The 72,089-nt window shown below is 32.2% G+C and overlaps 4 protein-coding genes across 5 annotated transcripts in view; 2 read left to right on the top strand and 2 right to left on the bottom strand.

Moving 5' to 3' along the window:
- The first annotated feature begins 8,818 nt into the window (after positions 1-8,818).
- On the top strand, positions 8,819-15,683 carry LOC139898898 (embryogenesis-associated protein EMB8-like). The gene is made up of 14 exons (XM_071881695.1): positions 8,819-9,145; positions 9,249-9,338; positions 10,713-10,774; positions 10,919-11,001; positions 12,244-12,333; positions 12,983-13,105; positions 13,378-13,455; positions 13,658-13,743; positions 13,857-13,905; positions 14,012-14,068; positions 14,139-14,269; positions 14,649-14,732; positions 14,978-15,047; positions 15,148-15,683. Exons 1-14 carry the CDS (start codon positions 8,898-8,900, stop codon positions 15,514-15,516), a joined length of 1,620 nt encoding a protein of 539 aa, XP_071737796.1. The 5' UTR covers positions 8,819-8,897; the 3' UTR covers positions 15,517-15,683.
- Positions 15,684-16,733: 1,050 nt separating this feature from the next.
- Positions 16,734-20,814, bottom strand: LOC139902949 (uncharacterized). Its single transcript, XM_071885670.1, has 9 exons — positions 20,673-20,814; positions 19,809-19,914; positions 19,359-19,642; positions 19,023-19,128; positions 18,651-18,932; positions 18,463-18,546; positions 18,223-18,299; positions 18,004-18,128; positions 16,734-17,480 (listed from the first exon to the last, which is right to left on the bottom strand). Exons 1-9 carry the CDS (start codon positions 20,753-20,755, stop codon positions 17,020-17,022), a joined length of 1,608 nt encoding a protein of 535 aa, XP_071741771.1. The 5' UTR covers positions 20,756-20,814; the 3' UTR covers positions 16,734-17,019.
- Positions 20,815-23,986: 3,172 nt separating this feature from the next.
- Positions 23,987-27,591, top strand: LOC139902951 (mini-chromosome maintenance complex-binding protein-like). Its single transcript, XM_071885673.1, has 5 exons — positions 23,987-24,536; positions 24,650-25,382; positions 25,595-25,708; positions 26,023-26,130; positions 27,401-27,591. The coding sequence occupies exons 2-5, from the start codon at positions 25,236-25,238 to the stop codon at positions 27,431-27,433; spliced, it is 402 nt and encodes a 133-aa protein (XP_071741774.1). The 5' UTR covers positions 23,987-24,536; positions 24,650-25,235; the 3' UTR covers positions 27,434-27,591.
- Positions 27,592-65,863: 38,272 nt separating this feature from the next.
- LOC139902950 (uncharacterized) overlaps positions 65,864-72,089 on the bottom strand; it is an 8,192-nt gene continuing 1,966 nt past the window's right edge. Inside the window, exons 3-6 of one of the 2 annotated variants that reach the window (XM_071885672.1) lie at positions 71,930-72,089; positions 71,616-71,721; positions 71,256-71,525; positions 65,864-65,899 (exon numbers count right to left, since the gene is read on the bottom strand). The exon at positions 71,930-72,089 is cut by the window's right edge and continues 124 nt beyond it. In XM_071885672.1, coding sequence (XP_071741773.1) covers positions 65,879-65,899; positions 71,256-71,525; positions 71,616-71,721; positions 71,930-72,089 — 557 coding nt within the window. In that variant the 3' untranslated portion in view covers positions 65,864-65,878. Of the gene's footprint in view, positions 65,900-70,889; positions 71,526-71,615; positions 71,722-71,929 lie in introns of those variants that run through there. The other variant, XM_071885671.1, reaches the window with a different exon arrangement.

Here is a 72,089-nt window from a genome sequence, read left to right on the forward strand (position 1 = left end):
AATTACTTTACAATTGAAAACTGAATCAAACCTATTCTGTTTTATTCAATAATAAAGGTATCCAATGCTAAAAATAAACTGTACTACTACAGCTCTATTCTTCTTGGATCGATTTCTATTCGGTCACTACTCTTGGGCCTGTTTCAGCCTCTTTATTTTTTTTCCTGTTGGGCCAAGTTGCTGTCGTTGGTTGGACTACGATCCAACTTATATTGGGCCGAGACATAGTTTATGCTTCTATTGCAGCCAGTTAAGTGCAACAAAACCAAACACCTCCCACCACAATTGATTTATGTTCTTTGCAATCTTCAAGATCATCACTTGAACCACCGTTCATCACCTCATCACCAACATTTAAAACCATCTGTTACACCTCCAACTAAACTGCTACAGCTGCTGTACGTTATTTTTCCTATTTATGTGGATAAATATCGATGATGAATGATGACCGAGAAAGATTGATAATGTTGGAACAGTGTCGATCGTAACAATGAATATTGATGATGACTGCTCACCATATTCGAAACCCAAAACCAACTAAAAATAGTCGAATGACCTACTGCTATTCGTTTATGCTATTCGTTTCTGTTATAATGAAGATGAACTGAAGTATTATTGGCTGCTGCTATCGATATTATTATTTTTTACCCGTGAACCAAACCATTCCTTTTTATTAAAGGATACAATTTGGTTAATTAAACTAATTATGAATCAGGCTAAGTATTGGGCCAATTGTGTTGAGGGTGGACTTGACACTTGGGCTTATTAAATGGTAGTGGACTTTCAATATAATTAAGGTGTAATAATAATCGATGATAAACGATTTCTAGCATGTTAAAATAAATAAAGTTCGAGTTATTACAACAATGTAATGTGTGGTTCACTGGTTTGGAAGGAAACTGTTTGAAAGAAAGGTCTTGGGTTCGAGACCCGGCCGTGAGCAATTTTTTTGGAACTTTTCTTTATAAGGTAGTTTACTCTCATTTATTATTATTATTATTATTATTATTATTATTATTACTATTACTATTACTATTACTATTACTATTATTATTATTATTATTATTATTATTATTATTATTATTATTATTATTATTATTATTATTATTATTATTAACATTATTACTATAACAAGTAAACATATTTTTTATGAATATATATATTATAGATAATAATATAATTATGTATGAAACCATTAATTCTAAAACATTATAGTATATAATCATATATATAAACTTTGATACATTATATATATTTTAATTAAAACACTTTAATATACATTTAATATATAAATATTAAGTATTTATGTAAAATATATAATTGGATGTAATTAAGCTATTTATTAATAAATATTAATATATAAACTTGTTAATTGTTATTATGTGTGTTAATATAAATACTTGATATAGGTTCGTGAATCCGAGGCCAACCCTGCATTGTTCAATGTCGTCATATGTATTTTTTACTACAAAATAAAGTATTGTGAGTTCATTTGATTCCCTTTTACTCTTTACATTTTTGGGACTGAGAATACATGCGCTACTTTTACAACTTCTTTATTAAATGCTTTTGAAATACATTTTGAACTATGAATACATGAAATGCTTTTATAAATGTTTGACGAGATAGACACAAGCAAAACATTCCTCGAATGAATTATGTGGACGTGATAATTGCCACCATTGAATTATGTGGACGTGATAATTGCCACAATTGATATGAATATTTTCCCCTGATTATTATTGTTTGGTAACCTAAGAATTAGGGAACATCACTAATTTTGAGAATTAGTGCACGCCTAATTGACGCGAATCCTAAAGGTAGCTACCGGGTTTAACACCCCCACCCAGAATGTTCACTAGACGGAAGAGCTAGTGGGCGTGGTGTTTAGTACTTCGAAGTTTATATATTATACAGACGAGATGTTCTGTTTTGGGGATATTATTGATGCGCATTATATGTTAAGGTCGGTTACCAAGCCAAGTTATGAAAGCAATGAAAAGTGAATGTTATGTATCAAGAGAATGATTTTATACACAGATTATGTGTATGTTATTTTTTTGTACACAGGATATGTGTACGGTTACTATGATTTATGAAAAATGGATTTCGTACACGAGAAATGTGTACTGTATTTAAAAGATATCGCATGTACAATACAGGTGGGTATAGGATTCGGGCTCATTTGTACCATGCAGTATTTAAATCTTGTGGTCTATCAAAATGATAAATTTTATTGTTTTATGATAAACCTATGAACTCACCAACCTTTTGGTTGACACTTGAAAGCATGTTTATTCTCAGGTATGAAAGAAATCTTCCGCTGTGCATTTGCTCATTTTAAAGACATTATTTGGAGTCGATCATCGCAATGGGACCAGATGTTGGTGACTTCGTCCAGATGGATTAGGACAGGGCATGACACATATCGCATGTTTTTTCAGATGCATGTCATCACTTTGTTGTCGTCACTTCCTCATGAACCTCAAGAGCAAATCACAAAGGGTTAAACATTATAAATGACACTACTGGATGATCTGCAGAGCTTATAGGAAATTTGATTTCATTAACCACTAGAATTTTATCTAGACATCTTTCAGATTCGGCACATTGCTCAGCGAATTGGGGTTTAATAAATGGTCAATGCATCATGCTACTCATGTTCGTTATGCTTAGTTAACAACTAATTGTGCACAGTCTGTGAACGCACTCTCAATTCATGCGAGAAAACTTCCAATTACAATGCTACTTGAGTTTCGTAGAACATCAGTTCAATAATGGTTTTGAGAAGATCAAATTTACATTGTACAAGAAAAATGTCAGTTATGTATCTATCAAAATTTTTGAGGATCACTACTATCAAAACAATGATAATAACTTCGCCATAAAATTTAATAAATCAAGTCATTTACTTAAAGTTATTTTTTTTTTTTTTGATGAAAAACATATTATTATAAATAAATAAAAAAGAGATCTGATAATCTAGGGCGTTACATGAAGTGATACAAATACAGATGTCACATCTGTTTGAAAGTAAATCAAATGTTCAACATGAACTTAAGTGAAATAACCCTATTACATTGACGGAACAACAACCACACTCAGGGAAAAGTACCCCGATACCATCAACCTACCAATAACAAGAAGCTACTGCTTCCGTGAGGTGTAACCGCCACTTAGACCACCGAATCCTAAAAAAGGTCCTCACCTGAACCGAAGTTTGCAACTGCGAACCTCAATCCACAAGCCCCACACCCAACCGCAGCATCACCAAACCCGTACATCTGTAACCAAACCATATGTCGGGCAACCCAAGAACACCCGCCTCGAGACCACAACCAGAAAATCAGAACAGAACTCGTTGGCCAGCAAATCCAAGAAAATCCCAAAACGTGAGCTACTCAGAACCTTAACCTGTCAAAACCTTACCTAACGGAAGGTAGGGAAACAACCGAGATACCACTCTAGATCTCCAATTTTTTGGCGCTTAACAACACTAAAGTCACTAAGGTGGCAACAACACCGGACCGTATCAGAACCGATACCGGCGACGAGGAAGATGGAACGAGTGATAAAGGGATAAACAAACATTGTTGTAGATATCACGAACCTAGAGTACGCTATCCAACAAACCCCACACAAGCCGACAAAACACCACCACCAACAGCTCAACCGGACTTTTTCCGGCCAAGCTGCCAGAATACCGGCCTGACCACCCAAAAGACAGCATACCCTAAGGAGGCTACGGGGACGATGAAGTAAAAATCGCCATTTTTGAGAAATAAATATATTAAACAAAAAAGAACACCGCGAGTAAAAGGCAAAGGTCGGAGAAAACTTACCAAAAAACCAACTAACCACACGGTAGAGCCACAGAACACATCAGTGTTCGTCGCCTGTGGTCCACCGCCGACTCGCCGGAAAAGCACTCCGGTAACATGAAGAACACACTCATAGATAAAGCACCAACCCGCCTAGAATCATCCAAAATCAACCACCACACCATAGAATGCAAAGCATTCGTCGCCTATGAAGATGGAGGAGGAGGGAAGACAACCGCCAAGGAGGAAGAAACCAACAAGAGTGCTACCCAACTCGCGGATCGAGTAGATCAAGAAGAGATAAGCAGGAAAAGCAAGAAAAAAGGGGCACGCCGGACCTCCGGCGAGATGCCGGAGGCCACAGCGGCAGCGGCGACGACTTTAAATTAGGGTTAAGATCAGAGGATTTTGAATACTAATTTTACGGGAGGGAGGTTGAAGAAGTATAGCAAGCAAGGTGAAGTAACAAACCAGGAGGAATGATGATCGGAGGAAAAAAAGAAACAAAACGAGATCTGAAAGTTGGGTTGTTTTCACAACTTTCAAGAGAGAGAGAAAATTTACTGGTTTTTTTGAATTTTTTTTTTAAAGTAATAACATGCGGAGTACAATACACATTAATGACGCACATTAAAACTAAAATTATCAAAATAAATTGTGATATTACTTCATACTAGTAAATATTGAGTTAACACTTTTATATAGGCTGGCAACTCTATAAGTAAAAACATCTTATATTACTATTTATGTTATAGGGAGTATTTTATTATGGGGAGTGATATGTACACAACCACTTTTTACACATACACGACCAAACATGTTTTACAGAGTTGTACAGTACACCACTGTAAAGCACTCCGTACAACACTGTAAAACATGTTTGATCGTGTATGTGTAAAAAGTAGTTGTGTACATATCATCACCCTTTTATTATTATAGGACTTATATAATCATAGTCCCAAGGATTATAATTAAGAAATTAAATTAAGCTTGAATAATGGTACATTAAATTAGTAAGTTGATTATTTGAAGTGGTTATTAAGACAGTACAAGTGGAATTGGGGTAAACCTCTTTTCCTCCGAGCTTTTAGGGCGATATACGGCTATTCAATTGCGACTTCATCATCGTAAGGTTTTTCGTCCATTCTTCCTGTTTTTCATTGTAGTTTTCAACGCTCTACTTTATCACCTGGTTTGAGATCGTTGATAAGTAGATATGGGGAAGAGCTCGACCGGAAAAAAAAAAAAAAAAAAAAAGAAGAAACCCAACCTCGTCGTAGAACCTAAGGTGCTGCGTAGTCGTACTATTGGGGGGGTCGATCCGATGACGGAATCCTCTGATAGTGATGAATCGATTTCTAAGCCTGAAACCGATGAAGATCTTCAGCGAATCAATACGAAGGCTGATGTCGATGGCACTTTTGGTTTGAATGGGTTGCCTGTTATATCGAATGATGAGAGTCTTAGGCTGGATCATGATAGATTTTTACAGCTAAGGATTCGGTAGAGGAAGAAGGAAAGACAATTCTCAAAGAGAATGATTTCCCAATTTTTGAAGGTGTTCCTGTTAATAAGGGAGTGGTTGTGGAAGATGTGCAAGGTGGTAACACATCTAATCTTTCAAAGACTGCAAGTGTTGATAAAGTGGATCAAGGCTTGAATAATTCTTCTATGGAGGATAAGGATCAGCTGAACTCCACGAATGATGATGTCTCGGATCCACTTAGTAGGAAGGATCAACAAAGTGATGGTAGGGTTAATTTCGGGATTAATAAACAATCAGATACTACAAATTCCCAAAATCCTCGCCAGCAAGCCTCTTATTTAAATGCAACAACTGGTATTGTTAAGGCTAGTAAGGTCAATTTTCGATTAATGCAAAGCACGAACAATCTGGATGAAGGAATTGATGTGGAGCTACCAGTTTCATCATCTGTAATGGAGGCGGTAGATCGATATAGCAACACGCTATATGGGTATTTTATGGGAAACCGAGTTGCGTATCCCGTTGTTAAGAACTATGTTATGAATGCGTGGGGAAAATTTGGAATTGAGAAGACTATGATGAATTCTAAAGGTTTTTTCTTCTTCAAATTTGCTACGTTGAAAGGGATGCATGATGTTATTGAGAATGGCCCATGGATGATTATAACGGTTCCGATTATTCTTAAGAAATGGTCGGCAAATGTATCCTTAACCAAAGAAGATCTAACGAAGGTCCCTGTTTGGGTTAAAATTCATGATGTACCTTTAACAGGATACACGGCCGATGGGTTATGTTGGATTCTTATACTAGTACCACGTGTGTTGAGGCTTGGGGTCGGCCAAACTATGCACGTGCTATGATCGAAGTAATGGCAGAGCATGAGTTGATTTCGAAGCTAAATGTAGCAATCCCTGGAATAGATGGTGAAAAAAGCACAGTGGATACAGTTTCGATAGAGTATGAGTGGAGTCCTCCACGCTGTTCAGGATGCAAAGTTTTTGGTCATCAAGATGTGCAATGTCCAAAGAGTAGCACTGAGAATACTACTCCTCCAGTGGCCATGAAAATTGTAGATAGTGATGGTTTTCAAACAGTTCAAATAAAAGGAAAAAAAAAAATAGGACAGGATCACTCAAGAAGGCAGACAGATGGATTTAATGTGGGAAAACCAAAGCAAAAAGTGGTATATCGACCCAAGAAGAATGTGTCCCAAAGTGAACATAATATTGTCATGACGAAGGTAGCTCGGGTGGATAAAAGAAGGGCAGAAGGTGGGACGAGTAAAGGCTCGCAAGTGAAGATTCAAAATTCATTCGATACTCTAAATAATGATTTATATACTTTAGTGGATGAGCCGAGTGATGTTGAATCTGACAAAGATGAGAAGTCTCGGTTTATGGCGGGGGAAAATGTGTCTAAGGCGTCGACTCCGTTTGAAATGAAGTCGGGTTGGTTGTAGCATGTGTCTTTGTTTAGATGGATCAGTAGGTTGCTTGGTTTTGCTTATCCTAGCTTTGTGTGTAGGATTTAGCTTGGTCTTTAGTTGTCTGTGAGGTTTCAAGGCGTGCTTGTGGTCGTTTGTTTTCCTTTGTACTTTTATTATTATTTTTAATAATATTTACCGGGTAAAACCCTTTATCCAAAAAAAGACAGTACAAGTAAATAAAGTATGTCTTAATTTCTTAAATATAGTACTTAAGACTATGATAAGAAAACTTCTTTTAGAACCTGTTTACTTTCTACTTAATGATACTTTTTATGTATAGCTCTTAATTAAGTAAGTAAAATTGTTGTTTCTTTGTCACTTAATATGTCACGTAATCTAAAAATTTATCTGTTTTTAGGAGATATAGAATTAGACACTCATTCCTAAACACATATAAATGAAAACATGCCTTAATACATAAAAAAAAAAAAAAAAAAAAAAAGTAAACAGCTCCTTAGAGCACAGGGTGTTTGTCGTCAGTTTTGCCGTCGTCCACCACCGACGCCGGCGTCGATCAACATCGCTGCAGCGTCGACTTCGACGTCGGCCACCCAAGGGGCGGAGCCAGGATTTAACAATAGGGGAGGCTTACTCGGAAATTTAAAGACGCAAACCTAATAATACTAAAAGAGGTCAACTTCTTATGTATAATCCATTTATATGTTTAATCCGTGGGTTGATAACTACTTTACGGAACTTTAGTAACTATTAAACAAATAAAAAAATGTTACTATAAAATTTGCATTTTGAAAATTGATATGACTCATGTAAATAATTGATAAGTAAACTTGTACGATATGTTTCAGTTAATAATAATCTGTATTCAGGTTTGAAAGATTGGCAACCACAAACAACTAGGTTAGATGAATAATTAACGGAGGCTTAGTTAAAATAATTAAGTATGTAATATTAATATTTCATTGGAATTGAGTCTATTGGGGGAGGGCTGAGCACCCCTTTGTCCCCTCTCTGTCTCCGCTACTGCGGCCACTCAAGGTTGTGACCCCGACGCTGAAAACAAATCCTTTTTTGCTTTTCTTTTTCCTTTTCATTTTTCCTTCCTTTTTTGCTGTTTTGTTATTTTGAGGGTTTTCTTTGTGGTTCTTTGAAGGAAGATGAAAAAGAAGGAAGACGAAATGTAAAAGTTAGAGGCGCGGATGTTTTTGAGGGTTTATTATTTTCGAGTATTTTATGTTTGTTTCTTATTTAATTTAAATTTAATGTTGTTATATATATATATATATATATATATATATATATATATATATATATATATATAATAATAATAAAAAAGGTAATAAAGAAAAAAAAAGACACTGAAATGGACGGTGTGAACACATCCACCAATGTCACTGTTAGTCAATTTCGACTTTTATTTTCGACACTGAAAATGAACACCGAAATAGACTACGAACACCATGTGTTCTTAATGTGTTTTTATCATACAAGCTTCTGGAACTTATAGGACCTCTAAATCTTAGGGTGGTGATTCGTACACCACTAATTTTTAGTCATACAACACCAAACATGCTTTACAGTGTTGTACAGTACAACACTATAATACATGTTTAGTGATGTATGGCTAAAAACTGGTGGTGTACGAATCACTCCCCTAAATTCTAACTTGAAAAATATGAGCTCAAACTTCTAGTTTGAAAAATAAGCTTGAGTTTCAGCTTCGATTTTCAGGCCCAACTAGTTCAAAACATATCTTTATTATACTCCGTATATTTTATTAGAGGAGATGATATTCACAGATGGATTTTTGATCCATACACATTTTTTACCATAAAATTTAAAATTATATCTTTAAATTTATCCAGGAAGTTGAACCACTATTATTATATGGACATATTAATAATTAGATGTGTATGTATCAAAAAAACAGGTGTATTAGTATCAAATCTCATTATATTTTTATTTATAATTATAATTATAATTATAATTAATAGAAAATTAAGAAAAGACAAAAAAATAACTCAGGTCCACCATTCGAGTGGCTTCTCCAATTTCTATCTTCCACCTCGTTCATCACATCTAACCGCCTACTCCCGACGACTATTTCTTAGCTTTCTTCGCCTGATCGCAATCGATCTGGTTGAATATGGACTATCAATCTTCATCATCATCTTTGAGTCTGATCTTCGAGGGATTGAGATTGATACCAATTATTCACTATCAAATAGGGTTTATCTGTTTTCTCATCATTTTCATTTACAACTTTTTAGAGTTTCATTTCATTCACGACCTTTTCTTCACTTTCTTCCGAGGCTCTCCTATTTCTCTAACTTACAATCCTTCCTCTCACGTTTACCATGGCGTTGCTTCTAAATGTCGCCTTCTTCATGCCAGGCACGTGCACCTCTTCCCTTGTTTTACTTTTTATTTCTAATTTCTAATTTTCTTCAGTAAATTTAAATTTTATTTATTATTATTTTTTTTAATAATAATTAAGGTACATGGCTACACCCTGGCTCTCAAGTCCTCATGTTCAAACTACTTTTCTGAATTTTCATGGGAGACCTCCACCTGTTGATTATACAAGGTATGTATATGTATGTCTCACATTTGATAATAATTAACCTTTTTATCCAAAATTTGATTATTAAATTATCAATTATCAATTATTATCCAATCCTAGGCATAATGGTTGCATAAACACTCCATATAATCAATAAAACTGAATGGCATACATATGTTATAAATGGAATGCGAAGCTGTTAATTTAATTTTGTTGTTTATCTGGTTGAATTTGTATGGTTATCAGTTATAACTACAGTAAGTATTGTATTTGTAATTCAACAAAGTAAAGTAAACAATTTGAATATATAACCAGGGGCGGACCTATATGGTTCCGACCGGTAGCACGTGCTACCAGTCAAATACGCGATGTAGTGGAGAAATTTTGGGGGTTTTAACTAGTGACACCAGTGAAAAATGTAAATTTTCTGAGTGACACCATAGAAATTATAGGGATTATGATAGTCAATCAGTGTATGCGTTTGTTTTCCTAATAATTGTTTTACAACTTTGTATAAATATATGTCGAGCAAAATAAAGATGGAAAGAAGCAGGTAGGTGAGTTTAGGGAGACTTGTTGGGGAAGATGACTTTGGGAGAGGGTAAATATTTGTCTTTTTGTATAAATATATGTCGAGCAAAATAAAGATGGAAAGAAGCAGGTATGTGAGTTTAGGGAGACTTGTTGGGGAAGATGACTTTGGGAGAGGGTAAATATGTCTTTGAAGATTATGTAAAATATTTAAATATGTAAATAAATGTATAGACTTATAATGTTAATATATCATCGTGTTTAATGAATTTTGCATTGACCTAAGTATATACGGAGTAACCGTCTAAAACGATGCATGTTAAAATGTTTCATAAAATCAATGGAAATGATAAATAGGAATTTAAAATTTGAATATGTGTGTATTTTTTTACCCTTCGCTACCCTTCCCTCAATTACTCATTTACTTGAGACAATGAATAATTCATCTTAATTACGTTGTATGCTAGCTTACCCTTTACATTGTATTTTTTTTACCTTTCGTCTCAATTACATTGTATGCCAATTTAGTCTTTACATTTTACCTACTTTTATCAATGACATACAAAGTTAACTATTAATTTGAGACAATCCGAAAATATATTGCTTATTAAACTGGCTCAAAAATTAAATGTTAGCCTATTAATATGTTTCAATATATACGTTTTCGTTTTAATAAACTAAGTTCCCCTCAACTGTAATTACTAGCTCCGCCTCTAGAAAATGAGTCATTTGGTAGAAAAAATTTTAAATTTTAACTAGTGACACCAGTGACTATAATTCTTAGATCCGGCACTGTATATAACACTAGTGATATGTTTGGTATTACTTATTTCTTACTGTATTATGTATTTATATTTGTACTCCCAGAGAAATATTTCACGCTTCTGATGGCGGAACGTTTGCTCTGGATTGGCTGAAGAGTTCTGATGGTATTGTGTTTATTACTTCAATTTATGTTTTCATTAGTCTTGATTTAGATAACATATTTCATGATCGAGAGCTTGTAGAAATTTACCTAAGGTTGTAGGTTTGAGTTTTTCTATGTTGCGTTTGAATTTTGTTTAACAATGCAGTTTTGGGAGATTTAACATATGAAGATGATAGAGCCCCCATCGTAATTGTAATACCTGGATTGACTAGTGATTCCTCTTCAGCTGTAAGTTTTGCCACTTAATTTTATGTATGAATGCTTATTAAGAATGTTTTTTATATTCTTATAGTCAAGGTTTAAAAAAAAAGGGAAACGCGCCTTGAGGCGTTTTCCCTTTGTGAGGCGAGGCGTATGCCTCGAGGCGAACCGAGGCGAACGTTCGAGGCGGAGTTAAAAAAAATACATAGAAAATTATAAGTTCATTACAAGTTTCAACCGTTTCAAAATATAAGTTCATTACATCAACAAATACTCATAAAAAACACAAAATCATATCAGATAATTATTAATTAACATCAAGTGATACATCATTATTAACAAAATCACAATTAACAAAATCAGATACATTATTAACAAAATCACAATTAACAAAATCAGATACATTATTAACATCAGAACAGGTACATTACAAAACAAATTAGAAACAGATGTGCAATTAACATAACAGGGGTTTAGAAACAGAGATATTAGATATTAGAAAAGTGATAGAGAAACAGAAGAAATTATGAAATTAAAATTATCTGGAGAAATTGTTGCTGTTGATTGAGTCGCATAAATTGAAAAGCATAAATTGAGTGCATAAATTGAGTTCTGGAGTTGAAAAGCCCTTTTATAAAAACATAAATTATCCGCCCTAGTTTTAGCGGCCCAATTTTTGCCTCCAGACCCCTTTCCTGCTGTTTTTTTGCTAAACTCAATGAGGCGCACGCCTCTCAATTGAACCGCCTCAGAAGCAAATCGAACCGCCTCGGCCCAATGAGGCGTACGTTTTATAATCACCATTGAGGCGTACGTATTGAAACGGAAGTTTGGAAAAACGTACTGAGGCGCGCCTCGAGGCGTACGCCTCAACCGTTTTTTAAAACCATGCTTATAGTTATAGTTATTTAAATTTACTTTTGGTTAGTCACATTGTTGTGCTGAAACCAAACTTTTATGATATATTGTACTATCAAACCCTACTAGAATTTAAGACAGTTAAAGAATATCTATTATTCTAATATATGATACATCAAATATATTATCTTTAACATGCATACTACATGTTCGTTATTTGTGATGTATCATTTGACGATCTACCAATATCTTGCTCTACACTCGGCACCATATATTTCATGATATATCATCAGGGAATGAATAATTTGAGGACGTACGATTATTAAAGAAATTCAAAATGTAGTTACATATTATGTGGTCCTTTTTCTTGTATTGACAAAATGTTCATAATTGTTTAAAAAAAAAATTCAGTATATCAAGCATCTTGCCTACTCTACCGCCAAACGAGGATGGAACGTTGTTGTTTGCAATCACAGAGGGCTCGGAGGAGTTTCTGTTACGGTGAGCACTTTATAACATATGATGCATGTTTTTGGTAGCATTAAATGAAAGTGTAATATAAGTTATAATGGGTCTATACTTGTTTATGTTTCGGCACTCTCTTTACCCCAATGTAAGACAGTTGTTTATCAAATTTTCATTACTTCATTTTCACATTTTAAACCTATTGTTCCACTACCGTTGTTGGTATAATTATACGATTGCACACAACACAGACACATGGTCTACGGTTCTGACCCATTGTTTGGAGTCCTCAGATGATTCCAACCTTGTCACATGTATGTTTTTGATCTTATTATGTTGGAACTTAAAATGAAATGAATATATAAGTAAGCCACTCTAATTTGAACAATAATAATATATAATAAGGTAAAGGTAACAACCGGTTACCTTTTTCCACATCGTGAACCTTTCTATAAACAAATCTACAAGATTGTACATTCTACTTTTGACCTGTTACTTTTAAGATTGATTTCCGAGTGACTGGGTACTACATAACATAAGGTACACTGACCTGTTTATATATAAAAGAATATTTAATGAGTCGAGTTGATTATTTTAATGAGTACAATGATCATGGATTGTATTTATTCTTTTTCTTCAAGTCACTCAAGTTAGACTTGATTGTGTAATGCTTTTGTATATACAGTCAGATTGCTTTTATAATGCTGGGTGGACAAAAGACACTCGGGATGTCATTAACCGTCTTCATCATGACTATCCGGATGCACCTCTTTTTGCTGTCGGTACTAGCATTGGTGCCAACATTCTGGTACATTTACTTCATACTTTTATTTCTTTTGTTATTGCTAATTGTTATTATCAAATGAGAATCATTTACATTATCAGTCATGCTTTTTCTTGCATGTTTGGAGTGCTGCTTTAAAGAGCATTTTATAATTATACTTAAATACATAGATGTTAAACTTGATGATGCACAAGTCGGTTGAAATAACACCTAAAACAAGTTGACTCGGTACTTGGCTCAAATTTGACCTGACTTGACAAGTTGACTCAAACGTTTTGTGTATAATGAATTTTCAGGTGAAGTATCTTGGAGAAGATGGGGAAGATCTTCCTATTGCTGGAGCAGTTGCTATCTGTTCTCCTTGGGACCTTTTGGTTAGTGCTCTACTTACCCAAATTGACACATAGAATCTTTCACCTTTGTAATTGGGTCGTCCCTGGAAAAGTTAACGGTATTGTTGCGGCAATAAATAATTTGGACTAGATGTTTATTTGTGTGAATGTGATACTTTCTATTCCATCTCTCACATTTAGACATTATGTATTCATTTTATAAAATAAAAAAATGTTTTGGCAGATTGGCTCTAGGTTCATATGTCGAAGGACTGTACAAAAATTCTATGATAAGGCTCTTACTGTTGGTCTTCAAGAGTATGCACAACTGTATGTGGTCACTATCTTTGTTTCAATCTTTTTTTTATCAAATTAAATATAAAATGTAGTCGTTAATGGATAGGTCACGCTATTTTATGCTAAGTTTAGTTTTTTTATTGCAGGCATCAAACTTTATATTCTCGGCTTGCAGATTGGGATGGTATTGTAAAGGTACATAGGCTTAATAAAGTAAAAAGTTGTTGGGTTTATTTATCTATTTTGGTTAGGTAACATTCTCAGAGCGTATAATGTTTAGTTATTTTTATCCTTTTGCTAGTCACGTACTATACGGGATTTTGACAATTATGCGACTCGTCTAGTTGGCAAATTCGAGGTAACCCTCTTTAAACTTATTACAAATGTTCTTACATAGCTTTTTTTTAATTATATATTTGTTGTTGAAGACAGTAGATGCATACTATAGGCATTGTAGCAGTGCTCAGTACGTGACGAAAGTTTCGATTCCGTTATTGTGTATAAGTGCTTTAGATGATCCCGTTTGTACTTGGGAGGCAATTCCATGGGACGAGTGCAGGTATACTCTTGCATAGTTGTCAATTTTGTCTCTTTTGGTAAAAAAAAGTCGGGTCAAAGTCGGTCAAAAGTCGACCTTTTGTCTTGGTGGGTCAAATTGTTAAATTAAAAGACAATGGGTTAAAAAGAACTAAGCTAAACGGGTCAAAAGTCGCCAAAATGGTAAATTTTTAGAACATAAGCGAAACGTCCTGAATTATATAATTGAAACTTTTGGGTTATTGTTGAAAGAAAATATATTCATTGTAATCATGGTTGTCGTGCTAATATACGGACATTACATATATTGATATGTGATGAAATTTTAAATGACCAATCCATTTTGCGATTTCTACTTATACATGTTTACCTCTATTTTTCATTTATGTTGTTCATGCTAGGGCCAATAAAAATATCGTGCTGGCTGTAACGCGAAATGGAGGACATCTTGCTTTCTTCGAGGGTCTTACTGGATCTAGTTTATGGTATAATAATCTTTATTTACTTTTCATGTGTATTAATTGCAAAAGTTATAATACCATCTCATGTGTATTAGTTGCAAGCAAATACTGTAGTAAGAACATTTTATGCAAATAATTTCCACGGATGATATTTGTGAGTTTTGAGCAAATTGCAGGGACTATTTTGTAATTCACTTCAAAATGTATAATAGCTACATATTGATTAGACCTAAGCTTGTTACCTAAGTGTATTTGCTGTCAACTTTCAGGTGGGTGAGAGCGACGAATGAATTTCTTGGTGTTCTGCACAATAGCCCCTTCATGCATTCACAACATAAGGTGAAAAATCATTTTTCATAAGGCTTTAACATAAACCTTATTAATGCATATTGCTACATCAGAATGTAACTTGTGATGTTGTTAACAATATATATGTCAGAATCCTCAACATACTGGACCTGAATCTACTGTTGATCAAGGACCATATGTTAATGTTTCAAATGGAATGGTTGCTGCCATCAGCAACAATAATACATTATCACGTGATGATGTCGTAGAAGATCCATATGAAAAACTTAATGATGAAAGTGGTGAAACGAATACCGAAGAACGTGTTTTAGCGAATCGTAGTGGTCAAATTTCCAAGCCAGTTGATCTGACCGGGATAATAAAATGGTTGGATGAGTTGCTTGTACAAAATAGAAGATCAACATGGATGCTTTCTTATATTGCCGTCATGTCAACGTTGCCGTTGTTGGGTATAGCCTTCTACTTCATTACGAGGAAGAAGAAATTTAAGAAGATTTAAGTACCAAAATCACTCAAGTGATCGATATATGTTGGCACACCTTTCCCATTGTTAAAATTTGGTTTTTTTTTTTTTTTTTTTTTTAAATCTATTTAATATGCTATTATAGAAAATAACGATTATTTGATGAAAGGAACTTTTCGCCATAAAATGTATATTCTATATCTTTTCCACATAATTCATCTGTTGGTGTTGCAAAAAAATTATAAAGTTAAATAATGTGTTAATTGTATGTATTATGCATAAAAATATTGTTACTCAGAAGGGTTGATTTTTGCAAAAGATTGCTAGATCTACATTTTCGGACTTGAAAAGAGACTGCTGCACATGGGTAGAAATTTTAACTCACTTAGGTGGTAAGATGGGCGTGTTGGGTCATTGGACTGATATGGGGTTTGACTTTTGAGCAACACAAATTTCTTAAACTGGTCAAACCAGGTGGGTATTGGCCTGTCAAACATTTGATTTTTATTTTCTTAGAGAATTACTTATCTAGTATGATTTGTTTAAAAAAAAAAACACTATCAAATATGATTAACAAAACAGTAAGTTTTAGGGAGGTGATACTCACACACTCATTATTGATCTATACACACCTAAATTACTAGTATACCTTTATTTACAATAATGGAAGTTCAACTCTTTATACAAACTTAGGGATATAATTGTAAGTTTCATGGTAAAAAGTGTGTATGGATCAAAACTGGGTGTGTGAGTACCATATGAGAAACTAGTAATGCAGTTTTAGTGGCCCTTTTCCTTTTTATATGTTGCCTTCAGTTTTATTTGTTTTACACTACTCCCTTCGTCATAATTTATTGTTTAAATTAATTGTTAACTTTAATAAATTAGATAGTAATAAGGTAAAGTTCTACGTTCATAATTTATTGTTTAAATTAATTTTTAACTTCCATAATCCATCCATAAATAGATAGTAATAAGAAGGTAAAGTTCTATTTCATTAATGTATGCATGTAAAACAAAAAAGTAGTTAAAAGTCAGGTGTAAAGTTGTGAAGTTAATAAAACGTACATTTTTTATGATTTGCAAAATAATATATTGAAATTCCAAACATTAGTTGCATCATTGATTCATTGTTGACTGTTGAGTATCACTTGACAATTCACATGGTTAAACAAGGTCATTCTTGTCACCAACTCAACAAGTGGGTACAACAATTCCATCACATGATGTTAATGTATGATTGCAAGTTTACTAAACCAATCAAGATATTCAACATAAAACCAGACAATACTTTCTGAACATGATTTGTTTTCCAAGGATTCTTCTAAAATGTGAATGACAAAACAGTTGCAACTCACAATAGTAACTCATAATAGTTGCAACTCTTTTTATAGTACGTACATCAACAACGGTTTTATCTCCTAAACTTTATATAAATTATGGAGTACATAACATAATGGATGGATCGAGATTCTAATGTGCAGAAGACAATTAATAAAAAGAAGAAACAATCGCATATGTCGTCTAACCTTGATGGACCTATTCTTCATGGACTTTATCATCCTCATCTTCATTCTTATTCTCATTTTCGTTCTTGTTTTCGTTTTCATTATCACCCTCATCTTCATTTTCATTCTCATTTTTGTTCTCGTTTTCGTTATCATTATCACCCTCATCTTCATTTTCATTCTCATTATCATTTTCATTATCAACCTCATCTTCATTTTCATTCTCATTTTCATTATCACCCTCATCCTCATTTTTATCCTCATTATCATTTTCATTCTCGTTTACATTATCATTATCGCTGTCTTCTGAACCTTCTTCATCGTCAGTGTCATCTTCTTCCGAATCTTCATCACTTTCAATAGGTAGTTTAGGTTTTGGTGGCGGCACAAAACCGAAAGTGGACTGCCTTCGTTTCCCAACAACGATGTTGCTCATGTCTATGCCTTCCAACTCTTTTGCTCTTTCCTTTCTCCGTTTCACGTCTTTGATATCTAACAAAAACGTAATGTTTTCCTTGATTAACACTTACTTGTAGCATCGATATCAGACTACTAAAACACATGAGTTGAGCTTTCGAACTAATAAATAGCTGCACGTACCAAATTCAACCCTTTTGCATATAAATGTATCAAACTGGGTTGTGCTCTATCTCAAAAGGGCCAAATAAACTGTTTTTACAAGTAAATCCATTTAATTATTAACGCATCATAAAAGAGTAAGATCAGTAAGCTTGCAATATTGTTTTTGTAATTAAAACTAAAGCATTGATTTTTTCAATTTCAAACAAAAAGAAAATAGGCATGAAAGTGTGAGTGTGGGTCCACCCAACCCAACCCAACCCGACCCGGCCCATCTGAGATGTTACCAACCCGACCCATCTGAGCAATATCCATAAATAGCTAACCTTTCTCCGAAGGGTTGGATGACTGTGAGTGTGGGTCTACCCAACCCGACCCGACCCATCTGAGATGTTACCAACCAGACCCATCTGACCTATATCCATAAATAGCTAACCTTTCTCCGAAGGGTTTGATGACAATCCTTCTTTTGAGAGAAGCTCTTGTAGTTCCTTAATTAAGAAGGCCTCACGTTTGTCCTCAGGAGCTTGTTTCGCTTTCTTGTATATGGTAGGAGCAACACTATCAAGAAACAAAACAACAAGATTAATTAAAAAAAAAGGCAATAAAAAATTTAATCAGATGTTAGAACGTCGAAAGACAGAATAGGAAAAACCTCATCCCACAAGCTTTAATAATTGATTTCAGACGCTCCACTTTCTTTCCATATTCAGGAGCAGCTACCACTTCCTTCTGTAAGTAATAAAATTTCAAAAACTATTTAATACTTTCTAAGCATCTGAATACATGTTAGGCGAGTTTTGCTACGTTTGATCCACGTTTCATTACATTTTTTGCCACCTTTTAATTTATAATTCAGCCATTTTTTGTTAGCATGTGATTCAGATTGTGGTACCTTTTTCTTCTCAGCAGATGTTTCTTCAGAATTCTTGATCGTTTTTTTATTCGTTCGATCAGCTTCTTGAGCAGATTTTTTGACCTACCATCAAAGCAATACAACCCAAATAGACCAGTAATTAGCATATATTAGATATAATTGACACTTCGAATTAACAGACAGGTATAAGAGAAAAATATACTAACTTTCAAAGATTTTTTAGCATGGGATTCAGATTCATCATCAGATTCTGATACGTTGTTCTTCTCAGCAGATGTTTGTTCTGAAGTCTTGATCTTTTTTTTCTTTGTTCGATCAGCTTCTTGCGCACGCCTTTTAAGTTTCTTGGGTTCTTCAGTTTTTTGAAGTTTTGCTTTTGGGACCAATTTCTTTTTTGGTTTCACTTGAGAATCTAATTTATTACTTCCAGAATCAACATCTGATTTGGAGCCAGTCTTGTTTGGAGCCTCACTTTCAGAATTTAAAATCTGTAGATGAAGTAAAAGCGTAAGTACGCCTTAGTGACAAACAAACTTTCCAAAACAACACAACAAACGACATCAAATAGGTTATCTTACCTCGTCTAATTGCTTACTTATTAGTTTTTTAAACGAATCAAGAGAAAACTTATCAAGTTTAAGTTCTTCCTCCACAATTCGACGGACACTCGCCATTGTAAGTTCCCTGAAAAAAAAAAAAGATAATTACTAAAAAAATAGTATTTCAAAAATAATATAATTATATTTTCTTGTTTGAAAACAAATTAAAATGTCAAATATCTGAGCTACACTTTGGGCAAATTTTAACACTCGACCCATTTTCTTTTCAACTAATTTGACCAATCAGAGAAAGTGTAACCCCATCAGTCCGTTCATAAGTAAAAAATGGATTGCTTAAAAAACAAAGTTACATACTCAGATTTCGATCTAAAATAAGTTGCTTTGTTCCAAAGGGCGTCCTTTATTATGTCCTCGGTAGGTATTTTGTCAACTGCAGCCCCTGAACTTTCAGAAATTACAGATTTGGCTACTTCATTTTCTGACAAAAGTTCCATTTGAGGTGAGTTTTCAATTTTTGCAACGTCTTCTGTTACCGGTTGCTCTTTGAGTTGCTCATCTTCTTCAACTTTGACATCTTTTGACTCTTTTGGTTCTGAACACTTGGAGACATTGTCATCATCTTCTGTACCACTCAAGTACTAGAGAGGCATTGAGAATATTATACAAATGAGGTGTCAATCGCTACGTTTACTGAATTAAAAAGCTTTTAAACTTTACCAATCTGAGATAAATTTATAACTGAGTCATCATAATCATAACTCTAAAATATAAGTACTTTTTATATGCATCAACAAGAAAAGGTACCTTCTCCAACAATTGTTTAACATATTTCTTATGTACATCCAATGCATATGTATCTAAACCCAAGTCTTTCTCCAATAATCGTCTAACTCCCACAAAAGATACTGACCTGCTTAATGAAAAAAGAACGTATATATTAAACAGTACAGTGTATTTCATGGTTATCACAGCTGAAAATTCTATAAAAAAACAAATGAGAAGCTATAAAGCAAAGGCACACATGCACAAACAATTTCATAAGTGTGTTATTTGACAATTACATAGCTCGATTGTAAGAGTTAAAGTATTTAAGAATTTTTTGAATGATTTTAAAATAACTGTATCATCCAAAAAACAAAAATTAGTTGACATCAATATACAATATTTGAAACAAATGGCATATTCATCGAAAGCTAATTATATTGATTTTATAGAATATTGTTACAGTGTGTTTGGTGATGAGGCTTCAAGAAGCACAAACAGCAGCAGTAAAACCTTCACGAAACTTATCTTTTTAAACAAGGAATCGAAATTTAAACCCATTTTAGAGAACCCTAACCCACCAACCAAACATACCCCATCCCCATTTAGTATACCACTCATTTCTCGACTAGTAAACACATCGTAGACTATATAATATATTTCACTATCATTATGATTAGATTTTCAGGTTTCATTATCTAATTGAGCAAGGAATTCATCCTATCCATGTGAATATAGAAAACGAATATGAGTATATATGCCACTAAACCCTAGATAGCATACTAATGGTTGCAACAGCACAAAAATAGAACATGATGCAAGCAGACAATAATACGAGAATACTGAAAAACCTAAACAATAAACGACATAAAAATATTTCAATTAGAAGAAGAAAAAAAAAAGTACTCTGCTTGGTCTCTGAAATGTTGACTGCGAGCGCGCATAGCTTGTTGAATCTGAGACTCGATACTCGTTTGATCCTCCTTCATTTTACTTACCTTCTAATTGGTCAATCCGTAGTATAAATTAAGAAGAAGAAGAAGAAGAAGAAGAAGAAGAAGAACCCTAGTAGTAGTAGTACTAGTGAGCTTTCGTTCGCTAAAGCCCTAGATTTGACTAGACTCAAAAATCAAAATGGCCTGCAAAAAGCTTCTATGACTACTAATTAATTACACTCGGGCTTTTATTTCAAAATGCCTTTTTATTTTATGATTTACAATTTATTTATTTATTTTATTATTTATTTACTAGTATAAAACTAATGGTAAGCCCTCATGTTATGTCGGGTTCGTGAATTATCGATAAGTTATGTCTTTACGAATTATTCACGTCAATGTGGGAAAACTTTTCAATTTATCTTAGGAAAAGTAATGAATTATCTTTTTTTCTATTTAGTTTAATCTCATTTAACCTCTATTGACCTTTATTGTCTTCATGCAGCTCTATTCCAGTCTTAAACTCTATTTTTAGATTTAGATGTAATAATAAATTTGTAGAGATAAGGTGTGTGATTGAATTAAAAAAAAAAAGTAAAATGATTGTGGTAAATTTGTAACACGTATAAACCTGAGTATTATTTAATCTCATTTAACCTTCTTTTTTTTTGCCTTCATGTAGCTCTATTCCACTCGTAGACTTTCTATTTTTGAATTTAAATATCATAAATTTGTAAGAATAAGGAGTGTAGTTAAATTATCAAAAGTAGGAAGATTGTGATAAGTCTGTAAAAGATATAAATTTAACTATTTATAACCCCTTTATCTTTTAGGTAAAGGGGTAATTTATAAATATATATAACCTCAATTTAAAAGGCCTGATTTTCATTTTAGAATTTTTTAAATATATATATATATATATATATATATATATATATATATATATATATATATATATATATAGTGGTATGATCAAGAGGGAAGTAACCATTCGGGGGGAAGCAAAAACTTTTTTTTTCCGTTTTTTGAAAAAACTTTGTTCACTAACATTATAGATGAGATGAAAATATAAACATTTAGTAGAGACACTTTGTGATAAATGTTTTTATTTTGGCGGGAAAACACTCGAAGAAGTAATATATAACAATTATCGTATTTTTCGAGCGTATTTTGAGGTTTTAGCTATTGGGGTTTAAATATTAGGGTTTAGATATTAGGGTTTATAGGGTTTAGATATTAGGGTTTAGAAATTTAGGGTTTAGGGTTTAGATTTAGGGTTTAGATTTAGGATTTAGATTGAGTTTTTAACACGAACGGTTTAGAGTTTAGGGTTTAGGGTTTAGGGTTTGGTGTTTTGGGTTTATGGAATAAACCCAAAACACCAAACCCTAAACCCTAAACTCTAAATCGGGCTAAATTTTACTTCACAAAACATGAAAAAAAAACATTCATGTTCTTCACGAACAATATTATCTTGAATGTTATTTTTGTCGATTGCTTTCCCGCCTAAATAATAACATTCATCACGAAGTGTCTCTTCTAAATGTTCATATTTTCGTGTGATCTTGATGCCGGAAAAAAAAATGTCAAAAAAAACGAAGAAAAAAAAAATTTGCTTCCCCCCGTTTCCCCCCGATTGGTTACTTATATATACATCTATTTATATATTTATATATTTATATATATATACATTAAAAGAAAAGATACATTTAATCAATAACTTTGAATCTGGACCATTAGATTAAAAAAATGACATCCATTACCCCTAATTCACAACCAGATCAACCCATAACCTTATAACATATCTTAATCACTTTTATCACCTTAATACCCCTAAAAAAAACACGGGACCTCAATAAAACAAAACGTATCAACACTTTCTTCTCTCTATTCTCGCTTCATCCCTACCATCGCAAAACCTCGCTACCATCGCATTCACATGCAGGGAAGCTTCACAAATCGCTCGCATAAATCATCATCTATAATCTTCTACGGGCCGAATTTTTGAATCTAAATCTTCCGTTGAATAATCTTCATTTGCAAACCGCGGGTTAGTAATTCTTAATTTTTGTTTCTATTTTCAGGTTTTACGATTGTCGTGTCTGATGTATTGTGTTAACCGATGATCAATCTTTCGATTTTTAATACTTTAATTGTTCAGAAGATGATTATCCATGGACGACGTATTCATAACCTTTGATTACTGAAATCAAGGTATGTATTTTTTGTATGAATTATGGTTTTTATTGGGTTTTTTAATTAATTTTTTTCAAAAAAAATAAAAAATTCTTCATGTCTGCCATTTTTATAATATATGGATTTCAGAATATGATATTTTTCTCATACATGCTATTTTCTTAATATCTGAATTTATGTATTTCTAAGTAGAGAGCTCGTGCTCTTGATCTTACAGTTTCTTGATGAAGAAAAATTAAAAGGAACTATTTATAAGTAATTCCTTTTTTTTATATATGTATTGTGTGATTAAATTGTCTATCATAATACATTTTAATAAGTAAAGTTGTTTAACTTGATGTGTAATCTTTATGGGTTTTATGATTAGGCTTGAACAAGAATCGGGGTTTTTCTTTAACATGAAGTATTTTGAAGATGAAGTTCATAATGGGAATTGGGATGAGGTTGAGAAGTACATTTTTGGGTTTACAAAAGTGGACGGCTTGTGATTAATTACAGCAAGTTGAGTTATATTAACATGTAGAATCTGTGTGATTATTTACAGTAAGTTGAATAACTTGCTTTGTCGATTTCATTTTGACAGTTTCTTTCTTAAGAATAGCAAGAATGACGCCCAATTAACTTATTATGATTATTTACAGCAAACGGTGAAATATGAATGGATTGTGACATTGATATTGGTTTTCAAACAAGAATGGTAAATAAGTGGGTTGGATAACGGCTTGTGAAAGGTCTCATTCAAGTTATTGACTTTAAAACAAGAATGGTAAATCAGTCGGGTAAGGCCGGTTGAATGACATGTCAGAACAGTAATTTCTATCCATATACGATACTAGTGGAGTAATTTCTATCTTCCTTCATCAAGTTTTAAACTTTTTTAGCAGTACTATGATGATACTTTAGTAGCAGTTATGTGACGATATTTCGACGATATTTCATTAACATATTTTTAATTATTCATCATTTTAGCAAGGGTTTATAATAAACAATCAGTAGTGTTATTAAATTATGATCAAATGAAGATATATGTTATACATTATACATAGAATGTCAAATTAAACTTACCATATTTTTATATAGTTGCAGTTTATTTTGTATCAGGCTACTATCAATTATCGAATCTGTAAGTGTAGTTGTGTAATATTTTCAAATTTCATATTCAGTTTTGTTGAATTTAATTTTCGTATTAACACAACTCATCAAATTCGAACGCTTTGATGAATTAATTTTGGGAAATTAATTGTGAATTATTAACTTTCTATTAAAAGGTATGGAATCTGTGATTGAATAAATGAATATCTACTAAAGTTTTGAATTTATCGTATTAGAAGCCAAATCTGATGTATTACTAACAAAACTTATCTTAATGTTTCCTTAAACATACAGTTTCTTCACATGTTCGTTCTTCTTCAAGCGTAACTGATGTGTTCACTACGTGAGATAACCATGTTTTTCGGCTATTTCCCTAATAGTAATCTTATATTTCAGATTATGTTGTATGAAAATGCATTTTCTATTTTGCGTTATGTTAACTATTTGCTGGGTTAATTAATAGATCTGTTATTCATTCTCAAAATGGTATTGTTGGTGTATCTGTTGGGCCGACTTATATTACAAGTGATGTTATGATTGTTGAAAGGTATGTATGTAAAATAACCCACTTTTTACAAATAAGTTTTATTTAAAAAAAATAGTTAACGAAAAATTTGTTCTGCGTGTTTTTTAGTTTGATTCATGTTGTCTGATGGACAGGTGTTACTTCATATTATCATGACTTAGGAGACTGTTGTAACATGTGTGCCCATAGTCTCAAAATATGCACACCTATTGGGTACGTACTCCCGAAATACTTGACGCTGCTTGGGTATGTACTCCAGCAGTTTTATGTTTGAAGCTTTCAATAATTCAGGAGGTGTAGATTTGAATGGATATCTACAAGGTTAAATTTCTTTCAATAATTTAGATGTTGATGTTACTTCACTTTATACAATTTGTTATTTAAGATGTCCATACTTAAATTAATATCAGCAAAGCATGATTCTGGAAACATGTACAGATGTGGCTGCATTTTTGTGCCTATATATCCTTTTGGTTAAAAAATTATTTCAATGGTAGTTAGCTTGGTGGTGTACAAATGTACAATGAATAACACATTAAACAGTATGTTGTAATGATTTGGAAGTTAGCTTGGAGTGATGGGTCTGTTGTGGGTCCAATTTATAAGAAATGATGTGTTTAGTGAAGGTGAAATTGTTTTTATCTACAACTCCAATTTCACATTAACTATAAAAGTCAAAAATCCTCACAGTTTTTTTTTTTTTTTTTTTTGGGCAGATATATGACTCTCTACTTGAAGCTAAATGATGTGTTTGAGTTTATTGGTGTCCTTACTTTTGACACTGATGTAAAAGATGATAAAAGTGGTGAAAATGAATTCTCAAATTGTTTTCTCGAAGAAGAATCAGTCAACCTACCATCTAGCAAGGTTTGACTTTTAGTGAGTCTGATTTATTTTTTTATGATTTAACATGTTACAAACTATAAGGTATTGTATTGTACACGAAAAGGTTTCACTCCGTGACATGATTATTATCTCACCAACATTGGAGGTAGATGTTGATCCGAATTGTTGCTAAACCACAACTTCATTGTTTGTTTACAATGTAAAATATGTTCTGATTTTTTGTGATCTTACAGTCAAAACCATATTTGGTGAAAGGAATACGTGAATTTATATTACGCCATCTTACTGTAGTTCTCGGTGACGACGAGATAGCAGCTCATTATTTGCTGTTACACCTGTTGTCAAAGGTTAGAAGTTGCACCGTCGTCTCTACAATACCACCCCGTTCAAATTATTTGCTCAAAACTTGGAAAATAAGTCCAAACTTGGAAGAAACTCGGGGGATTACTCAAGAAATCAGTCAAAATTGCTCAAAAATCGGTCAAAATTGGTAGAAGTCAAACTTGGTCAACATTCGAGTACTCCCTGAAAAGTCCCAACTGAGTACACCTCGAGTAAAGATTTTTGCAACCTTGTTCGCGTCGATATTGGTAATTCACAGTCTTATATGTGTCTTTGATTTAGGCTATTAAGTAATTTTAAAAAACCTATTGTTATGAAGTATGTTGATCCATCAGTCACTGTCAAAGCACCTGCGGGTCTTAATGGTATGAAGCTTGGCCGGAAAATCCTGACTGTAAGTCAAGCAACTCAAGATGTTTCGTTAATGGTACTACATCATTCTCTTGATTTTTTTTCTTAATAAATATTAGCGTATTTTGTGCACTTTATCTTCCATTAGTGGTAGTAAGATCAACCCATTGATTGATGAAACTTCATTGGTTTATAGCATGTTTTATCACTTGCTGGCCAAATTGGTCAAATTAAAAGGGTGTATTTTTATTACAAATGAATTTAATTGGTTAAACGAGTCCAAATGGTGTAATTAAAAGTTGCATTATATATATATATTTTTTTTTTTTTGCAAATGAATCAAATGGGTTGAATGGGTTAGAAATGAATCAAATTTGGTTTTGAATGTTTATTATCCTGTGAAATTGGCCCGACACCCAAGCTGCCTGACCCACCCATCTTGCAACCTCCATGTTCTTTTACGCGGTATAATTCCGCTTTATGAGTATGATTTTCTGTAATTTTTAATATATATTAATATAATATAGAGGTAAATTTTAAGTAGGTTGGTTAATGGTCAAGGAAAAAAAAATTGTTTAATCATGTTCTGAAATTGAAATTTTAAATAATGTTCTGAAATTGCAATTTTAAATAATGTTCTGAAATTGCAATTTGAGATAAGGGGTGTGTGTATGTGGACAAAGGTTTTGAGGGTGACTCAAAAAGTCATGGCGTCAGCTTAACCTACTCATCAAGTCTCGAGTAAATGCACATTGTTACTTCTAGATCCATATAGCATCTATGATGGTTCACTAATCTATTCCATATCATCATTAGCATCTATTACAAGTTAATAACGTGTTGTGTTTTTGCAGACACCCAACATATTTTAGATGATATTTCGGCACATCTACTCCTTGTCATTCCCTTTATCATTTATAAGGCTTATCGAAATCATTTAATTAACACAACTGATATAGTTCTTCAACATATTTCTAGAAAGCTTATATTTGAAATCTATATCTACTAACGAATGTAATATGGGTGGGTCATGCACTTTGGACAATGGAACAAAATGGTTAATATTTTCCATATGTATCAAAATTTGTTGTGTTGACACCATAACTGTATTTGAACAAGAATATCCTTCGAACAAGCATATATTTCTTATATTGTTAGTTGCATTCATTTTTTTAATTTAGATGTTTCTATCTAACATATGTTTTGTTGACTTCTTGACCAATTAGCTTTTTCGTTGTGTTATCACTAACTTTGAAGATATTGGTTAGTATTCATTTGCACCATATATTCTCTAATGTGTTTACTTTTGATTCATGCTCATACAAAGTTTCTTTTTTTTTTTCCAGATTCGGATAAGGAAGAGGACTCTCTTCGGCTAAACAAAAAGAATACCCAATCCCATGCAGTTGAACTAATTTATATTTAGGGGTCTTAGATACTTGAGATTATGTACTTTGGGATTTACCTTGATTATAAAGAAGCTTCTTGACATTTTCTGTTTTTGTTTTAATTTCTTAAATGCTAGGAAATGTGACAAGTGAGATGTATTATTTAATCATTATATGGCGTAGTAATTCTAAAAGCTTTACTTATTAAATGTAGAATGAGTTTGCTATCAAGAGCCCTAGAAAAAAGAGCCCTAGAAACAAGCTAATGAGTCTACCATCAAGACGCCTAAAAATAAGAAGGGAAAGATGTCTACCCCTCTAAATATTTTGCAGTTTTTCTACTTGCCTCTTCTATGAACATCCGTTAGTTTTAACCTACATCTAAAATGATTGTGATGTGAATTTATAATATCAACCGATTAAATTACATTAATTTTGTAATAATTCTTATGTAGGGTGATAAACTTTGTGAAAAGAGTTTAAAGGAGATACGAAGCATACTTATAGAAAGACAATTTGCTGTTCATTGTTGATACTGAATGACAACTTTAAACGATTAGTTGTATTGAATAATCTATGAAGAATTTGTCAGATAGATATTTAGCTAAATGATAAGGGTTTATTATCCAAAACTCATACTACAACTAAATATCCTACATGGAGTTATCAATTATCTTTTGTTATTAACCGTTTAAACTTTAATTATATTCAGTCCTATAATGATTAATTTACATCTACATAGCTTTGCCATGATTTGATTCTTATGCATAATTTTTTTTTTGTTTAAATTAATGATATGATCATAAATAATATATTATGATTGTAATATTTATTGTCGAAACTCGCAATTTTTACGGGTCTTAAGCTAGTTAATAGTTCATTTTGTATTTCAATCAATGAAGATGGATTATAGTGAAGAGAACATATTTTGTTAGTGGAGAATGGAGTTAGTGAAATATCTTAAAACTACGTATTTTTTTCTTTTCGAAACTATTAAATTAAGACTAGACGTAAATAATAAGTTGTAATACAATACTAGTAAGGGAAGTTTATCTTCTTTTTTTTACTTATGAAATGTTCGTTTGATGAAACATAATTATTAAGTGCGGAATAATAATATGAATGATTCAAATGTTATATTCAAAATGAAAGTGATTCTAAATACAATAATTTGTTGGATAATAATTATGAATCAACAATGTGTACGAGATATCATTCATATCCTCTGATAAATAAATAAATTACCTTATTCACGTTTTAAATAAAAAAAATTCAATATCTTGTCTAATCTAATTTAAATATATGAACAGCTAAATTTTGGATATGCAATCATTATTTATACTCGTACAACTAACATTATACGCATGTCATGTAGAATTCTCTTTTACAGTTTACTAAATACTACTCACTCTGTCCCATAAAAATTGACTTTTTGTTGGAGTTAAGTATATTAGTGAATTGTCTAATTTTTTTTTCTTATTCAATGTTATTATAAGATTATAAGATATAAGAAGTAAGTTATAAATAAATTGTTATATTTAATGTTAATTTTTTAATAATATAATGGTATAATTGGAATTTTAATGTTTTTGTTTTGTTATTTAAAGTAAGAGATAATATTTTTAGAACAAACGAAAATAACAAAAATGACAATTTTTTAAGAACAGATGGAGTATTAAACAATCTCGCTAAATCTCTTCCCATGTCAAACAAACAAACAACAACAACAACAACAACAACAACAACAATAACAACAACATCCACTTTACTTCCATCTTTATCATTACCATTATCAATACTAAAAAGCATAAACCCTAAGTATAAAACTCGACTATGATAATCAAATCAAATCCACGACAATTACAAAGACTAACCATACATGCGACAACGAAATTTAATTGAAATTCCATTTCCATGCAAGGCTGAAAGAAAAAGATTTATCAGTAACAATAATTAAATTTTAAATTATACGATATTGATCTTTTCGCCATCAAATATACCAGAAATAAAATATACACTATGCGACAATGGAATTTAATTGAAATTCCATTAGTATGAATAATGATTGCATATCTGAAATTTAGTTTCAATACTCAGCTATACATCTTAAATCTCTATTCATTCTGGTGAGGTTGATTGTTTCTCAATCATTGAGCTCTTTTTACCATCCTTCGAATTATCTACCTCTTAATCTGTTGTTTGATTTTTCCATGTAGTGAGCTACAAGAACGTGGCCAATATGCTTCTCCCATATAATTACATATACCATTATGGTTGCCTTATATGTTCCACTACACTCTTACAATGTTTCCCGTTCTCTCAAGCACCAATGGTGTTGTTATAATCATAAAAGGACCATTGACCTACTTGTATCGTAATGATTCTTTCAACTTGGAGGTTAATGGTTCAAGTCTTACTATTACTAGTGACATATTCGTAGATTATTATATAATTTTGTGTTAATGGATATATGACTTTGCCTTTCTAAAAATGTAGTGTTGTGTGAGAGTATTCTCAAAATGTTTATGATTATGTGAGAAAGTTTGATTGAAGTTGCGTGAAAAAGTAATAAAATAATAATATAACAACAGTCGACGCTCGTAATTCTGTCATTTTCTAGTAACAATGCCCAGAAAATTGTTGGCCAAAAATGCCTCGCATCTAGAACGCTTTGGCATTTTTGCACCTCCATATATTTCATTTTTTTTCTCATAGAAAGACTGATGTTATCACAGGGGTATATAAAATAGATATATTTTTATTATGAAATATGGTACAAATTACACAAGTTTTAATTATTTATAGATGTGACATACCTAAACCTTGCTACAACACTATAGGCAGTGTACTTAATCGTATAGTAGTTTAGCTTTTAGTAAGTCCGGTTCGTTCCACGGGGAGCTTGCTTATAACGTATATTTTTATAACTATATTTGTATAAAATATATATAAATACAATATAGTAGTGTTATTATTATTATAAAAGGGGGGTTTACCGTTTAATGACCGGTTTGTCAATTTAAAGTCTTATATCACAATCAAAACCTAATGCAAAATGTTATATATAAATATAAATTAATTTAAAGTATAAAAGACAATAATAAAATACAATAAATAAAGCGTAAAAATAAATGACGATATTTAAAGTGCGTAAAATAAATAACAGTATGACGATAAATAAAATTGCGAGTATTACAATTGCGATAATTAAAATGACAATAAATAAAATGTAATTAAAAAGCAAGAGAAGATATAAAATAAAAGTATTATATTTATTTAAACTTCCGTAATCTTGATGTTTGACTTTTTGTTTATTTAATTGTTAGCCGGATTAATTATCCTTTGTCCTGAATTATTTGATACGTCTATCTGGTTTTGTCTTTAATAGTCCATCGGTCATAATTATAAAGTGCGAGTGTCCTCGTCAAATTAACCTTTATACCCGAAGTCAAATAGTCCAGCTAATTAGGGATTTAAACTGTGACGCGGTTTTCACTTCTGTCAACAATTATACCAGTTTTCCCTGTGTATAATCCACCCCTGTTTTAATTAGTTCATGAAATATTAATTCATCCACTTGATCAGAATGAATAATCAATTACCCAACCCAATTAATTAATTAAATGATTGTAAAAGACTCCGTATAAATGTCACTAAATAGGACAACCACAACCATCCAGGCTTAGCTTGGATGGCCACCAGGGCTCCCTGTAAAGTGGGAAGTCACGGGTTCGAATCCTGCCATAGGCAGACGAACTTAATAGTGGCCCCTGACAAGAGGGTGCTTTTCCTGGCACAGGTGATACCTGGGTTCAGTGTTGTAAAAAACGGAAAAAACGGGGGTGTAGACGGGGGTGTAGACGGATTTTGGAGTGCCCCGTCCCGTTTGTACATAAAACGTTTGAAAAAACAGAAATCGGCCAAAAAACGGTCAAAAGACGGTCAAACACGGTCCGAGACGGGAAAACGGGTTTTTCTGATATTTTTTCAAGTTTTTTTTTTTTTTTTTTTTTATAAAAAACAAATTAAACGCTGTGCTATTACTTACGGTTTCTTTTTTTATGTTTGAAATGTTGAAGTATTTAAACATGTGTGAAATGCTTATTTTTGGAATTATGTAATGTACAATATATATATATATATATATATATATATATATATATATATATATATATATATATATATATATATATATATATATATATATATATATATATAACATTTTTATTTAAAAGTCAACGTTAGTCAACATCCGTCTAGACCTTCGTCTCTGTGATGACCCGGAAATTTCCGACCAAATTTAAACTTTAATCTTTATATGTTTCCGACACGATAAGCAAAAATCTGTAATGTTGAGTCTCGAAAATTTTGAAACTATGTTCATATACTCAATTAACCTTTGACAAATCCCGACGATTCACGAACAATTGTGTGTAAATAAAATGTAAATATATATAAATATAAATATAAGTATATTTAATATTTTTGAATAAATAAAATATCCATTTATCAATTGAAATTAAAAGCGTAAAGTAATAAACAAAATAATTAAGTTGTTATAATTATATATAAATAGATACATGAGATTATTATAAATCTATATAATTATAGCTATAAAGGATTTCTAGTAATAACTGTTATGTTGGAATATTTGTAAAACGTATAAATGTTAAAAATTCAATAGATGTATTCATATAATAAATGTAAATGATATAAATTATAATATAAATATATTAAATGTAATTATAAGTTTAATTATAATTATTATATGATTATTATTATTACATTCAATATTGTTATTAATATCAATATTATTAAAGTTATAATACTGAAATTGTTACACTCAACTTATTAATATCATTATTTTTGTTACATTTATTATTATCCTTATTGTTATTATCATTTATTATTATTAATATTACCAACTTTATTATTATTAGTTTTATTAATTACTAATACTAATTATATAAATTTAAATGGTAAAAATTTGATTTCCTATCTCATTCATGCTGTAGAGAATTTTGTGTTTATCACAATGATTGGAACTAGTCGGATATCTTGACATTACAATCCAAGAATTTATATACATATAGGTTATATATATATATACAAGTATATAAATATATAAACATATTATTATTTATATATGTATATGAATACAGAATAGAATGGATTCAGCTGCAATCGTTTTCAAACTAAAAGCAGTATATTTTTCTGTCTAAAATTAGTACAATTAGATTCCATGTTAGTCACTAGAGAACAAAATCTGTTAGCTATACCTATCTGCTCTTTATTCTTCTTCTGTACCTGATTGAGATATTTCAGTCGACTCCCTTTGATATAAAACAACAAAATCAGTCAACATTGTGAGTAACCCTTCGATTATTCCATCATCATTATCAATTATCAGTTCTATTACATGAAGAATTAAAACAGAAATATAAAAGAAACCCAAACCATCATCATCATAAAATAGATCACGAATACTGTAAACTGTTATAATTGCTATCCTGATTCCTGTCAAAACAGCCCAACTTCACTTTCAGTTTTCAATCACACAACCACAATCTTGTTGCCTACTATTGAACAACTAGGATGCATAAATTCCGAATTTACTCATTAACCAAAAACTCACTTGACAAACTGCTGCTGCTACGATAGGTAACCCTCTGTTTCCTGTCAAATTCGCCACTACAACTGCTAAATCCGTTCCCATCTTCCTGTTTAAATCATAGTAAAACACATCAACTCAATTAATTAATAACTGTCAGTACCAAACGATTACTCCTACTGCCATTCGAATAACTACTGCTGCCATGATTTTCTGTTCTATAAGAAAACCTTTTTCACCATAATCAAAACACCAAGAAGATCATTGGTTATTGATTCTGTTCGAACAAATAAGTATACAGAATATATAGAAGAATTATAGAAATTAAGGGGATATTATGGGATCGATTATTTACTTGGAAAATTTTGATTTACTGATTACTGGATTGATGAGAGATGACGATTAATGAGCATGATGAAAACCGATGATGACCTTGAAGGGTGATGATAATGAATCGGTGACCTATTAAACACTTATGAACTTGATTTGATTTTCCTGTTGAAGAATCAAAGAAACCTTAGATTGAGATCGATTTCCTGCACTCCACCTGTACTATGCTCGACCTACTTTTGATGACCGACAACTAAACCTATACGGAGTATAAATGGACGGGTAACCAATTTATGTACTAGTCTTGGGCTTAAAGTGTCTCTTGGGCCGAGAATGAAGTGGTGTCCAGTGGGCCAAAATAAAACGGGTTATGTAGGATTGGGTTACAAAGTTAGTCAGAAAGGTATAACTGGTCGAGTGGTTAAGTATTTGTGCGGGTAGCGGGAGGTCTCAGGTTCGATCCCTGCGTGGTGCATTTTTTTTACGAGCTTCTAAGGTAGTCCTTATTTATTATACTTATTATTATTATGATTATTAGTATTATTATTAGTGATGTTATTATTATGAGCCATAGTTATAATTAATACTATTATTATTATTATTATTATTATTATTATTATTATTATTATTATTATTATTATTATTATTATTATTATTAATACAATTAACATTATTCTTATTGCTAGCATTAGTAATACCATTATTTTGATTATTATAACTATTATCATGATTAATAAAAAATATTATTATTATTATTACTAACATTAGTATTAGTATTAACATTATTATTATCATTAACATTAATATTATTATTATATTTATAGTTATTATTATCATTAATTACTATGATTAACATAAGTATTACTATTAATAATATCACTACTATTATTAATAAGATTATTATTATTAGTATGTTATTATTATTAAAAGTTATTATATTTTTTTACAACTATATCGGTATTGAAAGAATCATTATTAGTAAAACTATCATTTTATCTTTATTATCAAAAACATCACTATTAGTAAAATTATTATTATTATTATTATTAAAGTTATCATCTTTATCAAAATTATCACTTTTAAAATTAACATTTTTTTTATTATTATTATTACTATTATCACGACCATTATTGTTAGTATCCTTAATCTAGTATTGTTGTTAAATTAACAAATAAAGGATCTCCTTATAAAAATATATTTAATACACACAACTTAATTATATTAATATTTTTATTTACATAAAATGTATAAAATGAATATATTTAATTAAATAATGAAACCAATAAATTATTAATATAAAAAAAATTATATCATTAATACTAATATACATATATTTTGTTCGATTACTATTATATGATTTAATAGCTATACAATTAATATAGGTTCGTGAATTCGAGGTCAACCCTACACTTGTTAAATGACGTCATATGTATTTTTACTACAAAATACATTTTGTGAGTTTTCATTACTCCCTTTTTAAATGTTTTTGCAATATATATTTTTGGGACTGAGAATACATGCTCTGCTTTTATAACTGTTTTACAAAATAGACACAAGTAATCGAAATTACGTTCTATGGTTGAATGATCGAAACTGAATATGCCCCTTTATAGTCTGGTAATCTAAGAATTAGGGAACATAAACCCTAATTGACGCGAACTCTAAAGATAGATCTATCGGGCCCAACAAGCCCCATCCAAAGTACCAGATGCTTTAGTACTTCGAAAGTTATATCATGTCCGAAGGAGGATCCCGGAATGATGGGGATATTCTTATATACATATTGTGAATGTCGGTTACCAGGTGTTCAATCCATATGAATGATATTTTTGTCTCTATGCATGGGACGTATGTTTATGAGAAATGGAAATATGAAATCTTGTGGTCTATTAAAATTATGAAATGATTATTTATGTTAAACTAATGAACTCACCAACCTTTTGGTTGACACTTTAAAGCATGTTTATTCTCAGGTACGAAAGAAATCTTCCGCTGTGCATTTGCTCATTTTAGGGATATTACTTGGAGTCATTCATGACATATTTCAAAAGACGTTGCATTCGAGTCATTGAAGTTCATCAAGATTATTACTAAGTCATTTATAGTTTAGATATATCATGAAATGGTATGCATGCCTGTCAACTTACGATGTAATGAAATATTGTCTTTTCAAAAACGAATGCAATGTTTGCAAAATGTAACATATAGAGGTCAAGTACCTCGCGATGAAATCAACTATTGTGAATCGTTTATAATCGATACGGACTTCGTCCGGATGGATTAGGACGGGTCCTTTCAGTTGGTATCAGAGCGGTGGTCTTAGCGAACCAGGTCTGCATTAGTGTGTCTAACTGATAAGTTGTTAGGATGCATTAGTGAGTCTGGACTCCGACCGTGTCTGCATGTCAAAAGTTTTGCTTATCATTTCGTGTCGAAAATTTCCTGCTTATTATTCTTAGGGAATCAATTGCTTATCATTCTTAGTCTAAACACGTTTTACTGCAGTGACTGCATGAATAGTGTATAGACAAAATTCATATATTAGCGTATCTATTACTGTAACTTTGCCTGACAACTTTGTAGATTCCTCCGTAACTTATGGAATTTTAGTATTATATATGCATATGTAAATTATGTATTGCAGGGTACTAATCTACATCCTATAATCTATTTCTTATCGAAAATCCTTCATTTGATCGTACGAGATGAATCCTGCAACCAGTTCGAGTCCCTCAGATTCCGATAACTATTCCGATAGTTATTCCAACAGCTATTCCGACATAGATGTTCACCTAAGCTCCGAAAACAACGTCATCGGCATGAATCAACCAATTAGCCATTATCAATTCATCTGATGTGTTCGTAGTTGACTTAATTAATGGAAACGTGCAGAAGGTAATCCCTTCCACCAACCGAATTCACCTCTTAACAATGAACCTGAAGCGGTTACCGGCGAATCTGTTCGAGACACCCTTTTCAGTCTCATTTCCAGGGTAACTCGACAAGATTATATTCTATCCACAATTCCGAACCTTATTCATCCGCTCGTTCCTACCGACAATCATTCCGGGATAATGGAAGAAGTCAACGAACTTCACGCTCGAGTAATCAATTTGGAGAATATGGTGCAAAACGTACCAGCTTCAGCAAAAACACCGGCACCAACAATGAAATGTCCCGTTCTTATTGATTAAAAACGTTCCATATTAATTGATTTCGTTGCGAGGTTTTGACCTCTATATGAGACGTTTTTCAAAGACTGCATTCATTTTTAAAACAAACCATAACCTTTATTTCATAAATAAAGGTTTAAAAAGCTTTACGTAGATTATCAAATAATGATAATCTAAAATATCCTGTTTACACACGACCATTACATAATGGTTTACAATACAAATATGTTACATCGAAATCAGTTTCTTGAATGCAGTTTTTACACAATATCATACAAACATGGACTCCAAATCTTGTCCTTATTTTAGTATGCAACAGCGGAAGCTCTTAATATTCACCTGAGAATAAACATGCTTTAAACGTCAACAAAAATGTTGGTGAGTTATAGGTTTAATCTATATATATCAAATCGTAACAATAGACCACAAGATTTCATATTTCAATACACATCCCATACATAGAGATAAAAATCATTCATATGGTGAACACCTGGTAACCGACAATAACAAGATGCATATATAAGAATATCCCCATCATTCCGGGACACCCTTCGGATATGATATAAATTTCGAAGTACTAAAGCATCCGGTACTTTGGATGGGGTTTGTTAGGCCCAATAGATCTATCTTTAGGATTCGCGTCAATTAGGGTGTCTGTTCCCTAATTCTTAGATTACCAGACTTAATAAAAAGGGGCATATTCGATTTCGATAATTCAACCATAGAATGTAGTTTCACGTACTTGTGTCTATTTTGTAAATCATTTATAAAACCTGCATGTATTCTCATCCCAAAAATATTAGATTTTAAAAGTGGGACTATAACTCACTTTCACAGATTTTTACTTCGTCGGGAAGTAAGACTTGGCCACTGTTGATTCACGAACCTATAACAATATATACATATATATTAAAGTATGTTCAAAATATATTTACAACACTTTTAATATATTTTGATGTTTTAAGTTTATTAAGTCAGCTGTCCTCGTTAGTAACCTATAACTAGTTGTCCACAGTTAGATGTACAGAAATAAATCGATAAATATTATCTTGAATCAATCCACGACCCAGTGTATACGTATCTCAGTATTGATCACAACTCAAACTATATATATTTTGGAATCAACCTCAACCCTGTATAGCTAACTCCAACATTCACATATAGAGTGTCTATGGTTGTTCCGAAATATATATAGATGTGTCGACATGATAGGTCGAAACATTGTATACGTGTCTATGGTATCTCAAGATTACATAATATACAATACAAGTTGATTAAGTTATGGTTGGAATAGATTTGTTACCAATTTTCACGTAGCTAAAATGAGAAAAATTATCCAATCTTGTTTTACCCATAACTTCTTCATTTTAAATCCGTTTTGAGTGAATCAAATTGCTATGATTTCATATTGAACTCTATTTTATGAATCTAAACAGAAAAAGTATAGGTTTATAGTCGGAAAAATAAGTTACAAGTCGTTTTTGTAAAGGTAGTCATTTCAGTCGAAAGAACGACGTCTAGATGACCATTTTAGAAAACATACTTCCACTTTGAGTTTAACCATAATTTTTGGATATAGTTTCATGTTCATAATAAAAATCATTTTCTCAGAATAACAACTTTTAAATCAAAGTTTATCATAGTTTTTAATTAACTAACCCAAAACAGCCCGCGGTGTTACTACGACGGCGTAAATCCGGTTTTACGGTGTTTTTCGTGTTTCCAGGTTTTAAATCATTAAGTTAGCATATAATATAGATATAGAACATGTGTTTAGTTGATTTTAAAAGTCAAGTTAGAAGGATTAACTTTTGTTTGCGAACAAGTTTAGAATTAACTAAACTATGTTCTAGTGATTACAAGTTTAAACCTTCGAATAAGATAGCTTTATATGTATGAATCGAATGATGTTATGAACATCATTACTACCTTAATTTCCTTGGATAAACCTACTGGAAAAGGGAAAAATGGATCTAGCTTCAATGGATCCTTGGATGGCTCGAAGTTCTTGAAGCAGAATCATGACACGAAAACAAGTTCAAGTAAGATCATCACTTGAAATAAGATTGTTATAGTTATAGAAATTGAACCAAAGTTTGAATATGATTATTACCTTGTATTAGAATGATAACCTACTGTAAGAAACAAAGATTTCTTGAGGTTGGATGATCACCTTACAAGATTGGAAGTGAGCTAGCAAACTTGAAAGTATTCTTGATTTTATGAAACTAGAACTTTTGGAATTTATGAAGAACACTTAGAACTTGAAGATAGAACTTGAGAGAGATCAATTAGATGAAGAAAATTGAAGAATGAAAGTGTTTGTAGGTGTTTTTGGTCGTTGGTGTATGGATTAGATATAAGGATATGTAATTTTGTTTTCATGTAAATAAGTCATGAATGATTACTCATATTTTTGTAATTTTATGAGATATTTCATGCTAGTTGCCAAATGATGGTTCCCACATGTGTTATGTGACTCACATGGGCTGCTAAGAGCTGATCATTGGAGTGTATATACCAATAGTACATACATCTAAAAGCTGTGTATTGTACGAGTACGAATACGGGTGCATACGAGTAGAATTGTTGATGAAACTGAACGAGGATGTAATTGTAAGCATTTTTGTTAAGTAGAAGTATTTTGATAAGTGTATTGAAGTCTTTCAAAAGTGTATAAATACATATTAAAACACTACATGTATATACATTTTAACTGAGTCGTTAAGTCATCGTTAGTCGTTACATGTAAGTGTTGTTTTGAAACCTTTAGGTTAACGATCTTGTTAAATGTTGTTAACCCAATGTTTATAATATCAAATGAGATTTTAAATTATTATATTATCATGATATTATCATGTATGAATATCTCTTAATATGATATATATACATTAAATGTCTTTACAACGATAATCGTTACATATATGTCTCGTTTAAAAATCATTAAGTTAGTAGTCTTGTTTTTACATATGTAGTTCATTGTTAATATACTTTATGATATGTTTTCTTATCATAGTATCATGTTAACTATATATATATATATATATATATATATATATATATATATATATCCATATATATGTCATCATATAGTTTTTACAAGTTTTAACGTTCGTGAATCACCGATCAACTTGGGTGGTCAATTGTCTATATGAAACATATTTCAATTAATCAAGTCTTAACAAGTTTGATTGCTTAACATGTTGGAAACATTTAATCGTGTAAATATCAATCTCAATTAATATATATAAACATGGAAAAGTTCGGGTCACTACAGTACCTACCCGTTAAATAAATTTCGTCCCGAAATTTTAAGCTGTTGAAGGTGTTGACGAATCTTCTGGAAATAGATGCGGGTATTTCTTCTTCATCTGATCTTCACGCTCCCAGGTGAACTCGGGTCCTCTACAAGCATTCCATCGAACCTTAACAATTGGTATCTTGTTTTGCTTAAGTCTTTTAACCTCACGATCCATTATTTCGACGGGTTCTTCGATGAATTGAAGTTTTTCGTTGATTTGGATTTCATCTAACGGAATAGTGAGATCTTCTTTAGCAAAACATTTCTTTAAATTCGAGATGTGGAAAGTGTTATGTACAGCCGCGAGTTGTTGAGGTAACTCTAGTCGGTAAGCTACTGGTCCGACACGATCAATAATCTTGAATGGTCCAATATACCTTGGATTTAATTTCCCTCGTTTACCAAATCGAACAACGCCTTTCCAAGGTGCAACTTTAAGCATGACCATCTCTCCAATTTCAAATTCTATATCTTTTCTTTTAATGTCAGCGTAGCTCTTTTGTCGACTTTGGGCGGTTTTCAACCGTTGTTGAATTTGGATGATCTTCTCGGTAGTTTCTTGTATAATCTCCGGACCCGTAATCTGTCTATCCCCCACTTCACTCCAACAAATCGGAGACCTGCACTTTCTACCATAAAGTGCTTCAAACGGCGCCATCTCAATGCTTGAATGGTAGCTGTTGTTGTAGGAAAATTCTGCTAACGGTAGATGTCGATCCCAACTGTTTCCGAAATCAATAACACATGCTCGTAGCATGTCTTCAAGCGTTTGTATCGTCCTTTCGCTCTGCCCATCAGTTTGTGGATGATAGGCAGTACTCATGTCTAGACGAGTTCCTAATGCTTGCTGTAATGTCTGCCAGAATCTTGAAATAAATCTGCCATCCCTATCAGAGATAATAGAGATTGGTATTCCATGTCTGGAGACGACTTCCTTCAAATACAGTCGTGCTAACTTCTCCATCTTGTCATCTTCTCTTATTGGTAGGAAGTGTGCTGATTTGGTGAGACGATCAACTATTACCCAAATAGTATCAAAACCACTTGCAGTCCTTGGCAATTTAGTGATGAAATCCATGGTAATGTTTTCCCATTTCCATTCCGGGATTTCGGGTTGTTGAAGTAGACCTGATGGTTTCTGATGCTCAGCTTTGACCTTAGAACACGTCAAACATTCTCCTACGTATTTAGCAACATCGGCTTTCATACCCGGCCACCAAAAATGTTTCTTGAGATCCTTGTACATCTTCCCCGTTCCAGGATGTATTGAGTATCTGGTTTTATGAGCTTCTCTAAGTACCATTTCTCTCATATCTCCAAATTTTGGTACCCAAATCCTTTCAGCCCTATACCGGGTTCCGTCTTCCCGAATATTAAGATGCTTCTCCGATCCTTTGGGTATTTCATACTTTAAATTTCCCTCTTTTAAAACTCCTTGTTGCGCCTCCTTTATTTGAGTAGTAATGTTATTATGAATCATTATATTCATAGATTTTACTCGAATGGGTTCTCTGTCCTTCCTGCTCAAGGCATCGGCTACCACATTTGCCTTCCCCGGGTGGTAACGAATCTCAAAGTCGTAATCATTCAATAATTCAATCCACCTACGCTGCCTCATATTCAGTTGTTTCTGATTAAATATGTGTTGAAGACTTTTGTGGTCGGTATATATAATACTTTTGACCCCATATAAGTAGTGCCTCCAAGTCTTTAATGCAAAAACAACCGCGCCTAATTCCAAATCATGCGTCGTATAATTTTGTTCGTGAATCTTCAATTGTCTAGACGCATAAGCAATCACCTTCGTTCGTTGCATTAATACACAACCGAGACCTTGCTTTGATGCATCACAATAAATCACAAAATCATCATTCCCTTCAGGCAATGACAATATAGGTGCCGTAGTTAGCTTTTTCTTCAATAACTGAAACGCTTTCTCTTGTTCATCATTCCATTCAAATTTCTTCCCTTTATGCGTTAATGCAGTCAAGGGTTTTGCTATTCTGGAAAAGTCTTGGATGAACCTTCTGTAGTAACCAGCTAGTCCTAAAAACTGGCGTATGTGTTTCGGAGTTTTCGGGGTTTCCCACTTTTCAACAGTTTCTATCTTTGCCGGATCCACCTTAATACCTTCTTTGTTCACTATGTGACCGAGGAATTGAACTTCTTCCAACCAAAATGCACACTTTGAAAACTTAGCGTACAATTCTTCCTTCCTCAATACTTCTAACACCTTTCTCAAATGTTCACCGTGTTCTTGGTCATTCTTTGAGTAAATAAGTATGTCATCAATGAAAACAATGACAAACTTGTTAAGGTATGGTCCACACACTCGGTTCATAAGGTCCATGAACACAGCTGGTGCATTAGTTAAACCAAACGGCATGACCATAAACTCGTAATGACCGTAACGTGTTCTGAAAGCAGTCTTTGGAATATCATATTCTTTCACCCGCATTTGATGATACCCGGAACGTAAGTCAATCTTTGAATAAACAGACGAGCCTTGTAGTTGATCAAATAAGTCGTCGATTCTCGGTAGTGGTTAGCGGTTCTTGATGGTAAGTTTGTTCAACTCTCGGTAGTCGATACACAACCTGAATGTACCATCTTTCTTCTTGACAAACAAAACAGGAGCTCCCCACGGTGATGTGCTTGGTCGAATGAAACCACGCTCTAAAAGTTCTTGTAATTGGCTTTGCAGTTCTTTCATCTCGCTGGGTGCGAGTCTGTAAGGAGCACGAGCTATTGGTGTAGCTCCTGGTACAAGATCTATTTGAAATTCAACGGATCGATGTGGGGGTAATCCCGGTAATTCTTTCGGAAATACATCGGGAAATTCTTTTGCAATGGGAACATCATTGATGCTCTTTTCTTCAGTTTGTACTTTCTCGACGTGTGCTAGAACAGCATAGCAACCTTTTCTTATTAGTTTTTGTGCCTTCAAATTACTAATAAGATGTAGCTTCGTGTTGCCCTTTTCTCCGTACACCATTAAGGGTTTTCCTTTTTCTCGTATAATGCGAATTGCATTTTTGTAACAAACGATCTCCGCTTTCACTTCTTTCAACCAGTCCATACCGATTATCACATCAAAACTCCCTAACTCTACTGGTATCAAATCAATCTTAAATGTTTCGCTAACCAGTTTAATTTCTCGATTCCGACATATATTATCTGCTGAAATTAATTTACCATTTGCTAATTCGAGTAAAAATTTACTATCCAAAGGCGTCAATGGACAACTTAATTTAGCACAAAAATCTCTACTCATATAGCTTCTATCCGCACCCGAATCAAATAAAACGTAAGCAGATTTATTGTCAATAAGAAACGTACCCGTAACAAGATCTGGGTCTTCCTGTGCCTCTACCGCATTAATATTGAAAACTCTTCCACGGCCTTGTCCATTCGTGTTCTCCTGGTTCGGGCAATTTCTAATAATGTGGCCTGGTTTTCCACATTTATAACAAACTACATTGGCATAACTTGCTCCGACACTACTTGCTCCGCCATTACTCGTTCTGACACCATTTGTTCCTTTCGTTCTATTAACCCCTGGTCCGTAGACCTCAAACTTCACCTTGCTATGACCATTTCTTTTACACTTGTTGCAAAATTTGGTGCAGAACCCCGAGTGATTCTTTTCACACCTTTGGCATAGCTGCTTCTGATTGTTGTTGTTGTTGCGGTTATTATTGTTGTTGGGATGATTGTTGTAGTTGCTGCTGTTGTTGTTGTTGTTGTTGTTGGGCCGTTTGTTGTAGTTGCGATTGATGTTGCGATTGTTGGGATAATTGTTGCGATTATTGTTGTAATTGCTGTTGTTGTTGTATTGGTGATTCTTATCACCGTTTTCCTCCCACTTTCTTTTGACTTGCTTCACATTGGCCTCTTCAGCAGTCTGTTCTTTAATTCTTTCTTCAATCTGGTTCACTAGTTTGTGAGCCATTCTACATGCCTGTTGTATGGAGGCGGGCTCGTGTGAACTTATATCTTCTTGGATTCTTTCCGGTAATCCTTTCACAAACGCGTCGATCTTCTCTTCCTCATCTTCGAATGCTCCCGGACACAATAGGCACAATTCTGTGAATCGTCTTTCGTACGTGGTAATATCAAATCCTTGGGTTCGTAACCCTCTAAGTTCTGTCTTGAGCTTATTGACCTCGGTTCTGGGACGGTACTTCTCGTTCATCAAGTGCTTGAATGCTGACCACGGTAGTGCGTACGCATCATCTTGTCCCACTTGCTCTAGATAGGTATTCCACCATGTTAACGCAGAACCTGTGAAGGTATGCGTAGCGTACTTCACTTTGTCCTCTTCAGTACACTTACTTATGGCAAACACCGATTCAACCTTCTCGGTCCACCGTTTTAATCCGATCGGTCCTTCGGTTCCATCAAATTCCAAAGGTTTGCAGGCAGTGAATTCTTTGTAGGTGCATCCTACACGATTTCCTGTACTGCTAGATCCAAGGTTATTGTTGGTATGTAGCGCAGCCTGTACTGGGATATGTTTGAAGCTAGAAAAGTACGGAATTCCTCTTCATTCATATTCACGGTGTGTCGAGTAGTCGGTGCCATTTCCTTCAAAATAGTTAAATGGAACAAGTTAATCATACAGAATATTAAGAGTAGTTAATAGTATTTCGTAGCATAATATGAACTCATTTATAAAAGCTTTTTCTTCATATTAGCGTTTTATAAGTTTAAATTCGGGTAGTACCTACCCGTTAAGTTCATACTTAGTAGCTAATATACAATTCAACTACTACAATTCTATATGAAAAACTGATTGTAATAATATTTCGCGTTCAAACTTTTATACAATATTTTACAAACTTACAATACCGCTTATTTTACATAAAGCATGAAATATAGCACACAATAACTTTGATACAAGATAGTTGTGAAGACAATTCTAGCTAGTACACAAGTCGTTCAGCAAAGGCAATAAAGACACGTAATTCATACGTCCAGAAACAAGTCATGCATTCTGGTTTTACTAGGACTACTTCCCATCCTTGGTCTTGTGCAACATAACCGTTATGGCCGTTGATAAGACAGCGTGTTGTAATGTCATCAAAGGGACGAGGGTTACGTAATGTCCAACAGTCCCGTAATAATCTAAAAACCTCATTTCTTACCCCAATTACCGACTCCGTCACTTGTGGAAACGTTTTGTTTAATAGTTGTAGCCCGATGTTCTTGTTCTCACTTTGGTGAGAAGCGAACATTACTAATCCGTAAGCATAACATGCTTCTTTATGTTGCATGTTAGCCGCTTTTTCTAAATCACGAAGTCCAATATTCGGATATATTGAGTCAAAATAATTTCTTAACCCGTTGCGTAAAATAGCATTTGGGTTCCCCGCAATATATGCGTTAAAGTAAACACATCGTAACTTATGGGTTTCCCAATGTGATATCCCCCATCTTTCAAACGAATGTCTCTTATAAACCAAGACATTCTTGGAACGTTCTTCGAATGTCTTACAAACTGATCTCGCCTTAAATAGTTATGCCGAAGAATTCTGGCCGACTCTAGACAAGATTTCATCAATCATGTCTCCGGGTAGGTCTCTTAAAATATTGGGTTGTCTATCCATTTTGTGTTTTTAAACTGTAAAATAGACATGAGTTAGTTTCATAAAAAAAATACTTATTAATACAAGCAATTTTTACATATATCATAAAGCATAAGAACAATATATTACATATATTACACCACACGAATACAACTATCTTATTCCGACTCGCTCGTTTCTTCTTCTTTGGTTTTGGTTCGTTTTGCCAAGTTTCTAGGGATATATGATGTTCCCCTAATACGAGCCGTCGTTGTCCACATTGGTTTAGAAAAACCTGGTGGTTTAGAGGTTCCCGGGTCATTGTTACAACTTAAGGACTTCGGGGGTTGACGATACATATAAAGTTCATCAGGGTTGGAATTAGATTTCTCTATTTTTATGCCCTTTCCCTTATTATTTTCTTTTGCCTTTTTAAATTCAGTTGGGGAAATTTCTATAACATCATCGGAATTCTCGTCGGAATCCGATTCATCGGAGAATTGGTAATCCTCCCAATATTTTGCTTCCTTGGCGGAAACACCATTGACCATAATTAACTTTGGTCGGTTGGTTGAGGATTTTCTTTTACTTAACCGTTTTATTATTTCCCCCACCGGTTCTATTTCTTCATCCGGTTCCGATTCTTCTTCCGGTTCCGATTCTTCTTCCGGTTCCGACTCTTCTTCCGGTTCCTCTTCGGGAACTTGTGAATCAGTCCACAAATCATTCCAATTTACATTTGACTCTTCATTATTATTAGGTGAGTCAATGGGACTTGTTCTAGAGGTAGACATCTATCACATAATATCAAACACGTTAAGAGATTAATATATCACATAATATTCATATGTTAAAAATATATAGTTTCCAACAAAAATGTTAAGCAATCATTTTTAAAGAAAACACGGTCGAAGTCCAGACTCACTAATGCATCCTAACAAGCTCGATAAGACACACTAATGCAAATTTTCTGGTTCTCTAAGACCAACGCTCGGATACCAACTGAAATGTCCCGTTCTTATTGATTAAAAACGTTCCATATTAATTGATTTCGTTGCGAGGTTTTGACCTCTATATGAGACGTTTTTCAAAGACTGCATTCATTTTTAAAACAAACCATAACCTTTATTTCATAAATAAAGGTTTAAAAAGCTTTACGTAGATTATCAAATAATGATAATCTAAAATATCCTGTTTACACACGACCATTACATAATGGTTTACAATACAAATATGTTACATCGAAATCAGTTTCTTGAATGCAGTTTTTACACAATATCATACAAACATGGACTCCAAATCTTGTCCTTATTTTAGTATGCAACAGCGGAAGCTCTTAATATTCACCTGAGAATAAACATGCTTTAAACGTCAACAAAAATGTTGGTGAGTTATAGGTTTAATCTATATATATCAAATCGTAACAATAGACCACAAGATTTCATATTTCAATACACATCCCATACATAGAGATAAAAATCATTCATATGGTGAACACCTGGTAACCGACAATAACAAGATGCATATATAAGAATATCCCCATCATTCCGGGACACCCTTCGGATATGATATAAATTTCGAAGTACTAAAGCATCCGGTACTTTGGATGGGGTTTGTTAGGCCCAATAGATCTATCTTTAGGATTCGCGTCAATTAGGGTGTCTGTTCCCTAATTCTTAGATTACCAGACTTAATAAAAAGGGGCATATTCGATTTCGATAATTCAACCATAGAATGTAGTTTCACGTACTTGTGTCTATTTTGTAAATCATTTATAAAACCTGCATGTATTCTCATCCCAAAAATATTAGATTTTAAAAGTGGGACTATAACTCACTTTCACAGATTTTTACTTCGTCGGGAAGTAAGACTTGGCCACTGTTGATTCACGAACCTATAACAATATATACATATATATTAAAGTATGTTCAAAATATATTTACAACACTTTTAATATATTTTGATGTTTTAAGTTTATTAAGTCAGCTGTCCTCGTTAGTAACCTATAACTAGTTGTCCACAGTTAGATGTACAAAAATAAATCGATAAATATTATCTTGAATCAATCCACGACCCAGTGTATACGTATCTCAGTATTGATCACAACTCAAACTATATATATTTTGGAATCAACCTCAACCCTGTATAGCTAACTCCAACATTCACATATAGAGTGTCTATGGTTGTTCCGAAATATATATAGATGTGTCGACATGATAGGTCGAAACATTGTATACGTGTCTATGGTATCTCAAGATTACATAATATACAATACAAGTTGATTAAGTTATGGTTGGAATAGATTTGTTACCAATTTTCACGTAGCTAAAATGAGAAAAATTATCCAATCTTGTTTTACCCATAACTTCTTCATTTTAAATCCGTTTTGAGTGAATCAAATTGCTATGATTTCATATTGAACTCTATTTTATGAATCTAAACAGAAAAAGTATAGGTTTATAGTCGGAAAAATAAGTTACAAGTCGTTTTTGTAAAGGTAGTCATTTCAGTCGAAAGAACGACGTCTAGATGACCATTTTAGAAAACATACTTCCACTTTGAGTTTAACCATAATTTTTGGATATAGTTTCATGTTCATAATAAAAATCATTTTCTCAGAATAACAACTTTTAAATCAAAGTTTATCATAGTTTTTAATTAACTAACCCAAAACAGCCCGCGGTGTTACTACGACGGCGTAAATCCGGTTTTACGGTGTTTTTCGTGTTTCCAGATTTTAAATCATTAAGTTAGAATATAATATAGATATAGAACATGTGTTTAGTTGATTTTAAAAGTCAAGTTAGAAGGATTAACTTTTGTTTGCGAACAAGTTTAGAATTAACTAAACTATGTTCTAGTGATTACAAGTTTAAACCTTCGAATAAGATAGCTTTATATGTATGAATCGAATGATGTTATGAACATCATTACTACCTTAATTTCCTTGGATAAACCTACTGGAAAAGAGAAAAATGGATCTAGCTTCAATGGATCCTTGGATGGCTCGAAGTTCTTGAAGCAGAATCATGACACGAAAACAAGTTCAAGTAAGATCATCACTTGAAATAAGATTGTTATAGTTATAGAAATTGAACCAAAGTTTGAATATGATTATTACCTTGTATTAGAATGATAACCTACTGTAAGAAACAAAGATTTCTTGAGGTTGGATGATCACCTTACAAGATTGGAAGTGAGCTAGCAAACTTGAAAGTATTCTTGATTTTATGAAACTAGAACTTTTGGAATTTATGAAGAACACTTAGAACTTGAAGATAGAACTTGAGAGAGATCAATTAGATGAAGAAAATTGAAGAATGAAAGTGTTTGTAGGTGTTTTTGGTCGTTGGTGTATGGATTAGATATAAAGGATATGTAATTTTGTTTTCATGTAAATAAGTCATGAATGATTACTCATATTTTTGTAATTTTATGAGATATTTCATGCTAGTTGCCAAATGATGGTTCCCACATGTATTAGGTGACTCACATGGGCTGCTAAGAGCTGATCATTGGAGTGTATATACCAATAGTACATACATCTAAAAGCTGTGTATTGTACGAGTACGAATACGGGTGCATACGAGTAGAATTGTTGATGAAACTGAACGAGGATGTAATTGTAAGCATTTTTGTTAAGTAGAAGTATTTTGATAAGTGTATTGAAGTCTTTCAAAAGTGTATAAATACATATTAAAACACTACATGTATATACATTTTAACTGAGTCGTTAAGTCATCGTTAGTCGTTACATGTAAGTGTTGTTTTGAAACCTTTAGGTTAACGATCTTGTTAAATGTTGTTAACCCAATGTTTATAATATCAAATGAGATTTTAAATTATTATATTATCATGATATTATCATGTATGAATATCTCTTAATATGATATATATACATTAAATGTCTTTACAACGATAATCGTTACATATATGTCTCGTTTAAAAATCATTAAGTTAGTAGTCTTGTTTTTACATATGTAGTTCATTGTTAATATACTTTATGATATGTTTTCTTATCATAGTATCATGTTAACTATATATATATATATATATATATCCATATATATGTCATCATATAGTTTTTACAAGTTTTAACGTTCGTGAATCACCGATCAACTTGGGTGGTCAATTGTCTATATGAAACATATTTCAATTAATCAAGTCTTAACAAGTTTGATTGCTTAACATGTTGGAAACATTTAATCATGTAAATATCAATCTCAATTAATATATATAAACATGGAAAAGTTCGGGTCACTACAAACAATACCATCAATAACAACACCAGTACCATCAACAATCCATGCCTCAACATCTCATTCCGTACCTCGAGTATAATCATCGTTCTACATATCATTCTACATCAATTATCTTCGTTCTTCATGGAGATTATGTAATCTCTAATGTTTTAGAGATTATATATTCTTGTTCTAACGGTAAATCAAATGAATTTAATATTGACTCATTAAATCCATGATTACATCTGAAGAAAATATATATACAAGTATATTTTCATAAAGATTGTAATTAAAAATTCTCTTGTACAAACTGTTAATGGTAAAAATATTTTAACGGGTAGGTAATACCCGAGGAATATTTAAATTTCACATTAATAAATTACATTGTACGTTCTTCGAATCTGTTTCAACAGTCATTTCCTATCCTACTTACATCCACAGATAAATGAATCCGTTCACCACAGAATAACCATTTCCATTTAAATTTCATATTTGGATTTTGACCTATCAGAATCCAACAAGTGGCATAATGAAGAAAACATTTGACGAAATAAAATTTGTTAGAAACAAACAAATTAACTATGAGAAATTTTGTTAAGAATCCACGCTAACAAAATCCTAGCTAACTGTTCCTAGCTAACTGTGGACTAATCAACTGAGGACTACCAACAGTGGACAATTAAAATGAATTAAAATATTAATTATAACATATGAAACTAAACAATTCTTCAAGCTTGCCACTTGATTTCATTTTAAACCCCATTCGTATCATCACAATTACAATCCGCGTTTAAACCTTTCATGATTCTTGAAAACACCTCAATCGATAGGATGAATCAACCGCACTTCATCTACGGAAGGAAAGAGTTATGCATATAGTTATGCACCTGAGAAACTCTCGGCAACTGAGTAAAAGTTTAACACGTATCCGCGTCAGATCCTTTGGCATTTATTAGCAAAAATAACTTTGCGATCTCTTTTTAAAGTAGTCAATTTTGTCACAGCTCCAGCAAGCCAACTTCGACTTTTCATTCGAAGTAACCTTACTATAATCCTGATATATACAATTACCCTTTTGATACCGGAGAATTCTTTTATATTCCACCATATTACCAGCAGACGTACCAGCAACCTCGTTACTTCTTGGCTTAAATCTCTCTGACAAATCATTATATTTATTCATTGAAACTCTATCATATACTCATCCGCATCTTATAACGAGAACTGCCATAACAATTACCGGGAATCAGCAATCAGTACTTTGAAAACTCACAGCATATCTACATCAACAGTTATATATATGACATTTATCTCTTAGAATTATGATCTCTCATTCTGAAATTCTGAAAAGCACTCAGTCACAAATCAATACTCTGAATGTTGAAAAAGCTGAACGAAGCAGCAGAAACTGTAGATAACTGTAAACGACCATAATCATCGAAAGTTTGATGATAAAGATTAGTATGTTGGAAAAGCTCAGAAAATTTGGTACTGAAAAAAAAAAAAAAAAAAACGGATTGAGCTAATCATAAAGGAAACCAAGGAGTAATACAAAGACCAAACCCTAAATTTAAAGAACCCAGATAATTCTGAATCCACCGAAATCTTTAGAGAATATCTTGCTCCGAAGTCATGTTAAAATCTTGGGGAAAATCTTTCTCCATCAACCATCGAACTTAGAAATTCCAAAATATCATCATCAATATCTTTGATATTTCTGAGGATATTTTCATAAATATTCTCGTCCGAAATTATATACCTCTTCGTGCTTCATGTGTATCATTATATTGGAAACATTCAATAGAAAATTTAGTACCGAAAAGCAGATTATGCGAAACTATGAAAGAAGCCATGGACAAATCACAAAGAATAAATTTGACTTCAAAGAATCTAAATGATTCAATGTCTGCTGAAGTCTTTAGCGAATATTTTGCTCATTACTCCAAACCCTTGCGGACAATAGTCTCCATCATCCTCTGACCTTAGATATTCAAAGATATTATCGTATCTTTCATTATAAATATCCTCGATATTTCTGAATATATTTTTATAACTAATACTATCTGAAATCACTTATCTTTTCGTGCTATCAGTGTTACATTATATAGAAACTATTAGGTTCTATATTATGTAAACTTTCAAGCTTAAAATATGAATGTTATTGAAGTAATGTTGGGAACTGATGCATGAGTTAGTATAATATAATGACACTTGATCAACGTGATTATATTACAGTAAGTCATGCTGAGTTTCTAATGAAACATGATGATTTTCAGTACCATCATCATGTGCCATTTACACGACTCTTACATTCTATCCAATCTCTAAACATATAAAGAACATATCTCCTTGATAGTTCTATTTTTCCAGATAATCTGGTAATTTGACAAATCAAGATCGTGTCATTACCATTTCCTTCTTAGAATATTAACTATGTTCATTTTAAAATCCATACAAATTCTGGACCATTATTCGCTTGACTGGAAGTCGGGAAGAAGAGACAAAAGTATGGAACCCTTGAATATAAAAGAAAAAGATAAAGCTCGACAACAGCACATAAATTACAAACCGTGCATATCAATGCATATTGCCACGTAAAGGCACGGGAGAATTAAAAGCACTATAACCCCAAGGTAATAGTAAAAATAAATAAAATCCTCCGGTGGTAGATAAAAGAGAAGAATGACAGATATGAAAGTTAAGAGTATATCAAGGATCAGAACGGGATGGAGCATATTGACGAATGTGTTAAAGTATGAATTGAGGGGGGAAGAGTAGAAGGTATGAGTTATAAGAAAATGGAGGGGTTGGATTTATAGTAAAATATCAGACAGAGAAATCGAGATAGATTATCGCATTTAATCAAAGAAGATCCTAATTTCTTTAATCGCCGAAGAACCAAATCTTATCACAAAGATTTTCTCCAAATCCCTTGAATTCCGAAAATCCACCGTAACTACGTCAAAAGTTAAATCTCTATCTCAATCTTTGGTGACAGCTTCATTCGTACGCTTCACATAATCGAATCGCTTAATCTATGTTAACTAATAATGATAAAACTTTATCTATCAACACATATTCGTCATGAAAACATGTTTTGTGTTAACCATGATCACCTCACTCAAATTTCGGGACGAAATTTCTTTTAACGGGTAGGTACTGTGATGACCCGGAAATTTCCGACCAAATTTAAACTTTAATCTTTATATGTTTCCGACACGATAAGCAAAAATCTGTAATGTTGAGTCTCGAAAATTTTGAAACTATGTTCATATACTCAATTAACCTTTGACAAATCTCAACGATTCACGAACAATTGTGTGTAAATAAAATGTAAATATATATAAATATAAATATAAGTATATTTAATATTTTTGAATAAATAAAATATCCATTTATCAATTGAAATTAAAAGCGTAAAGTAATAAACAAAATAATTAAGTTGTTATAATTATATATAAATAGATACATGAGATTATTATAAATCTTTATAATTATAGCTATAAAGGATTTCTAGTAATAACTGTTATGTTGGAATATTTGTAAAACGTATAAATGTTAAAAATTCAATAGATGTATTCATATAATAAATGTAAATGATATAAATTATAATATAAATATATTAAATGTAATTATAAGTTTAATTATAATTATTATATGATTATTATTATTACATTCAATATTGTTATTAATATCAATATTATTAAAGTTATAATACTGAAATTGTTACACTCAACTTATTAATATCATTATTTTTGTTACATTTATTATTATCCTTATTGTTATTATCATTTATTATTATTAATATTACCAACTTTATTATTATTAGTTTTATTAATTACTAATACTAATTATATAAATTTAAATGGTAAAAATTTGATTTCCTATCTCATTCATGCTGTAGAGAATTTTGTGTTTATCACAATGATTGGAACTAGTCGGATATCTTGACATTACAATCCAAGAATTTATATACATATAGGTTATATATATATACAAGTATATAAATATATAAACATATTATTATTTATATATGTATATGAATACAGAATAGAATGGATTCAGCTGCAATCGTTTTCAAACTAAAAGCAATATATTTTTCTGTCTAAAATTAGTACAATTAGATTCCATGTTAATCACTAGAGAACAAAATCTGTTAGCTATACCTATCTGCTCTTTATTCTTCTTCTGTACCTGATTGAGATATTTCAGTCGACTCCCTTTGATATAAAACAACAAAATCAGTCAACATTGTGAGTAACCCTTCGATTATTCCATCATCATTATCAATTATCAGTTCTATTACATGAAGAATTAAAACAGAAATATAAAAGAAACCCAAACCATCATCATCATAAAATAGATCACGAATACTGTAAACTGTTATAATTGCTATCCTGATTCCTGTCAAAACAGCCCAACTTCACTTTCAGTTTTCAATCACACAGCCACAATCTTGTTGCCTACTATTGAACAACTAGGATGCATAAATTCCGAATTTAATCATTAACCAAAAACTCACTTGACAAACTGCTGCTGCTACGATAGGTAACCCTCTGTTTCCTGTCAAATTCGCCACTACAACTGCTAAATCCGTTCCCATCTTCCTGTTTAAATCATAGTAAAACACATCAACTCAATTAATTAATAACTGTCAGTACCAAACGATTACTCCTACTGCCATTCGAATAACTACTGCTGCCATGATTTTCTGTTCTATAAACCAGAAAACCTTTTTCAACATAATCAAAACACCAAGAACATAATTGGTTATTGATTCTGTTCGAACAAATAAGTATACAGAATATATAGAAGAATTGTAGAAATTAAGGGGATATTATGGGATCGATTATTTACTTGGAAAATTTTGATTTACTGATTACTGGATTGATGAGAGATGACGATTAATGAGCATGATGAAAACCGATGATGACCTTGAAGGGTGATGATAATGAATCGGTGACCTATTAAACACTTATGAACTTGATTTGATTTTCCTGTTGAAGAATCAAAGAAACCTTAGATTGAGATCGATTTCCTGCACTCCACCTGTACTATGCTCGACCTACTTTTGATAACCAACAACTAAACCTATACGGAGTATAAATGGACGGGTAACCAATTTATGTACTAGTCTTGGGCTTAAAGTGTCTCTTGGGCCGAGAATGAAGTGGTGTCCAGTGGGCCAAAATAAAACGGGTTATGTAGGATTGGGTTACAAAGTTAGTCAGAAAGGTATAACTGGTCGAGTGGTTAAGTATTTGTGCGGGTAGCGGGAGGTCTCGGGTTCGATCCCTGCGTGGTGCATTTTTTTTACGAGCTTCTAAGGTAGTCCTTATTTATTATACTTATTATTATTATGATTATTAGTATTATTATTAGTGATGTTATTATTATGAGCCATAGTTATAATTAATACTATTATTATTATTATTATTATTATTATTATTATTATTATTATTATTATTAATACAATTAACATTATTCGTATTGCTAGCATTAGTAATACCATTATTATGATTATTATAACTATTATCATGATTAATAAAAAAAATATTATTATTATTATTACTAACATTAGTATTAGTATTAACATTATTATTATCATTAACATTAATATTATTATTATATTTATAGTTATTATTATCATTAATTACTATGATTAACATAAGTATTACTATTAATAATATCACTACTATTATTAATAAGATTATTATTATTAGTATGTTATTATTATTAAAAGTTATTATATTTTTTTACAACTATATCGGTATTGAAAGAATCATTATTAGTAAAACTATCATTTTATCTTTATTATCAAAAACATCACTATTAGTAAAATTATTATTATTATTATTAAAGTTATCATCTTTATCAAAATTATCACTTTTAAAATTAACATTTTTATTATTATTATTATTATTATTACTATTATCACGACCATTATTGTTAGTATCCTTAATCTAGTATTGTTGTTAAATTAACAAATAAAGGATCTCCTTATAAAAATATATTTAATACACACAACTTAATTATATTAATATTTTTATTTACATAAAATGTATAAAATGAATATATTTAATTAAATAATGAAACCTATAAGTTATTAATATAAAAAAAATTATATCATTAATACTAATATACATATATTTTGTTCGATTACGATTATATGATTTAATAGCTATACAATTAATATAGGTTCGTGAATTCGAGGTCAACCCTACACTTGTTAAATGACGTCATATGTATTTTTACTACAAAATACATTTTGTGAGTTTTCATTACTCCCTTTTTAAATGTTTTTGCAATATATATTTTTGGGACTGAGAATACATGCGCTGCTTTTATAACTGTTTTACGAAATAGACACAAGTAATCGAAATTACATTCTATGGTTGAATGATCGAAACTGAATATGCCCCTTTATAGTCTGGTAATCTAAGAATTAGGGAACAGAAACCCTAATTGACGCGAACTCTAAAGATAGATCTATCGGGCCCAACAAGCCCCATCCAAAGTACCGGATGCTTTAGTACTTCGAAAGTTATATCATGTCCGAAGGAGGATCCCGGAATGATGGGGATATTCTTATATACATATTGTGAATGTCGGTTACCAGGTGTTCAATCCATATGAATGATATTTTTGTCTCTATGCATGGGACGTATGTTTATGAGAAATGGAAATATGAAATCTTGTGGTCTATTAAAATTATGAAATGATTATTTATGTTAAACTAATGAACTCACCAACCTTTTGGTTGACACTTTAAAGCATGTTTATTCTCAGGTACGAAAGAAATCTTCCGCTGTGCATTTGCTCATTTTAGGGATATTACTTGGAGTCATTCATGACATATTTCAAAAGACGTTGCATTCGAGTCATTGAAGTTCATCAAGATTATTACTAAGTCATTTATAGTTTAGATATATCATGAAATGGTATGCATGCCTGTCAACTTACGATGTAATGAAATATTGTCTTTTCAAAAACGAATGCAATGTTTGCAAAATGTAACATATAGAGGTCAAGTACCTCGCGATGAAATCAACTATTGTGAATCGTTTATAATCGATACGGACTTCGTCCGGATGGATTAGGACGGGTCCTTTCAGTCTCGACCCCGTCTCGACCCTTTTAGGACCCGATCATCTCGAGCCCGTTTTGCAACCTTACCTGGGTTGCCTGCTGCCCCAAGGTTTAAGCATTGCGCGGAGGCCAATGTGCCTATTCGTAGTAGTGGTTCCTCGGTTACCAAAAATAAATAAAAAATAGGACAACCACAATCATAAATTAAATATTAGATTAAATAATTTGAGAATAAATGTAACAGACTCCAATGAGTTATCACTCTATTAGACAATTACCTCCATCCATTAATAGTCAATAGTCCAATGTCCACAAGTGTCAGTCTTTTGCCCAAACCTTAATTATGGTCCAAAGTTAATTAACCCCATCCAATATTTGGTCAAAACATCTCGTCTAAAATAAGCATAATAATAACTTAGTTACGAGACATTATGTAACGACCCTACTTTTTCCGTTATCTTTTACTGTTAATTATTTAATGACCGTTAACTGTTATTCGTGCCACGCCATTTCTATGAACTATATTATTATTTTAGTAATATTATATTAATTATTATGTGTTAAATGAATATTTGTATTCATATTTTAAATTGTACGTTTATACGAATCGCGGATTTCTATCCGGCGAATCTTTTCAGTTTTCAAACCAACGGTCGAGCTTTTGGGATTTTTAAATCCTAATTATTTTAAATATGATATTTTAATGTCATATATTTGTATATAGTATTTATATATATTTTTCGTCGCGTATTTGTTATCTATCCGAATATTTAATCGCGTAAGCGTGTTTTCGCGTTTCGGGTTTCGATCAGGCATTCGGGCCACAAGGAAATTACAAGTTATCAACTTGGGCCAAGTGGGGCCCACCCCAACCCTATGTTCGGCCGAATGGATGGGAGGGGAGTATACTCCCATTTGTTTTTCATTTTTGCAACATTACTTCATTCCACATTTTTATCTAAACCTAATTTCCATCTTATTTTCTCTCTTCTCTCCCTTTTTCTTTTTTGGCCATCCCCCATCAACCATATATCATCATCATCTTCATTCAATCAAGTGCTTGGATAATTCAATCATTTACATAATCGGATTCCTCATTCCGTTCTCTACGCGCTCATATTAATCAATTCTTGATTAGGGTAAAAACCCTAACCCTAAATTTACAATTTTTCTTATATTTTTCTATTTTTGAATGTTATATTAATAGTATGATGCTTATATGTTATGGTATTGTTGATTGTATGCGTAGAAATGCTCGATTATATATGTTTTCGGTTTGATTGTTTTGGGACAGCGGTTTGATTGTTGTTTTCTGGAAATATAACTGATATAAAAGTGAAATTAAAGTATCTAGATGAGTTCCTCTCATCAAGACATTAATTTTAGACTCCGAATTCATGTTATTTCGATTTCCGGAACATAAGTTATGATTAAAATGGTGTTTTATTGAGATTAAAATATAAAAACGAATTGAACCAGGTGTGGTCTGACTTTGTGACCATTTTTAGAGTCTTTAGGGTGTACTAGTGTGTTAGGATTGATGATGGGATGAACTTTCATGTTCGGATCATCGAAATCCGAGCCACGGATCACCCGTTATGACTAAAACACGTTTTTGAGCGGATTAAAGATCCAAACTGATTAAGGGTTGTAAGTCACGACTTGGTGACTGTTCTTGGGATGTTCTTAAGCACATTAAAGTGTCAGGTGGGTTGGTTAGACGAAGATATATATAAGGCTCGCCGAAAACTGATTCCTGGGGCTCAAGTTATGACCCGATGAACTTTTAATTAAAACTTATGGTTGTTAATTATGACTTATGATAAAAATAATGAATTTCATTATTAATACATTGCTTATGATATAAAAAGTAATTAATTTAATTTAAGACTTATGATATATATTTATTATATCATTTATTAATTAATTATAATTTAATTAAACATTTAATTAAACTTATGATTAATAATACTTTTATTATTAATGAAAAATACTTATGGTAAGTATTAAACTTATATTATGAGATTATTATAATAAGACTTATAATAAGGGTTAATTAATTATTTAATTATTATAAGGTTTAGTTATTATTTAATTATAATTTAATTATTAAATACTTATGATTTAATGATTATAATTAGAAACTTATGATATGATTAATAATTCATTATTAATAAATAATACTTATGATATGATTTAAAATTTATTATTAATTAATAATACTTATATTATGATTAATATTTAATTAATTAATTAAATACTTATATTATATTAATTATATCATTTAAACTTATGTTAACTTTAATAATTCAATTTAATTTAATTAAACTTATGTTATGACATAATTATACATTTATGACTTTAAATAACATTATAACCTATATTATTATTATAACCTATACTTTAAAAATCAACGTTGACTATGTTTGACCAAGGTTGACTTTTGAGTTGACTTTCGGTTGACTTTGACTTTTAGTTGACTTTTGTTGACTTTCTAATTAAGGAAACTTTCCTAACTTATAAACTTTCTAAAAATAGAAACTTTCTAAATATGGAAACTTTCTAAATTTGGAAACTTTCCAAAAATAGAAACTTTCCTAAAATAGAAACTTTCCTAAAATAGAAACTTTCCTAAAATAGAACTTTCCAAAAATGGAAACCTGCTAAAAATAGAAACTTTCTAAAAATAGAAAGTGTGTCCGTACGCTGTTCCGATCAAACCGATGCATGTTGAGTGTTGTTCAATGTCTACTTGCAACATGTACAATAGCTATCATACTAAGACTTGACCTAAGTTAGCTATTTATATCGACCTGCTTTATTTATAGGTCGGCGTTGTGATCATTCCTGATCACTTCACTTCGTTTGCTGTTCGCTTAATTGTGTGGTTACTTCGTTTGCTATTAAGGTGAGTTATAGTCCCGTTTTTACATACTTTTCAAAGTATATTTTTGGGATGTGATTACATCCTTTTTATTTTACGTTTAGACACAAGTGACAATTAAATTTAAATTATTCGTTATGAGTTGAACAGAAATATTCCCTAGTCTGGTAACTGTAATCACTAGTTTCTACTGGTGAACGTGAATCCTACGGATAGATCTATCGGGTTTGACAACCCCATTTCGAGCTAGTCGCACTAGCAATTTATAATCGGAATGTTTAGTACTTCGTATTTTGTTGTAGATACACTTGTTCAGTGTATATTATTATTGTGTTTGGCAAGGGTAAATAAAGGGTTAAGTGGTTACCAGGTGGCTCATTGATAATGGAATAATGTTTTATGTTTTCTAACATTTTAAATCTTGTGGTCTAAAGTTTATTCAATTATTTAAACGTATAATTCACTTAACATTTTTGTTGATAGTTTACTCGCATGTTTTCTCAGGTACTTGAGTTATTTGGTTGCTTCCGCTGTGTTAGAAGAGTCTGCATGCATTTGGGTAGATTTTTGTTAAACAATTATGAAACCTTAAACTTGCATTCTCTTTTTGAATAATTAAACTTGTGGGTGTTTTGTTGACAATGTTTTATGTCAACTTTGGATATTTAATATGTTGGGTTTGTTAAACTACATATTTTGTTAAATTTTCTTTTTGGGAAACTTTTTGAATAAAAGAATGCAATGTTGTTTATTTAATTCATTCAAGTCCGATCAAGCTGTGGGACCAAGTGACGGAGCCGTTAAGTGTTTTGACGGGGCTATCACACATTAATTTACAAAGGAGAACATAACTTACAAATATCATTAATTGCGTAGCGTTACACGGACAGAACTTCGAATTTAAAACCCGTAAAACATCTGTTACAATAACCCAACTAAACTATAACTTCCATTAACCTAAATATAACTTAAATATAAATATATATGTATATGTATCTTACAGAAGAAAGAAAAGAAAAAGAGGTGTGTCGAACTCGCGGAGGTACAATAGGGAATTTGTGATGTCATCTGCTCCGCGGTCGTGGGATTTTCCCCCTTGTATCTCCGAGATCGCGGAGGTACACTTTCCAGCTCTCAATTGAATTTCCCATTTGTTGCCGACAGTTTTTAATATATATATATATATATATATATATATATATTCTTTTGACTTGTAATTTTAGCTCCGTTAAGTTGTACTTTGATGTTTGGTTTATGTCTAGGTTCCGGATTTTCGAACGTCTTTTCGTGTGCTTTGAAATCTTGTACTTTACGGTTCACGGCTTATACTCTTTTCAATCTTTAGATGTTATTCATCAATAAATTGTATCATTTAGATTGTAACTTGTACGTTTGAGCGTTCTGGTAATTTATGTCTTCAAATCTTTGTTTCTGTCTTCCGTCTTCGCATTTATTTATTTAAACGATTACAACTTAAAATTAAAACAATTACAACTAAAAACTTATTAATTTGGAACGATATTGCTACTAAATATATGTTCGTTTTTAGCAATATCAAATATTCCCACACTTGAACGTTGTTTGTCCTCAAGCAATATATAGAACTTTGAAATACAATTACTCTACACTTGAATCACTTTTTTATTCTCACACTTTATACATCAGTGATTTTGATACGGTGGTATGAACAATGGTAGTAACGATATGGTTTACAGTCCCACATGACTATGAAAATTTCGATCCTTTAAGAAAATTGGATCTTTTTGAAAACATTTGATCTTCTGAAAATGCAAGCTAGCTTTTACCATAGACAAGTTTTTCGGAATAACCCTTCACTGGTGTTTGCAAAATGTTTTTGTGAGTTTTGTGGGTTTCAGATTTTAAAATTTTAGCTCAAAACTTGCGGTTTTGTGTCACCCATTTGCTAACCTTGTATTAGGAAAGCACACGTCCAATTTACTTGTCCCGTATATTACCTTTCAGTAAGCTACCGTCCGATTGTAAAGGAAAGCGATGAACAAGCAACTGTTAAGGCAATGTCTAATGACATGCAGATAATCATGGTCCAAAAACGTGTGGGATGCAATTACTATCCTTTGTAGGAGAAATAGTAAAGATCACCCTATAAATTTTTCGGTCTGGCACAAGGTCCTGTCTTCGACCATGCTATGCAACCACCGTTCTTACGGTTGACACACGATTTGGTTCGGGTGACCTAATGAATTCTGGTGAATTCTTAGGAATTTACATTCAATGATAATGAACGTATTGAAAATAGGTTTTCAGAAAACAAATCGATTTTAATTTGATCAAAATATTTTCTCGTTCAAGCTTGAGTTTAGATATCATCGAATTTCATGGGTTTGTAGTCCTCAATCTTTAAATTCAATCTCAAGGATTGAGTAATATCAGTCTTAAAAGCTGATTTTTAATTTTTAAGGAGATTATCCTTTCTGGGGATCTGATTCATTAGTCTTATCAAGCTAATTTGCATGGCGCCCTCTCCATTTTACGAGACAGATCCTCTCATGGTTAGAATAAGTCTGACCACTTGGCGACCCTGTTTGATGCTGAGATCCGTGAATTTCCAGCTGATTTTCGAGAAAACTTTTCAAGATTTTTCGTAGACTCTACAACTGGTCTGGATGACAACTTCTTGACCTAAATCAAGAAGCGCATTTCTTTTTCTGAAGACTTTACTTCATTTTAATGATGGAATTGATTCATCGTGTAGATCCATCTTTTTTCTCAAATGTATTACAATAAACTGGGTAAAATTGATTAGTTTAGTCCAAAACAAAGTACCTGCAATAATCTGTACAAAAATATGTGATATGTGATTTAAATAACTTGGTAAATTCATTCCACACTTAGCTATTTTATTTCTTTCTTTGCCTTTTTATTTTATTTTATTTCTTTCTTTGCCTTTTTATTCCCCTTTATTCCATTTTAAATGAATTCAAGCGTTTTAGGTTGTTTCTCAATTTATGTCCTTTCCGAGGTAACAATAATTTCGGTATTAATACCTAGTTTTATCGTTCATAAATATTTATAAACATGATTTTGAATTTATTTAGTTGAAAATTTTTCAAATTTTCATAAAATTTGGCAAATAAACCAAGTGTATAAATCAAATGTTTAAACCCGAAAGAATTTAACCCTTTTCCACACTTAAGATCTTGCAATGCCCTCATTTGCAAGAAATCAGTAAAAAATTAAATTCATGAGGGTGATTAGCGTAGAAAGATAATTAAAAATACCAATTTTGTCAAACAAATTGTTTGAATGATAAATGGTGCACATCATTTGTTCATTACTGCAGTTGTTATTTCACATATGTTTTGCGTCTTGTCGTTAAAATTAGTACCATTTTGCTGAACTTAATGTCAGTCTTTGAAAGTACGCTGTTTTACCCTGTTTTGTACATAAGATAAACTACAAACATATATACATATTTTTTATGTTTGGTATATCACCCCACATTCAAAAAATTTTAAAATCTAATATTAAAAAGTTAGAAAATTATATAAATGATTACAATACAAAAAAAATATATTGAAAGTATAAACATTACAAATAACTAAAAAATAAGAAATTAGGGATGATGGTGGGGGTTCCAATCGGGATTCCAAGGATATCCATAAGTGTATTGGAATGCTTGGAATGGGTCATAAGTAGGATATGGTGGTCGGGTATCGACGGTCCATGGAGGAAATATGGCCGGTGCAGTTGGAACGTAGTTTAAACCTTGGTAGGCCAACTGGCTTTGGATTTGAAATTGATGATGTTGCCATGCCTGAAACTCACGTTGCCTAGCTTGCTCATAATCATTTCGGGCCATATATTGTTGCATTTCTGTCCAGTTTTGATTTCCTCCACCTACATTACCCTGATTCTGATCTCGCTCTACTTGTGGATGAGTGCCCTCATATGGTAGTGTAGCGTTACGTCGTTTTAATAATACCTTTGCACCAGCATAAACGCGTATATCAATATGATCACGGGGTACGGGTATTGCAACTAAATTCCTCCCCTGAGTTCTATCCACACCGAGATATTCTGCAATTAAGGTAACGAATATACCACCTCCTAGAATACTGTTGTTTCTTATACCCTTTACCATTTCTGATAAATAATAAGCCACACAATAGGGAATATTCACGAAGCTTTGCGGGTCTCTAATACACATGAGATAAAATAAATTGTGTTGGTTCACTTTTTCCTTATTATTACCTCTTTGTGTAATAGAGTTAGATAGGAATCTATGTATCACCCTAAGTTCAGCCCAATCAATATCAGCATAAGAATAACTGTCCCCATGAAATTGATTATGCCTAGACATTCTACTCCATAATGCATGCATATCAAATGTTTCATCAACCCTCCTACCTCTACTTATCAATTGTTGATAATCACCAGATAGTAGTTCTTCACGCGTATATATGCATAAAGCATGAGCCATATCTAACATAGACATACGATGCATTTCACCTCCTAATAAAAACCTAATAAAACTCTTATCATCTATTTCGACTACTTGATTATTTAATTCAATTGTGCACATCAACTCAACACACCATTCTTTATATACTGGCCTACAGATTTCAAATAGTCTGACCCAGTCATTAAAAGTAGAATTACCATACCTTTGAACAAGTAATTCTCTGATTGGTTCGGCCAATCTCACAGTTTCCAATGGTGCCCAATCTATCACCCTAGACACTTCAACATTCTTAGGTTGAAGAATGTTTAAGTTCCTCTGAAACTTTGGATATTCTATCCAAAATCTATCAAAAATTAGGTTCGGGTGTAAATCTTCTTTCATTTACTCGTGTTAATTGAATGAATGGATGTGGTTGATGTTGTTTATATTGACTGATGATTTCCTGATCCTCCTCATCCTCAGTATAAGTATTATAGTTATAGGACGTGGATGAAGATTCACCATGTTCATTCTGCAAAACACATTAAACACAAAATTTGTGCATCCAAGTAATGCATTAGTGTTAGCAAAATAACAAACCAAAACAATTATAATGACATGTTTAATCAATATTAAACTTATATGTTATAATATATAAATATATATATAAATGGATAGTCAATTATTGATACACAAAAGTAATATTATTGTATTTCCTAAACTTGTGATATTTTTGCTATAAATAGCCATGAATGCAAGCATTAAACTTGCACCATTTCTCACACTTACAAAGTGTTTCTTTCTTTCTCTCCATTATAATCTTTGTTCTTACATTTCATTATTAGCATTCTTAATCAAGAATCAAACCACTAAAGGTAGTTATAAGCCTACTGAATTATAACCCGTTATCAGCACGATAATCTTAATACTAATTATGGTTGGCTCTGCCACCTAAATGATATATGGTCGGTTATACCACCTGAATAATATATGGTCGACACTGTCGCCTAATTATCATTTATGTTACTAACATTTATATTTCTATTATCTAACATTTATATGGTCGACACTGTCACCTAATTATCATTTATGTTATATAACATTTATTTATGATTGCTTACATATGGTCGACACTGTCGCCTACTTATCATTTATGTTATATTAAATTTATGTTTAATGTTTATATATTTATGAATATAAATTGACTCTAATTTATCATGTTGTTTGTTTTAATTTTTGATAATAGAAAATGTCGAATCTGGAAAAGCTTAAATTTACTCCTTTAGAATCAACTGGAAACAACTACATGCCATGGGTTATAAAAGTAAAAATGCATCTTAAATCAATGGGCATTCTTGAAACCATAAATGAAAACAACACTTGTTCTGAAAAAGAACAAGCAACGGCATGTTGCTTTATTCATCAACATATTGATGAATGCTTACAAAATAATTATGTGACTGTAGAAGATCCCCATGTTTTATGGGAAGGTCTCAAAAGTAGATTCAATAATCAAAGAGAAATTTTACTTCCAGCTGCTATGGATCAATGGAGAACATTAAGGTTCCAAGACTTTAAGAAAGTAAATGAATATAGCTCAGCTCTGTATAATACAGTCTCACAACTTAAATTCTGTGGACATGAAATAAGTGATGCAGACATGTTGGAGAAAACTTTCTCCACAATGAATGCTGCCAACATCACAGTGCAAAGAAATTTGAGAATGCTAAAGTTCAACACATATCCTGAACTTAATTCATATCTCTTGGTTGCAGAGCAAAATGATGAGCTATTAATGAAAAATCAGCAATCCCGTCCTACTGGTACACTTGCAATCCCTGAAGCAAATACTGCAAATAATTATAAACAGGGACAAGGACGCGGGCAAGGTCGTGGTTATAATAACCATCGCCATCATCATGCCAAAAGCCATAACTATGGTAGAAACCATCCTTATGGTAATGGGAATGGGCGTGGACGTGGCCGTGGCCGTGGTGGTCAAAGAAATAATAATCCACGAAAATATAAATATCAACCACAAAACAAGCCCACTAAACAAGATGTTGAAGAAAATTCTTCTAAAAATTCTGAAGAATCTTGTTACAGATGTGGTAGAATGGGCCACTGGGCTAATACTTGCCGAACATCTAAACATCTTGTTAAGATGTATCAGGATTCGCTGAAAGGTAAAGAAAAGGAAGTAAATTTTGTGGATAATATTGATCCAACAGTCACTGAGCAACCATCTGATTTATATGAAGATTTCTTGAATTAAATTAATATGTTTCTTTTATAAATAAAACGATTTAACCTTTGTCATCATGTTTTCTCAAATGTTTCAGTTCTATATGTTTTATCAAATGTTCCAGTTCTATGTTTGATGTTTCAATTCTATGTATGTCAAATGTTTCAGTTTTATCTATTTGTGTGTAATAAACATTTTGTGTAACATTTATATACTTACTGTTTGTTTCTTATATATGAAGTTTAATATGAATTCTGCTGGAACACAACATCAATCAAGTAGTGGAGATCTCTGTATAGCAGATAGTGGTACTACACACACTATACTTAAATCTGAAAAATATTTCATTGATTTGAAACCAACGGAAGGAACTATACATACAATATCAGGTGCTGCTAACTTGATAGAAGGGATAGGAAAGGCAAAATTCATATTACCAAACGGTACAACATTTTTAATTAATAATGCCTTATTCTCTCCTAAGTCAAGCAGAAATTTATTGAGTTTTTCTGACATATACCTTAATGGATATGATTATCAGTCAGTAACGGCAGAAAATGAGAAATATTTAAGTATCACTAACAAGAATCACGTGATTGAAAAACTGCCAAGACTTAATTCTGGATTACATTATACACATATAAATGTACCAGAAGCACATATGGTGATTAAAGAAAAGTATATTGATCCCGGTGTATTTAATTTATGGCATAACAGATTGGGCCATCCAGGATCAACAATGATGAAAAGAATTATTGAATGTACACATGGACATCCACTGAAGGATAGAAAAATCCTTCATGATACAATGGTTCCATGTATATCTTGCTCTCTTGGAAAATTGATAACTAGACCCTCACCACTTAAGGTTGAGAAAGAATCACCAATGTTTCTTGAAAGAATTCAAGGTAATATTTGTGGACCAATTCATCCACCATGTGGACCATTTAGATATTTCATGGTCCTAATAGACGCATCTAGTAGATGGTCTCATGTTTGTCTGTTATCAAGCCGTAATGTGGCATTTGCAAAATTTCTTGCCGAAATTATTAAATTGAGAGCACATTTTCCTGATTACATCATTAAAAAGGTGAGACTTGATAATGCTGGTGAGTTTACATCTCAAGCATTTAATGACTATTGCATGTCTATAGGAATTGTTGTTGAACATTCTGTTGCTCATGTGCATACACAAAATGGTTTAGCCGAGTCACTGATTAAACGTTTACAGTTAATCGCTAGACCATTGATAATGAGAACAAAACTCCCTGTATCTATATGGGGTCATGCAATTTTACATGCTGCTGCATTGATTCGCATCAGACCAAGTGCAAGTCATAAATATTCCCCCCTACAACTTGCTTTTGGTCAAGAGCCAAATATTTCCCACCTTAGAACATTTGGTTGTGCAGTATATGTTTCAATTGCGCCACCACAACGTACAAAAATGGGTCCTCAAAGGAGGTTGGGAATATATGTTGGATATGAAACATCTTCAATCATAAGGTATATTGAACCTATGACAGGTGATGTTTTTACAGCACGTTTTGCTGATTGTCATTTTAATGAAACATTGTTTCCTAGATTAGGGGGAGAAATAAAAAATAAAGAAAATGATGTTTCATGGTGTGAACCTCAATTAAAGTATCTTGATCCTAGCACAAAAGAATGCGAGATAGAAGTTCAAAAGATAATGCATATACAAGAACTTGCAAATCAATTTCCTGATGCATTCACAGATACAAAAAGAGTGACTAAATCATATATACCAGCAGTTAATACTCCAGCTCGAGTTGAGATTCCAAATCGGAAAACTGATAATGTAGTCACTCAAGAATCTATGCCACGTCTGAAACGTGGGAGACCAGTTGGTTCCAAAGATAAAAATCCTCGAAAAAGAAAATCAGCTGATAATAAGGTAAAAGAAAGTGTTCAAAAAGAACCACAAATCAGTACTCCTACTGCAGAGGAGATTGATGATGTCAATACAGAAATTGCAATCAATTATGCACATTCAAAAATATTATGGAACCGAAATGAAATGAAAAATCTTGATGAGAAATTTTCATTTAATGTTGCATATGACATCATGAATAATGATGATGATCCAGAACCAACATCTATGGTTGAATGTCAAAATAGACATGATTGGGCTCAATGGAAAGAAGCAATACGAGCTGAATTAGAATCACTCAATAAAAGAAAAGTTTTCGGATCCATCATTCTCACTCCTAAAGATGTGAAACCTGTAGGATACAGATGGATTTTTGTCCGAAAAAGAAATGAGAAAAATGAAGTTACAAGGTATAAAGCTAGACTTGTAGCTCAAGGTTTTTCTCAAAGACCGGGAATTGATTATGAAGAAACTTATTCCCCAGTTATGGATGCAATTACTTTTAGATACTTAATCAGCCTGGCAGTTTCTAAAAATTTAGAAATGCATCTCATGGATGTTGTGACTGCTTATCTATATGGATCACTTGATAGTGATATATATATATGAAGATACCTGAAGGATTTAAGGTACCAGAAGCATCAAATGCAAAACCCAAAGAAATGTATTCGATTAAATTACAAAGATCTTTATATGGGTTAAAACAATCGGGACGTATGTGGTATAACCGATTAAGTGATTACTTGATAAGCAAAGGGTATACAAATAACCTTACTTGTCCTTGTGTTTTCATTAAGAAAACAACATCCGGATATGTGATCATAGCTGTTTATGTTGATGATTTTAACATCATAGGTACAAATAAAGAGATCCATGAAGCCATTCAACTTCTAAAGAAAGAATTTGAAATGAAAGATCTCGGAAAAACCAAGTATTGCCTTGGTTTACAAATTGAGCATATGCCTAATGGTTTACTTGTACATCAAACAACATATACTGAAAAGATTTTGAAACGTTTCAATATGGACAAGGCAAAACCATTAAGTACTCCTATGGTTGTTAGATCACTCAATGTTGAAACTGATCCATTTCGTCCATGTGAAGATCATGAAGATATTCTTGGACCAGAAGTACCATATCTTAGTGCAATTGGAGCTCTTATGTATCTTACAAATTGTACAAGACCTGACATTTCTTTTGCAGTTAATTTGTTGGCAAGGTTCAGCTCTGCTCCTACCAAAAGACACTGGAATGGGATCAAACACATATTTCGATACCTTCGAGGAAGTACTGATTTAGGATTATTTTATTCTAACGAATCAAAACAAGATTTGGTTGGTTATGCTGATGCAGGTTATTTATCTGATCCACATAAAGCTAAATCTCAAACTGGATATGTATTTCTAAATGGAGGTACTGCAATATCATGGCGTTCTCAAAAACAAACACTTGTTGCTACATCATCAAATCATGCCGAAGTGATTGCATTACATGAAGCTACTCGGGAATGTTTTTGGTTGAGATCAATGACACAAATCATTACTGATTCTTGTGGACTAGAACGCGATAAAAGTCCAACAATTATCTATGAAGATAATGCAGCTTGCATAGCACAGATGAAAGAAGGGTATATTAAAAGTGACCGAACCAAACACATACCTCCTAGATTCTTCTCATACACTCAAAATCTCATTAAGGACAACGAGATTGAAATGAGATATGTTCAATCCAGCAAAAACTCTGCTGATCTTTTCACGAAAGCACTTCCAACTGCTATTTTCAGAACACACGTTCATAACATTGGTATGAGACATGTTCAAAAGATGTAACAACTGAAGCGATGTCTACTTGAGGGGGAGTCAACTCCATGCTGCACTCTTTTTCCCTTAGCTAAAGTTTTTTTCCCACTGGGTTTTCTTTAGCAAGGTTTTTAACGAGGCAGTAACTTACAGTTGATCTTCAACAAACAAAATTGCTATCCAAGGGGGAATGTTATAATATATAAATATATATATAAATGGATAGTCAATTATTGATACACAAAAGTAATATTATTGTATTTCCTAAACTTGTGATATTTTTGCTATAAATAGCCATGAATGCAAGCATTAAACTTGCACCATTTCTCACACTTACAAAGTGTTTCTTTCTTTCTCTCCATTATCATCTTTGTTCTTACATTTCATTATTAGCATTCTTAATCAAAAATCAAACCACTAAAGGTAGTTATAAGCCTACTGAATTATAACATTATACACATTTTCATAATTTTAACATCTACACTTTTTCAAAACAAATGGTTATGAAAATGTATACAATATTCATTACAATTCATCTTCTAAAACATGTTAAAATAATCATTCTAAGTATTTAAACGAGTCCCGATTGGCATATATATCCAAATTAACTAATTCATATAATTTTGACTTAAAAAGTCAACAATTTCAAGCAATTAACATGTTTATGAAAATGTATACAATATTCATTACAATTCCTTTTGTAAGTAATGAAATTTAAAAAACTATTAAACACTTTCTAAGCATTTGAATACGTGTTAGCAGTGGCGATTTCAGGATTAAAACTCAATGGGGTCCCGAAATTTTTTTCAGTACTAATTATATTAAAATGCTATTTTAGCGATAGTTTATTTTAAAAAAGTTTTAAATTCGAAAAATATATGGGGTCCGAGTAGTATAATTTAGTGGTTTCTATACAATTTAAAAGGAAAACTATAGATTTGAAAAATATATGGGGTGATACATGTAAATTTAGTGGTGTCCTATACAATGTATGAGATATTTTTACTAAAAAATTTCAAACTAGCGGTGTCACGTGACCCCACGGGTCTCTACTTAGATTCGGCTCTGCATGTTAGGCGAGTTTTGGTACGTTTGATCCACGTTTCATTACATTTTTAGCTACCTTATAAATTATAATTCAGCAATTTGACCTACCATCAAAGCAATACAGCCCATAATAGACCCGTAATTGGCATATATTAGATATAGTTGACACTTTGAATTATCAAACACGTATAAGAGAAAAATATACTAACTTTCACAGATTTTTTAGCATGTGATTCAGATTCATCACCAGATTCTGATACGTTGTTCTTCTCAGAAGATGTTTGTTCTGAAGTCTTGATCTTTTTTTTCTTTGTTCGATCAGCTTCTTGCGCAGGCCTTTTAAGTTTCTTGAGTTCTTCAGTTTTTTTAAGTTTTGCTTTTGGGACCAATTTCTTTTTCGGTTTTACTTGAGAATCTAATTTATCACTTCCAAAATCAACGCCAGTCTTGTTTGGAGCCTCATTTTCAGAATTTAAAATCTGTAGATGAAGTAAAAACGTAAGTACGCCTTAGTGACAAACAAACTTTCCAAAACAACAAAACAAACGACATCAAATAGGTCATCTTACCTCGTCTAATTGCTTACTTATTAGTTTTTTAAACGAATCAAGAGAAAACTTATCGAGTTTAAGTTCTTCCTCCACAATTCGACGGACACTCGCCATTGTAAGTTCCCTGAAAAAATAAATAGTATTTCAAAGATAATATAATATTTCTTGTTTGAAAATGAATTAAAATGTCAATTATTTGAGCTACACTTTAGGGCAAATTTTAACACATGACCCATTTTCTTTTCAAGTAAGTTTGACCAATCAAATAAAGTATAACCTCATCAGTCCGTTCATAAGTAAAAATGGGTTGCTTCAATAACTAAGTTACGTACTCAGATTTCGATCTAAAATAAGTTGCTTTGTTCCAAAGGGCGTCCTTTATCATGACCTCGGTAGGTATTTTGTCCACTGCAGCCCCTGAATTTTCAGACTTTACAGATTTGGCTATTTCATTTTCTGACAAAAGTTCCATTTGAGATGAGTTTTCAACTT

Source organism: Rutidosis leptorrhynchoides, chromosome 3, assembly GCF_046630445.1.
Source record: "Rutidosis leptorrhynchoides isolate AG116_Rl617_1_P2 chromosome 3, CSIRO_AGI_Rlap_v1, whole genome shotgun sequence".
Classification (NCBI taxonomy): Eukaryota; Viridiplantae; Streptophyta; class Magnoliopsida; order Asterales; family Asteraceae; genus Rutidosis; species Rutidosis leptorrhynchoides.

Coding starts and splice junctions, on each gene's coding strand:
- LOC139898898 (XM_071881695.1), top strand. CDS start 8,898: ATGGACTATCAATCTTCATCATCATCTTTGAGTCTGATCTTCGAGGGA. Junction 9,339..10,712: donor CCACCTGTTGATTATACAAG/GTATGTATATGT, acceptor TTGTACTCCCAG/AGAAATATTTCACGCTTCTG. Junction 13,456..13,657: donor GTTCTCCTTGGGACCTTTTG/GTTAGTGCTCTA, acceptor ATGTTTTGGCAG/ATTGGCTCTAGGTTCATATG.
- LOC139902949 (XM_071885670.1), bottom strand. CDS start 20,755: ATGAAGGAGGATCAAACGAGTATCGAGTCTCAGATTCAACAAGCTATG. Junction 19,643..19,808: donor TTAAACAATTGTTGGAGAAG/GTACCTTTTCTT, acceptor ATGCCTCTCTAG/TACTTGAGTGGTACAGAAGA. Junction 18,300..18,462: donor CATCTGCTGAGAAGAAAAAG/GTACCACAATCT, acceptor TATTACTTACAG/AAGGAAGTGGTAGCTGCTCC.
- LOC139902951 (XM_071885673.1), top strand. CDS start 25,236: ATGACTCTCTACTTGAAGCTAAATGATGTGTTTGAGTTTATTGGTGTC. Junction 25,709..26,022: donor TGTTACACCTGTTGTCAAAG/GTTAGAAGTTGC, acceptor ATTGTTATGAAG/TATGTTGATCCATCAGTCAC. Junction 26,131..27,400: donor CTCAAGATGTTTCGTTAATG/GTACTACATCAT, acceptor TTTTTTTTCCAG/ATTCGGATAAGGAAGAGGAC.